The sequence below is a fragment of the Vidua macroura genome, chromosome Z (assembly GCF_024509145.1).
Source record: "Vidua macroura isolate BioBank_ID:100142 chromosome Z, ASM2450914v1, whole genome shotgun sequence".
Lineage (NCBI taxonomy): Eukaryota > Metazoa > Chordata > Aves > Passeriformes > Viduidae > Vidua > Vidua macroura.
Window position 1 is genome coordinate 12,189,741 of NC_071611.1, and position 72,089 is coordinate 12,261,829.

The window sequence follows — 72,089 nt, forward strand, 5'->3', positions numbered from 1 at the left end:
TTTCAGACTACTGCATGCATCCAGTTCAGTCTTTCTACCGAACTTTTTCATTTCTGCTACTAAACACACTGCCAGGTATTATATATTTCAGGGTAGGGAATAGTAGTAAGAACAACTAAAACTCTTTAAGCAAGAAAAAGAGAAAATTACAAACTATGACTCAAGATAATATTTTCTATGGAACTTGGCAGGTGAAAGAAGTGTGTTGTCTGTGGTAAAGATGTGAAAGAAATGCTTATATTTTAATGTTTGAACCTAGAGCAAGGTTGTTTTATTTTTTTAACCAGTGAAAAACACAGATTTCCACCAAAAATATCCCTTGCGCAGATATATAGATGACAGTGTCTAAAAACTAGTATTTTCAGAGTTTGACAAAAAAATTGAATTTATTTCATGGAAATCAGTATTTAATTTAACATCTAATGCTCCCGTGACAATATTTGTGAAAACCTTTAATCCACTCTATTCAGCACAAAAAAGCCCAGGACTATCTGCACAGACTCCTGGAGAAAGGTCTTCATGCTATGCTGAAAACAACAACTTGTCTGAAGCCCAAAAATATCTCATGATATTTTTCTGCCTTAGATTGTCAGGAAACCTGCTATTATGACTGTCTCTTTGTCACATTAAGCAGGTAAATCATGGAAAGAAGAAAATTCTCTTGAAACCATGAGTTCTATTTGAAAAAAATCTAATTTACGTAAACATCAGGCAGCCATCTTAGAATAATGAAGAAACAACCTGGATGCTTAGTGCAAAGTACCATTTTCTCTGAATCCCAGACATATGGATGCATTTAAGCATCATGTATCATGTGAAACATTCTGCCTCAGCCTGAGCTCCCTCATTCTTCACCACTGCTACTTGATTCCTGCCCGTTGATGTGCTGCTCTGCCACCCACTGGCCTCTCTATTCCTGACAGTGTAGTGCAAGAAAAAAAACCCTATTTTCCTATAGATCTCAAACTGATTATTTGAAGCAGACCCATCTGAACCACCTTGACAGCAAATGAAGCATTATTTCAACGTGGGACTTGTACTTGTCCAAAATGAAGAAGTCTGTCTAAATGAAGTGTTGCTAAGGAGCGGGACATAGGCCATCTAGCACTCTAGACTACCTGGGTCACACATATCCTGGGTACCACTGGGATACTGAACTTTCCATGCACTTTGACTCTTACATAACAGTGATGAGTAATTTCCACTGGCATTAAAAGGGAACTATGAATGACCCATGCCTCGGAAGGCTAAGACCAGTAAGTAATTGTGGACTGAACACTTAGCTATCTAAAGTGAGGCTACATATTCTAAAATCAAAAGTTAAGAGTTGTGAGGCCTTGAGCTCTACTTACCTGCATATATGAGTTAATACCAAATGTGGGAAGAGGAATTCCCGCAGAATAGAAAGGTCTCTCTTGCCTTTGCAATTTCTCTGTTAATGTCTTATGGCTGTGCTTTGCATGTTAAAGACCATGTTACTTGTCCATACGAGCACTAACATTAGATAATAAAGGTTATTGCACTTCTAACTCCTCACAAGTTATTTGTATGTTTTGAAAATTAAAATGACACTCCTGAAACAGAACTATTATGCATTTAAAATGTTTTGGGAAGCTTTTACAGTTTTACAGAAAAATGTAAAATCTCTCCCCAGTATTAGAAACAATTAGCATATTGTTAACGGTTTCTATTTTGACCTGTGCAAGAACATAATACTCACTTGTTGCATCCCGGAGTTTGGGTTTAGATTAGGGTTTTTAATTTATGTTAAAATAAGTCAAGTTCTGTAATCCCGCGTTTCCCCCGTGTTGTTTCCCCCCCCCGCGGTTTCCGCCCCCATGTTGCCTGCTGCCGGATCTTCCCCCTGTGCCGCTCCTGTAACCACCCTGCCGTCCGGCCCCGGGAAACCCCGTGCTGGCCGCCCCGAGCCACACGATCCGGCTCAGCCCGCGGCTCGGTGCCCGCCCCTGCGGGGTTCTCTGGTTGGTTGCGGTTGCTGGCGTCACCGCCACGGCAGCCGCCCCTATTGGCCGGCCGGCCGTGGATCCTCTCGCCCCGCCCCTCCATAAAGCTCTGTCCCGCCGGCAGTCAGACGCCATTTTCTCCCATGCGAGTGCCGGGAGCGGTCGCGTCTTTCCATCGAACCGCGCCACGTGACCAATAAACCGTTCCTGCCAAGCACGGAGTAAATGGACAAATTCCTTCCTCTTTGCCGGGTCCCTAGCGCACGGTAACAGCGGTTGGCCAGCCCACGCACCCGAGACACGGAGCCGTGTCCGGGAACCCGCGGCAGCAAACCCCGGCAGCACGTGGAAGCTACGCCGCAGCCGGGCTCCCAAGAGCCGCGTGCAGCCGGGGAGAGCGAAAACCCACGCCGCACTCACTGATTTTTTATTTAATACAAGGCATAAATATGATACCCATATTTCTATGTTCACGTGAAAGCACAGCTTTTTGTAAATGACATCCAATATTCTGCTATGATTAATGAAACTCCTTTCTGTAGCACGTATCCAGATAACTCATGGATACCAAATGCGCATACTGCCCTACCACTTATGCAATAGTGCTCATTCCTGCCCTGATCATTAGAAGAACGGTACTCTTAAATAGCATCAAAAGTGTTGCTCCTCTTGTCTTGTTAGATGGTGTATCCTTTGAAGCTACTTTGCCAAAGTACATGCCCCCACATCTGGCTTACACTTCTGCTTTCATTAATGAAGCATGGTAAGCATTAGGATGCAGTTACCCAGCCAACTTTACAGCATAGAGAGCAGAATAATTACAGTTTCCATAGCCGCCAAATTGACCCTTATTTTAAGTGGTTTAAATTCTCCAGGACTAAAAGACAGCTCTGTGTTTTCCTCTTGTAATAATGAAGAACATGTTCCTTTTAATGATGGTCATATTAGACATTCTCTCAATCATTGTTACTTGGAAGCAATTACTTTAAATAAGTTTCCATGAAATAGAGCAAAAGAGAAGACAAAGATCAAGATGTAACACTGATACTATGAACAAACTACTGATGAACACAGAACAAAGGAGGTGGAAAAAAAAAGTAATTCTCAATTAAAACATATTAACAGTCATGAGACCCCCGAAGCAGCATCAACTACCACCAACTAAGGGATCTAGGTGAATGGAGAATCCTTGCACATCAGAAGCAGAGGCCCATCCAAGTGTTAAGACCTGCAGCTGTGAACTGCTGCATCAGGAGAGGGAAGAGAAGACCTGTATACCATCCAGTGTCATTGATCAAAGCACATAGCAATTCAGAAATGGGATCACCTTAGTTTCTGAAGTATTATGCAGCATATAGGCCCTGTAGCTAAGGTCTACCAAAACATGACACATATAATAGGACACAATCGCTTTTCAACAGGCCAAGAGCAGATTTCTGCCAACACATCTGAGGCAAAGGTAAGACATTGAAATACTGAGAAGTCCAGGGATTTTACTACAACAAACCAAAACCAGGGAGAAATATATTAGACATTAAGAAAAACAGATTGGCAAAATTTGTGAAGTTTATCTTCACTGACTCCTGACCCAAGCAGCACCCTTATTAGCTCATTTGCATTCAGTCTTTATCTTACTGTTAGCTAGACTTAAAAGTTACATAAATCACCACAGAGATGAAAGAAAATTTCATTGGGTGTTAATTAAGTTGACTTCATGGGGATTTTGCCTTCAGTACAGAAGCAAGAGAATCAGACTCCCAGGTTTTGGTCATTACCTCTGCTGAAGTGCTTGCTCCACAGACCCACACTAAGGTACCATATGTAGTATTCTGCTGACCCCTTTGAATCAGATATTCAGCAGAATAAAATATTGTGTTATGTTTCATTATTCTATTTTAATATACTTTGATATAATTTTAGTATACTAGCTAATACTTTCAAGACAATGTTCTAGTTGTCAAAAAACTGGGAGAAGTTTAGCCACAACTGGGGATCCTGATCCCTATTTTGCCCTGCCTGACAAAGTGTCCCCTCAGATAGGTCAAGAAGTGGCGACTGGGCTTATTGCTAGTTACCCACAAACAATTGCTCTTCAGGTCTCAATCATGTGGGTGTAGTGAACCACCTACTGATGTTTGTTCTGTGTTGGAGGGAAGCAGGACTTTTGTTTGATCTTGACAATGGACTTACAGTTGTTCTCCTATCTCTACCTATGACTGATCACACTTGTGTAGATACTGAGATCCAGAGCATCTATGAAAGTGAAAAAACCCTAAATTTCAGTATTTCTGTTATCTCCAGACATACTTTCTCTTAGCTATCTTCAGGTCCACAATCAATTTGTCTTTTTCACTTAGATTATTCCCAGTTTGGGGAAAAAGCTGTCAGAGATATTTTTTTTAACAAGCAACATGCCTGCCCATATCACCCTGCCAATAATTGTAAATCTGGATTGCTTTCTCTGTGTGTCAGGCAAAAGTGAAAAGAAATAAATTAGAGGTATTATAGTAGCCAAGATCACAGATTTTGAATGAAGCTGTTTGGTGCAGTATTTTAGATTCACATTTGTTAAAAATAGCTGTCAAAGTTTTATGTCAGTCTGTTAGCACAATGTTCAATTTCTCTTTCTCCTCAGCAAGGTTGCCTGGAAACAGGGAAATAGTCTGAGAAATCTTCTTCTGAAAGTGTTGTAACACTGGAGAAATCAATAGGGCCACTTTGGTTTTATTCAGAGATGTAGAACCTCTGAGATTAAAAACAAAAACCAAAAACAAACAGCCAGCTTGTAGTGATCTTAAATACACCTGGTGCAACTAGCAATTTGGAGGCAAGTCTTTGTTCACCCGGTGATCTGTCACTTTCACAATTGTAGTGTACACTGGTATCTCTCCTGGTACAATAATCACATTCAAGCCAGAGTTCATCTTGTAACATGCAAACTTAGGTCTGACTGGCTTCACAAGGAGAAATAAAAGCAAGTTATTTGTAGCCACAAACCATGAAATTGCAGCATGAGGTGCAGCGAGACCACAGACGTATCTGTACTTGGAAGATAAACAGAAGTCTTATGGCCAGAGTAAGTGCTGCTGCTGAAGAGACAGACACCCAGGTTTATTGTCAGTTCATATACTGTTTCATGTCATGCACAGTTGATACGGCCAAGTAGGCAATGACAGGCAGCAACAGAGTCAGTCATATTAACTGATCAAAGGGAGAGATGATCATGTGGGGTTTTTTAGAAAGAGTTCCAAAGTGTGAGTGTTTCATTTGTCTGTACTGAAGTCTGTGCTGATGAATAATGGCCTTCAGGGAACACTTACAAAACATAAGCATCAGTCACTGCAAAGAACTTTTTGAGAAAAACAGCTAGTTTGCAGGACTTTTTCTAATGCCAAAGTTTTACCAAAACTTTCAAATTTTTTATTTATTGGTTTATAAAGAGGTTAAATAATCCAATACACCCTTAATTATATGAAAAAAACATAATCACACAGGTTATTCCCCTGAAGTTCTTGGGACACATGTATGGGTTTAAATGTACTGCTTCATCAGGCTCCACAAGTTTTTGCCAGCTGCATCTCGACACAGGTGACCCTGCTCCACACCACTCCCACTCCCTGCAGTTGTGGTCTTCTATCTTCCACATTTCTCAGCATCTTGCCTTTGTAGACACTAGACAAGCACAAAAAAAATGCTGAACTATGAATATGCTGAATATTAAACCATGAATGCAACAAGCACAGGTGGATAGAAAATATTTCAGTGGGATCAGTTGCATCATTGTCCAGTCAGGACTTCAGGCAGATGCAGGCAGAGCAAAAAGAATACCAGGAGGAGAAGACAGTGCCTCCTGAAGAGCAGGGTGAACAGTTTATATTGAATAATCAATATGCTGTGCCTCACTATTCTCATTCTTCACAGTTTATCTGTCAGCAGGCTCATTGGTTTCCTTTTAATTTTCTGAGGTGAAGAAAGATCCAGCTTGATTTCTATTAATGATGTTTTTTGCCATCAGTGGGGACAAGAGGGCACTCAGGATGCAGACTTGTCAGTTATGCTGGTTGCTTTTGACCATATACACATTCCTGTTTTCTGTCTCCTTGCATGGAGAGTGATATTCTTCATAAACTGGTCCAGCCACAACTAAATTTACTCCAGAATTATAACTGACTTGATATGAAACATCCTGCAGTCACATGCTCAAATTGAATCAGTGCAGCATGGGTATTCACACTGAAAATAAAAACAAAGCCTCAGAGAAGAGTTTATACTCCACATATATGAATTTTCCTGTCCAAAATGTTACTTGCACATGGAGGACATGACAATAACATGAGTAGGTCAATTCCTGTTCTTATTTAGACCTGAGAAGGAGAAGTGTAATTCATTTGTATCCAAAAGTTGTTGCATTTCATATATTTAAGAGCAAAATTTGACACAAGGCAGGAGGGCCAAAAGTCAATACCAAGCAACTTTTGAGTTTTGTGGCCTTCAGCTAGAGCTATGATGACTCAAATAATGTAATATGCAATTTCAATAACCCTACAGGGATGCTGTTCATGAGTAAATGCAAATTATGGTGAACTTATGCATCCCTGGAGATTTACTCAAAGAGAACACAGAGATGATTGCCTTTGGAATGAATGAAAACTGCAGCGCTCACTGTGCTATACCCACATTAGCTTCTGTGAGCAAGACATGAAGAATGATGGCAACAGAAAGAAGAGAATTGTTCTCAGGAGGGTTCCAAAAGAGCTGCTCCACGGGTGAACGCTCGTCAGAGAAGCTGGGGTATCTCCAGGGCAACTTGTTTCTATGACGCTCATGCCACAAGCTTAAGGTATTGACCCGTACAACCCTATAGATGTAGGCCTTGGATTTCAGCAGTCTTTCAATATAGTCTCTGCCTGCACATTGCTGTAGCACTGTTTTCAAGAGCAGTTAATTCATGGAGAAAACTCAGCTGCTCTAATATGGACATCAGCATACACACTCAGATAGATGTAGCCTCTTCTCCACTGATGCAGATGTTTGTCTGCTAAGCTGCTCAAGGATACAGGGGAAATTTTAAGCATAGGCAGAACAAGAAACAGCCATCAGGAAATTATTATCAAATAAAAACCACATAGATTAGAATGTGCAGGTTTTTCAGGAAAATTAATGGTAAATGGTATTTAATTTATAATTTACGAATGCAAGGATCACTCTGAACCTTTTTCTTAATAACTAGCATAATATAAATGCTAGTACTTCAGGAGGCTGAGAGTTGTGTGTGTGAATTGCAGTCCAATTCACCTGAGTTCCACCTCACCCCTGATCACCTACTACCTCTAATGACCACTTTCTGTAGTCTGCTTTGTTGCTTAAGGCTGGTGGGAGGGTGTGCCGCAGTTTTACTCCCTGAAAGCTCCATTCACCTCACCGAAGTGTTATTACACTTGAAAACAGAGTAGTGCTAATTAATTTGAGACAGAGACTAGTGAAGTGGCTACAAAGTAAAACAGTGTCTTTTCTGTAGTGCCTTGTCTTTGTTGTGTTCCACAAGATGGTCACCCACAAAAGCGGCCTTTCAGAGGGGCACTCCTAACTGTTCAAGCAGACAGCTTTATTCATAGGGATCTTTAATTAGAGGCTGTAAGAAATGGTGGCGTGGAAAGTAGCACAGAATACACTTGGGGTTATAACACTGAAAGCAAAGGAGGAACTTGAACATTGTGGCAAGATAACAGAAGAGGGATATGGGTCAGAAATTACAGATGAGTTTTTTAGATGACTTGGTTGAGCCATTCACTGAAACTGATCTTTATACAGCCTACTTGAGATTTCTAGCCCAGGCATTGCAAGTTGCATGCTAACAGGAAATGGTTTTCTGGTTTGCCTTGCCACTTGCAGGTACTTATTATGCACAACAGGTACTTTGTGAATGGCTAAGAGTACCTAAACTTTAATAGCAATGTTAAGTTCAGTAAGTCGGTAACTCAGATGATGTCTAAGACCTTACCATGGATTTTCATGTTTGGTTGGTCACATGGCTTCTGCATACACATGATGTACAGACTAAACAGTCTGAAACTCTCTGGGGAAAAAAAAAATCTTATACAAAGACAAGGTGAGTTTCACTTATTAGCCCTCCTTCCTTAGATACCTGAGAACAACTAGCCATTGCATTTAGAGTAATTACACTTGGCCTGGTCAGTGAAAAATTGCTTGTCTACGTAAAGAAGCCCAATTTGAAAATCCATTTATTTCAGGAGTGTAGGGGAGGCCTTCTCCCTCATTGTGGTTCACATTCCTCTCCAAATCTCGACTGAACATATTGTTCTATTACAACAAATCTGCAAAACCAAAAAGATTTTCCTTTTTGAGTTGTCAATTTCATGGAAGGAGGTGGAAGGAAATAGCCTCTTACGACATTTTCCTTGCAGAATTTCCTTGTACCTTCATCCTGAACAGTATTATTCTTGTTCTGATACTGAACAGGAAAGAGTGCAGAGCAGATCTAAAAAAGAACCTGAAAGCTGATTGACACGGAGAAATTCAGAAAGCTGCTACGTCCCCGTGCTCTCCTCCTGCTTTCCGTTTTATTAAGAAACTGCGAAAACTGGAAGGAACGCCAAATATGACATCAGCACAATGGAAAACGTGCTGCCCTCCTCAGGCAACCTGCCGTGAGGAGCTCACTGCTGCCTTCAGGCCAGACACTAACGCCGGACAGGCGCCACTACAAGAAATAACAGTCTTTAATTTTAACAACCAAGCCAGAACTTGGGAACAAAAAGCCAGCCACCGCAGCCCCCAACTCGGTGACGCGTCCGCTCCCCCTGTGAGGGCAGGGCGAGGCCCGCAGCGGCTTTCTCAGCTCTGCTCACAGGCTTTAAAATGGCGGCGGGCGAGCGGCGAGTAGGGAGGGAGCAGTGCTGGCACGGGCCCTCGCAGACCTTCCTGATAGGGGCTTACACTGCGCTGCCGTGAGGACGGAATTGAGGGACTAATGTGTAGCTGACAAGCACCTGCCCCAGGCGAAGGGCTCTCCGGGCAGCGGACGGCGAAGGGGGAAGAGGGGGATACGCAGCCCTCCCTCCTCTCTCCTCCCTCTTCGCTCCGCGCACGCCAGAGCCAGCTGGGAAGAGTCGTTTGTGTCGGGGAAACAATTTAAACAAAGTACCGGTGGTGGGTTTTTCTAGTGGGGTTTGTTGTTGTTGTTGTTTTGGTTTTGAGGTTTTTTGCCTGTTTCCTTTGGAATTACAGACAGAAACTAATAGGCCATGTATGATCGATTGGTAGAGTGGCTTTTCCTTCCTGTCATTTTTGCCTATGATCTTGGGAGCCCAGGAGATAATCACTCCTTAAATAATACATGAGTATACCCTGCACTTGATAGACAACCAGAATTTAGGCATGCTCAAGAACAATTATTTTTGTGCGGGTTTCTCAAGGTGCTTAAGCCTGACTGACGACCAGTGACAGGAACTGAGGAAATGGCCTGAAGCTGTGTCAGGGAAGGGTTAGGTTGGGTATTAGGAAAGGATTTTTCATCCAGAGGGTGGTTGAGCACTGGAACAGGCTCCCCAGGGAAGTGGTCACAGCACCAGCCTGACAGAGCTCAAGAAGCATTTGGACAATGCTCTCAGCACATGGTGTGACTCTTGGGGATGGTGCTCTGTGCAGGGCCGGGAATAATTAGATGCTACTTGTAGGTCCTTTCCAAATCAGCATATTCTATTATTCTGTGAAGTCAGGTTGAGCATGGCACAGGTGGTAAGATTTGTTTACAAAAGCACAACCCTGTAACAACTGTAGCCACCCCTTCTTTTTTTTTTGGTGCGAAATACACCATGAGATGCACAGAGGCAGTGTCAAGACAGCACACAGCCCTGCACTCATTTTGGATGGACTCACTACTTAAAGCTGCTGTAGCTAGAGGTGGGGAAGTAAGAAATATTTCTTATGTATCACTGAGCTCCATCAGGTGTGATTACTGACTGACATCTGTTCAACTCTGTCTTGAGTCCAGACAGCTGGCTGTCAGGCTGAAGTGTCCAATGTGGGAGACAGTCAGTCTCAAAAGAAAATTTTGTAGTTCTTTATGATCACAGAAACACAGAATAAAGTGGAAGGGACCCACAAGGATCATTGAATACAACTGGCCCTACACAGGACCAGCACCAGGACCAGCACCAGGAGTCACACCGTTTGCCTGAGAACACTTGAGTGCTGTGACCCCTGGGAATCCCATTCCAGTGCCCGACCACCGTCTGGGTGCAGAACCTTTCTCTGATGTCCAGCCTAAACTTCCCCTGATACAACTTTAGGCCACTCCCTCAAGTCCTGTCACTGATCACTGCAGAGAAGAGATCAGTGCCTGTCTCTCCTCTTTCCCCTCACAAGGAAGTTGTAACTGCAGTGAGGTCTGTCCTCATTCTCCTCCAGGCTGAACAGACCAAGTGATTGCACCTACTCCTTGTACAGCTTCCCCTTAAGGCCCTTTTACCTTAAATTAATAATTGCCTTTAATGTCTTTCTCATGTTGTGGCACTCAAAACTACCCCCAGCAATCAAGGTGATGCCACCCCAGAGCAGAACAATCCCCTCCCTTGCCTGGCTGGCAATGCTGTGCCTGATGCCCCCCAGGACAGGGTTGGCCCTCCTGGCTGCCAGGGCACTGCTGACCCATGTTCAACCTGCCAGGACCCCCAGGTGCCTTTCCATGGCACTGCTTACAGCATCTCATTTCCCAGTCTGTCCATACATCCAGGGTTGCCCCATCCCAGATGCAGGGTCCAGCACTTTCCCCTGTTGAACTTCATATGGTTGGTAATTTCCCAGGTTCTCTTAATTTGTTGAGGTCTCTGTGCAGGACCTCCCTGCCCACAAGGGAGTCAACATCTCCTCCCAGTTTTAGTATCTTAGTATCCCTTTTGTATCATTTTAGAACTCGGTATGCCTTCCAGTCCTTTGTCCAAGATGCCGGCTCTAAGATGGAACTCTATGGTCCGCTACAGTTTCTTCCCCCTGTCTCAGCCCTGATTTCTTCCCAGACCAGGAAACAAAGTTCCTTTTAGCCCACTATTTTGCAGACATGGGGAATTCAGTTGAAGATGGGCTTAAGTATTTGAATTTGCTGATTTCTTACTGTACTTTGATCTGCCTTTCATGGATTCTGCTGCAGCTACCACTAATGAGAAGCTTCAGGTGTAAATCTAGGATGGTATTCAGAGTAAAGTTCTCATTTTGGTACAGTGTAAGGCGTCTGTTATGAATTCAGCACATGAAACCTCTCTCACTGATACTGAAAGAAATTATGGGAAATAAGTAGAAGGCATGCCATATACATGACCTGAGGAAGCCAGTTTATACTCTCGATTACACTGCTGTAAAAATAAGGTAGTTCATTAAATTCAGCTCGAACACACACACACACACATATATATATATATATATATATATATGTACGTGCATTTTTCTTTAGTGTGATTGATCTAAGGCTTGGAAAGGCAACTTGTGAGTTTACAGAACATTCACCGTTAATCCACAGAGTGGTGCTGTTGGCATATTCTGGAGGCACTGCAGCAGACTACAGATGTTTCTCTAGACTGCTTAATTTAGCTAAACTTTTGTCTAGGTGGCATTGTAACTAATGACAGAATTTAAACAAAATCCAGGCATTCAGCCTTTCTGAAAAATAAGGGTCTATTCTAATTGCAATTCCATGTATCCAGATTAGTTTTTGTGTTTTCAGGCAGGTTCATATCATGCTATTGTTGTTTATAAGTGAAAGCTAGTGTTCTTTGTCCCAGCGCAAGATTGGATTGTCTGTTGTTGTCACATCTTTTGTCTTCAGTGTATGAAGAAGTGTGACCTTAGGGTTTTAGCTTGTAGACTCTGCTGTCTGGAAAGGCTTCCGTCAGAGTGAGACTCTGCATACCTGGGGAGCCAAGTGGAGGAACCAGGGTAACACCTCTTGCTCACCAACTGACGTGTGATAGTTACTGGTGTTCTCTACTTCATGACTGTGAAGAAACACAGTCCTGGGTCAAATTTCTCTATATTATGCCACCACATGCTTTTGTCTAAATTCTGCCATGCCAATTTACCTCTCTGAGAAGAAAAGAATATTTCAGTTCTGATGCCCATAAACTCTTGGCCTTTCTGAGGCAATTACCAGTAAATCCTGTTTATACCATTCTATACCACTGTAATAAATTACTCTTGCTCCTTTAAAATTTACTGCTGTATTTGTTATTGTGGAGAATTAGGCTACCTTTACCTGAATGACTTACCAGCTGCAAATTCACAAGACTCAAGTTTTTTATATCTTGTCTGTTAATCAGCCCTCACAGGCCTTTTTGCCCTTTCCTACATTCTCTTTTCTGTCTGCTTTGACTCCTTGACTGTTAATTTCATAAGGAGGAAAGTAACTGCTGTTTCACAAAACAGTATGTCTTGATTTTTCTTGGGTGTCACTGCATAGTCTAGCTTGAATCTCCCCTAATTACACAATCATAGCGTAAATCCAGACTTTTTCTAGTCCAGACTAAATTAGTCCAGACTAATTATTAAGTAGCATTTCAGACAGTTTGGGTTTGAGATCTCAGTTGATGTGGCCAGTTCTATGAGAATCACTCTGACCTGGTTTTTAATCAGTGCTCTCCCAACTGGCTTAAAATATTTACAAAATATTTGTGTGAATGTATTCTGAGGGACACTTGATATATTTTATCAAAAACTTAATTGCTATTCTAGAATGGGTAAAAGATTTCTAATGGCTTAAAAATCTATGCAAGTTGAAACAAGAAGACTAGACCTCCTGAGGACAGAGTTAGCCCTTGTTTGAGAAATTTGGAGCAATGTCTGTACAGACAGTCTATATTTCTTTACAGGGAAAATGTTTTTTTTATGTCTGTGTGAAAGACTAAGACTAAGAATATTAAGGCTGCACAGAAAATATTGCAAAACATTGATGAAAACAGAACACATTGTCAGTGGAACACTTGTTTAATGTGGACCATGAGTCTGGTGATTTCTTATTTCTGCATCAGCATATAAAAGGTCTAATTTCATAAAAGCTGTCATTTTTTCTTTGTTTAAACTTGTTTTGAGATATACTTCAGTATCTAACTCTTCACTGTTTTGCTTATATATTGTAAATTCTGTATCACAAATTTCATTAAAATACACAAACTCTGACAGTGGCAAGTTGTGAAAAACCTTTATTTGAAACAGTAGTTTCTTCAGCTATGTCATACTTCCAATATGACTGTCACTGTTCTCTGAGATGCTGTTTTCAGTTGCCGGAAAGTTCACATCTTGAGGAGGAGAAATGTTTTGTGTTATGTATCTAGTTGGGGCTGATATGTATCTAAAGTTTAAGCTCATGTTGGTCTGCCTTTTCTGGGAATATGTACAGGAGAATAAACATTCTTTGTTGTTATTAAGAAGACCTGCATGCTTTCTAGAAAAGTTCTTGATGTGGCAGGTAGATTGTTCTTTTACCAGATGGTGCTTTCTCTAGCCTTGGTCTGGTCCGGTTGTAGCTTTGAAAAGACTTGATTCATGCTTGCTCAATAAAATCTTTTTTGAACCCCTGAGTTAAATTTTGCCTAGAGATCTCAGCTTGCACTGGGGGTTCTGTATCTTCTGTCACACCTTTCCAGCTGCCCATACTGTATACCAGTATGAGGCCCACAGAAACAACAAGAGTACACTTACTTGTAAGATGAGCATTTTCAGTACTTGCCCTCACTGGGTTTGTAAAGGGCCTGTTCCAGATTAGATGCTAGAACAGATAGTCAGGATAGCTCTCATCGCTATCAGGGCAAAGCAGCATAAGGGCCTTGTTGAAGAGCCATTCCCTCAGGCAGAAAATGCTTTCTGCCAGAATTTGAGAGTTGAATGTGGAATTTCCAATCTACTTTCCTTCATGGCCAGACAACTACTTTGAAATAGACTGGCAAAATGTGTTTCATATTTTCCTTTATGGGCTTATCTAGTTAAAGGTCCACAACTTACATGCATAAGCAAGGGCTCTTTTAGCCCCAAACGAGAATCCATATGGTCTGGAATTTATATTTTTGCAGCAAAAGAGCAAAGTTAATAACATCACAAGAAATGTAACGCTCCAAAGTTAAGCACTCCGCTCACTCAGATTTGTGATCTGCAGTCATTCCTCTTCTTGCTTTATTTACTATGACTCTTCCAGATCCTACAACAAATAATTCAGGGATTCTGGAGACAGTAGGCTTATTTACTGGATAGCTTTCCTGCATTCCCAAACCATCTGTTCTCTACCCTGAATTTTTCAGAGGCTGTTTGGAAAAACAGACCATACTCAAATGCTTAAAAACAGCAGAGTAGCATCTGCATAAAAGGGCAGAGTTTCAGCAACCTTAGTATTCTTAGCTTCTTTCTGATTTTACACTGCAGAGTGTTTGATTTTCCTTAGTTTAATTTAACTTAATGGATGGAGAAGAGGTTGTAAGATTAACTGAAGAAAACCAAAATATTGATGCAGGAATAATCTTACATTGTTTGAAGTGGAAATAAACCAGATATCAGAGCTGCGGGAATGGTGTGATGGTGTAAACAGATTTCTGCCTTTAAATGTTTATTAAATTTCCTTTAAGTTCCATTTTGTCTCCTTTCCCCACTGGTTATAATTAACAAAGAACTGGTGAGCTGCAATTTTGTAGAAAGGCATGGGCTTAATTTTTTAAAGTACTTAGTTTAGAAAAAGACCAGTGTAAGAAAGTATGCATCTGTTTCATTCAAGTAACAAGAAGGCATTGGGCACTGGCCAGTTCCTGGAAGTCTGAGGCTGTGATCTTTGTCAACACAGTTCCACTGACTCCCCCAAATAAGCCCAAACACTCTTATACATCCATTCAAAATGGAATTTGACATGGCTGTGTTTCTGATCCTGTGGTGCTCTGACACATACTAGTGCAAAGCACAAGGACTGCAGGTGGGGAGTGTTGTGCATAGCCATGCAGAGTTAAACAGTGACAGCAATTCTCTGCTAGGAGTTGTTACACATCCTAATTTTGTGGTCAGCTCTTGAATTGTGTATCTATGACTGTGCTTCATGTACTCTTTTAACAAAAAAGTAAAGAAAGGGAACTCTTTCTGGCATTTAAGATATTCTCCTTCCCTACTCTTAAACACTAGCCAGAATCAATGAGAGTGTCTTTGGAAACATTTAATCTATTCAGCAGTTAGGCTTTATTATTAGTGAATGGCTAAATTCACATGCCCAGCAATGTTCTTTGTAATACTAATAGCCTGAATTAGAGAGAGTCTGAAGTTTTGCAGAGTGGAACTCCTGGATTAGGGTTTGCCTCCTAAAGATAAGGGCTCTATGGCCTACTCTTCCTTCTATGTCTTTTCTGTCTCTCTGGTTCTTCTGAGGCATCATTAACACAACATATTATCCAGGTGGCATTTGTCTGAAAACAGAATCCTTTTGGGAAAATGTGTGTTTTTGCATAGGATGAGACAGAGTAGGGAAATAGCTGGAGATTAATCTGTTTTCCTTTATACTTTATCGCATTTTTTTGTTTGTTTTTGTGTTTGTTTTTGTTTTAAATGACTTTGTGTTAAGTATTAACACTTGCTTTGGAAATCTCGTAACCTTCTGTGAAGATAAAGGGCAATACTCCATACATTCTGCTTTGATGTTTTCAAAAGGATGTGGCTAGTTATGTGTCAGGATAGATCCACCTCACAGTACCCATGTGGTAATCTAGACCTTCTCTATTCTGGATCTGTGTGACACTATTGTAAAAGCAGGCAGTGTCACTGTCATGCACCCTTTTTCAGGTCTCTTCTGGGATAGGGCAAGCAGCCTTGGAGATGCACTGGGGAAACACTGATGTAGTGTTATATGGATTACACTTTGTAGATGCCAGAGACCTTTTATTTTAGTGAAGATGGAAATGTCTCTGAAAATGCCTAGAGGGGAATTGAGACAGTATTTATTTTCTGAAGAATGTATGAAAGCATGGAGTTGTCTTTAGAGGCTGATAGGCTTTCTGAAAAAGATGAGTAATTCAGGACTGTGTTTGTCTTGGTTGTCTGGGGTAGGGATAGAGCTTGTGCCCAAAAGGGAAAAGGAAGGAGTATTGAAAAGGAGATCAGCTGAAGGATGTGGTATGGCAAGAGGGAAAAGAACATGTAGAGGAGATGCAATCAAGAACAGATTTTTTGTGTGTGACAAATTAATACACTCTTACACTCCCTGGAATCCCACCTTCTCCAGTTGCCAGGACTTGTGTGTGGGCTCTTTCAATGCCATACTTCATTAATGACCCTTAAGGGGCTAACATAAACACCTGTTTGTGGTTATTTCCTGTCACTGTTTACTCTGCCAGATGGTATAAATACAATATGCCCAGTGTGTTAGGCATTTGGCAGTAATGCACCCTTTGCCAGCTAAATGCCATTCATGATAAATTTGGCAGCTATTTCATAGTCTGAATAATCTGTCCTTAGTCAAAACCAAAAACTTAGATTCTCAAAAAAAAAAAAAAAAAAGGGAAATAAATAGCCCACTTGTTTATCTTTCATCTTATAGTTTGTTTTCTTGTACCAAAAGGGTCGAACTGAGAAGAATCCTAAAATCTAATTGAGTGCTAAGATTGAGATGGATCCTCAAGTGCAGTGGGATAGGGTGTACTCATGTGATCCTGAAACTGTTATTTCATGACCAGAGGATGTGTGACTTTGTTCCTGTGACTGAAAGCTACCAATATTGGAAGATACTGCTGCAGAGAAGAATGTAGTTTCCGGGTCTTGAATTAAGTTTTGTTATTGCCTGAAAAATATTTAAAGAAGTAACTGGAGGACTGATTAACAGGGTTTCTGGAGTGCTCTGAGCAGTCATCCAGTACCAGCCAAAATGTTTTGTGTGTGATGCATGACTTCCATTTTCAACTCTCCCTGAGAGTTGAACATGTCTTTCTAGGACTGTGATGTACCATGCCCATTTGGAGTTCTAAGGAAAAGTTTTATATTGATAAAAATAACAAAAACATTGTAATTACTTGGCTTTGTTAGAGATGAAAATGCTAAGGACGTAGGCATTTGCTGTTATCTAGCCCAATGGGCAAAAGTCTAAAAGGTGAGTAAATTAATACCTATGCTAACCCATTGATCATCTGTTTGTTAAAATAATTAGTATATAAAATGCTACATTCTGCATAGGAAAGGTCAAATGGGAGGCTTATGCCAAGAGTGGGCATATAGATGCATTTTTCCAGATGATATTATTTTGAGGCTGAATCCCTGACAGCTGTGCCTTGATGACAGACATGATGGTAAAGCATTTATCTCTGGATTCTGCACAGGCAAATATCCAAACCCAATTATTTTACTAAATCAAGCAGAGCAAAGACCTTGTAGAGTTCTGAATGTAGTAATTTAATCTTGAGATCCTTACCATGGTGCATGTCTGTCTTTTGTGTGTGTGTGTATAAATGCTAAAGTCAATTAAGAATGCAAGCCACTTTCAGGACCATTTAAGATACAGATTTTGAGTACTGTTTCTTCACTCATGAGATCTTATACATCTGAGTGAATATGAGATTATTCCTTCATCAGCTCTTCCCTTTATGATGAATAATTTGCCAATGATCTAGTTGAACTCAGAGACTTGGTTCTTGTAAGTAGAAAGTCTCTGAGAGAGAAGATCAAGAACAGGGCAAAAGCTGCAGCTGAAGAAAAGCCACTGAATAGTCGGCAACCAGTTCTACATTCAGTGCAGATCAATGAGAAGTCATCTTCCACCAGACTGTCAGAGAAGAGAAGGGTTTTTAATATATCACAAACAGGTGGTCCTTTTTACATTTCAGTATGGCCCCTGCATCATCTCCATCCTGCAGGGGAGGGCAGCTCGTGGACAAAAGGTACCCAGTTAAGTAACCATTGCCCTTGTCCTCATTATGTTTTATTCTTATCTCTTTGAAGTAGTCTTTAGGCATCTGTAGATCTAGAATATGGCTGCAGTATGCCAAATGTACTTATGGCAGAAGATTTTTCTGTAGGTTTTATCTATCTTGATGTCCAAAATGTTTATTTATTTGCTAGAAGAGCAACTTTCTTTTTCATTATGTGTGAGGCCAGACTCATGCATGCCACATTCTAGTGCCCATATGCAAACTGGTCTTTTAGGTAGACAATTAAATAACTGCTTAAGCAGATGAAAGGTGCTAGAAATACAGACAGAAAGACTCAGGATGTCTGGCTTCAGTGGTAATGATTATAATAGTAATGATTATAATAAACCTGAGGCTTCTTTTGCTCCCTTCTGTTGGATGACCCTTCATTGAAGTGGGTATGATAAAAGAGATCATTTCTAAATTCAGATTATCTTTGCCTGTTTTACAGTGTGGCTTCTACAATCACCACTGAATACCATTGCCCAACTGAATAAGCATACAGGATACACTTCAGATTCTGGAAATATCAAGCAGCTGACTCAGGAGCTGACTTTTCTTTCCAGACAGCCAACAATCACTGATTTATTTTGGAAGTGACCTCCTGGTTACCTCTAACTCCATACTGATTACTGAGGTTTGTTTTCTTAAGAGGTTTGTGCATCTACTTGTACAGTAAAGAGTGAGATGTGTGTTTTGAGACCCAGGCTTGGATTCAAAGGGGTTGGTGTGGCTCTTTCTGTGTATGAAGAAGAAGCTAAGGATTTAATTTTTTTTTTTTTTTTAATGGAGGGGTCTGTGTAGTACAAAGCAAGCCTCTTTCACTACAAATGTTTGACAACAACTCTTAGAACATATTTAAAGCTTTGAAAGCTTTTGGCATTGGACTAAAAAATTAGAATCTCCAGCAATGGTTGGGTCACAGATTTTCTCAACAACTCAGGAATAGTTTCCCCAGTACTGGCATCAAGCAGACTGCCGGAGAGCCAGTTGTGTTCTTTCTGCCTGTTTTATCAATATCACTCATGAAAAACTAAGGCATTTGAAATTACATGACAATTAAAGTGCTGATAAATATTGAGATAGAATGGACTTTACGTGGCTTCTCTCACAAATGTGATGACATGGCTGTGCTGACAGTATTAAGCATGTTTGTGCTTGTGTATGTATATTCACAAAACAACAGGGCTAAGATGTTATTTACAAAGTTCAGGCAGAAGAAGTGTATTTGTGAGAGTTATTTCTCTCTTTTTAACTTGGATTAGTATTTGAAAGTGTCCACATGAATAATTTTTACAGGTCTGCTTGATCCATCTGTTCTCTATCTCAAACAAATCTCTTATCTGACTCTGAAAAAAGTAAATCACATGTCATAGAAGCAAAGAACCTGAGCAGGAAAAAGTGGTGCCATGTCTACTATCCATTCTCCTGAAGAATATCCATAGAGAGCTATGGAAATTCTATGGTGTTCCAAACCTTTCCCTACAAGTTGAATAACAAATAATAAATGAGACATCCCTGTATCATCTGAGATCTCTCTGTGTCTCTTGACCATGCCATTGCCCACGTGTGCTCAGGGCAGTCTGCGTAACAGTCACAAGTATTAGGAAGAGAGCTGAGAGCACCATTTTTAGTTTTGGGCAGATGGAGCATCCTAAAATATGGTTTACTTCAGTCCAGATACCATTTAGGCTGGACTTTAGCTTGTCAGCTCAGTGCAGGGGACATTTTTCAGTATGAAACTAGGATTTTCTAGTCAGAGCCCATTTGCACAAGTTTGAATCCTTTTTATTTTTAATCACTGCTGCTCTCTGTTTTCTTGCTCCCATGTAACACATATTTTTTATCAGCAGAAAATGGGAACACCTCATTGATCACATTGTTATTTCTATTTTCACATATATAATTGTGATATAATTTTTATCACATTGTATTTTCATTTTAATCATGTCTTCATACAGTGATTGAGATGAATAATATGTTTAGCATGATTTTGTACCACAGATTGTCATCAAAACAGATTTCCTTCTGGAGAATCTTTGGCTTGGCTGTAACACTATAGCCAAATGTAGCAAATATATTTTCTCAAATATAACACTATATATTTGAGAAAAATATTTTTTTCTCAAAAATATTAAGAAGATTCATTAAAGATGAGGCAAAAAGAGAGTGAGAAGATCTTGAATTTTCAGTGCAGGGAAATGACTGAAATGTCTAAAGCAGGTAACTCTTACTATTGATAAAGCTGGACAAGGGTTGCCATTCCAACTGATTGCAAATGAACTTGTATTACTGTTCCTGAGCCACAGACTACCTTTACAGCATATATGCACTTTTACATCCACATACAACTTCTGTTACCAAATTGCCCTCCCCAAAGAGCAGTGTAGAATTACTCCTAGTTGTAGCTATGCTAATGAAATTTAGCTCAGGCATCAGCTACTGGGGTGTTGTTGGTGGTCAGAGGGTTTTATAGCCTTTATTGACATGGATTTGGCCCACTCCAGCAAGGGTTCTCCTCAAGCTGTTCCTTACACAACCTGGCAGGACAAAAGGCCCAGGGATAATTCTGAACAGACTGTTCATATGTGCCTCACTGCCACAGAAGTGGGCTGTTCCATTCCCATTCCATGCCTGGGAATGACACTGTGTATATGTGTAATTTAGTCAAGACTGATACATCCCCAGTCAGGCTCAATGCAACCAACTTCCCCAATGTACTTGCAGTGCTGCTGGCCATGGTGTTTGAAATTTGAGGATCTTTTCTCTGCATCATGTCTCTCCTGTATATGAAGAGGTACATCCTTGTGACTGCTGTTATTTGCAATCATCATAACTTTATGTGCAATGACAGGTCCCCTTTTTCCTTGTTCAAATGCACAAATGAAGACTTCAATGGAAGCCAAGAGTTGTTTTTAGAAGCAGCTGCCTTCTTTTATCCATCCTTTTCTTCCCTGAAGTCTTCAAGTCTTCAGGTTTCTCTACTTCACCTCTTGTTAGTGAGAGTGATGACTTTCAAGTTCTTGTCCTTCTTGCTGAAATCTTCACAGGCATTACATATTGCCTGCATGTCCTTCTCATCCATGAGGATTTCATGTAAAAGAGAAACAGGCTTTTTTCACAAAGGTATTTCCTGTGTTCCAAAAAAACAAAAAATGAGAGTCTTTAAAATCAATTAGTAGTCACTGAAATTAATTTCTTGCCCAGCGGAAAAGACCAATCAGCTAAACAAATTTTTTTTCTGTGTGTAGAAATCAAGGTAACACAGTCTAATTTGCAGGGTTGTTAGTGACATATGATGTGTCTTTATACCCTGTGGGTATTTTTTTGTTATTTTCTGAATAAATTTCTATAGCTGGAAATTTGTTTGTCTCCTTCTTGCCTTGAAAATAATCTAAGAGATATGGAAACTGTGGTATGAATTATTCTTCAGTTTTACACAACAGAATTGAATAATTTTGCTATGGCTTCCATCTTTGTTCTGCCTTCTTTTCTGTTAAAAATCAATGTTGAACAGCTGTTTGACTTGCACGAGTGGTGCTTCTACTTTAGTTCAAGACACTGAAGCTGTGTTTAGTTATTCCTAGGGAAGGATGGCAATGAAGAGACCTGTAGCATTTTTTGATGTAAGACTCCTGATACAAATTGTAAATTTACTATAGTGGGGAGGATTTTGTTATGTTTGGTTCCATGACATGTTTCGGGCTTGTTCAGCATTCTGAGCTCATTACTTTTTTTTTTTTTTAAATATTAGGGCTGATACATTTTTGAGGTACTTCTTCATATAGGGCCGTGGATATTTTGTCTGTTCTGAAATTTCTTATTCTAGACCACTGTTCTTATTTCCTTCTTCACTGATTAGCTGGCTCAGATACCACTGTGACAACTGTTTTTCCTCTCTCTTATTAGGTTTCTCTGTCTTTCTTCAAAGTTCCAGCATCCCATTTGGTATACTTTAATATTTCTCTGCTTTATTCTCTCTGTGTCCTGCTTTACAGCAGGGAGAATAAATTTTTTAATTGATTTTATTTAGTTGTGAAAACTAGAAATATTAGTGCTATCAACCATCTTTTGCGCATTTTGCAGTTAGTGGCTCTGAAGGTTCTTGTGGAATTAATAGATGGTTGCAAAACCAGCCATTTCAAGCATGCTCATTTTCTCTTTCACTGGTTATTTATATTCTTCAGTTTACTTCATAATTGCATTATAAAATTCATAATTTTTTGTTTGAAGTTCAGCAGTCCATCCTGCAAGATGTACTAGAATTATTTAATATCACAAAAATTATGTGGTATTACTTACTATTTCTACATAAAAATTTAAGTTATTACTTTTTCATGTGTTTTGCATAGGGAGTAAACTAAATAAAATGAATTACACATAGTTTATGGGACAAAGTCTGCTTTTGTATTCCTTCTGGACTGATCATCCATCATGATGATTATTCAGTTATTTCTCTGCAAAGATATAAGTAGCTCTACTGTTTGAAATGCAGGCTTGGGAGTACGGGGTTTCTAATGAAAAAGATTTTGGACCACATTTAACCTGTTCAGACCATTTAATGCTGATAGGGAGTTATTAATTGCAAGAATACATACAGTAAGTTTTGAGTATTTTCTTTCCACATAATCAGTAAAGAAGAAGACTAGATAGATTACAGGGAAGTGAGTCTTTGAGATCTGTGGGATTACAAGATTGACTGTTGACTTCAAAGAGAACAAAATGCTTTCAAACCTCTTGCCTTTGACATTATTTTTGGAAATGCTTACATAGCTGGACAATGGTCAATACAAATCTTTGACAGCAGAAATTGGCCCAAGTTCTCCACCTTTTTTAGGGAGGTTTGCAGTTTTCAATTTGCTTTATCAGCAGAGCAGCTAGGTTCTGTTCTCTGAACTGAGGGTATGAAGATTTGGAAAAACTTGTGAAATATATGTAATTTTGCAGAAGATGTAGAAAAGCTACATCAGAAACCATTAAGAAAAATGATGATTAAGACATGTCTGTTGTGGCCTAACACATTTGACACAGCACAGCCCCAGTGAGTAGGTTTTATGCAAATTTTTGCACTGTTTAGTGGCTGATGACTCCACTTGCCTTGTATTTCACTTCATTTTTAGCCTGTAGACAACACTGGCAAGGGGAATGGTTATTCTACAATCATCATTCCCTGACAGTAAAAAGTCAATCTGGGCATTTGGAAATGACACAGTTAATTTCTTGACCCTCACAGCAAATCTGCCAGGGACTATGGTTATGCAGACATGTCAACTTCTATACTGTAAGGCCACATCTTGATGTGGACTCAGTATCTACAGTACACAAGATGACTGTCACTGTGCTGTGACTGTCAGTGTGTGCTCTGTGGTCACTTCCCAAGCTTCAGAGAGAAGACTTCCTCCTGCTTTGTCCCTTTTTACCCAGTACAGGTGGTACATCATTAGAGCTTCTCCCTGTTCTCATCCCCCAGAAACTGTCCACATGGCAATGAAATACTGCATTCTGGAGAACAAAGAGAAACCAGCTGAGGAAAAATTCTTCCTCTTCCTGCACATGGGGCCTTAAAAGCACCTAGCACTGAGGCATCAGTCTTCAGTCATTTTGCTGCAGGCTGCTCAATACTTTATTGCTGGACACCAAAGGACTCCACTCCTGACATGACAACACTATTTGTGCAGAGGCTCAGCAGCCTTGAGCTTTTCAGCAAGGCCACTGGAGAGTCCTTGACAAGGGAACTTCGCTGAGTACGTGGGCAGCTTCTAGGGTGGCAGGAATGACAGGAAGCTCTACCCCAGAAGATGGAAAATTCCATCTGCTTATCTCTCTCTATTCCCTGAAGTATCATGCCTGACAGTTGCTTCTCTCATACATTATTTGCAGGTTACACCAATGCTTTCTGGAAGTCTAGAGTCAGCAGACTTGGTTTTCATGTGATGTTTACATACTCTTCTTATCACCTCAGGTATTACTTTACTTCCTTATCTTGAATGTGCTTGGTACATGAAGTTTTCTGACCTCTGTTCTTCCTCTCTCATCCTGCCTTCTTTTCTTGGCAGCTGTAATTTCTACATTTTCTTTCCATAATAAACTTCTGTATTTTAATTTCTTCCTTTTTCAGTCCTATTGTAGTTTGTACAGGTTTCTACTTGCCTGGAAAGCCCTTCCTAAAATTTCAGTTGTCCTTACAGGAAGTGTGAGTCTTGGCCTATATATCTATCCCTAATGTATAGTATATACTACTGACATTTACATTCGACCTAATGATTTGTAGGATCACGTGACAGAGAAGTTGTGGGGGAAGGGTGGGTGTCATACTCCCCTTTATTTTTTCTGATAACTTCTGTTTTTTTGCTATGTATTTCTAGTTGCCTGGTTTTAAATATCTCTTTCGTGTGCTCAATGTGTAACCCAATTTAATAACTTTTCACTGTTTGAAAAAAATTTGGGTTTTTTTTTCATTATAAGAAACTCAACTTTTCCTTTCACACTCTTTTTTTTTAATCTATTTTTGCATTATTCAAAACCACCTTTTTACTGTCATATATTGAAATATTAGTGTCAATCAACAAGCTCTGCAGATAGGACCATATGTTTTCAGTGTATGAAAATTAGGGGCCTGGGCCTATATGCACTTTGTGTCAAATTCCCTAAGTTTATTTGGATTTTTATGTCTTTTTAGTGTTGGATGTTACATATAGTACATGGCCAGAAGAGACTATTCTGATCCTTTTCAAAATCCCCACATTTAGTATATCCAATACATGCATACTTGTTGACCAGTGTTGAATTGGAAAGCCATTCACTTAGCAGCAGGAATAGCAGCAGGAGCTCAAATCGTTTTCCACATCTGCTTCCACAGTAAACTCTGTGGAACTCTGTGAACTCTGCCTCATTTTGTTCCTAGATGAATCAGTGTAGAGCTAACTTTCTTGACCTAAACATTGTTCTTTCCATGTACCTTCCCAAGTGATCCAAATTCAGAGGCAACCTGGTATTGTCATTTTTTTGTTTTAGTCCAAATTTTATTTCAGTGCTATCTTTCATTACAGCTTCATTACAGTTTTGCCTGTCAATGTTAATTGTGCAAAAAGCTATTGCAAAAACCACAGTTCCAATTAGGGTGACACTTTATTACATGCTTCTTAGTTTTGCTGGTCCTTGATAAGTGTAGTATAAATCTGTCATCACCTTTGGTGCCAGCAATGTGGAGTGCCCCTGGAGGCTGGAAGGAACCAGTGCCTCTGTTTTCTTCATAAAAAGATACTGTGAATCTCCAGCCAGGTGCAGTACAGGTGCTACTTTCCAACACTGCTCCACTCTGCTTTGCCAGCACAACACCCATTTCTCTGACTACCCAGGAGACCCATTTATTAGACCTCTCTTGCAGCATTTCATTTTCAATCAGTTCTCTGGTATAGAATTTTCATCATATTCTAAGCCATCTCAATACATGAACAAGAACACTTCATCCAGACCTCTTGTACAGTTTTTGGATGCAAGTTTTCTATACCTGTTTTTAGTTTAAATTTTCAAAAATTGCTTATTTCAGTAGCTGCTTAACCTGACCTTGTTTTTTTTTTTTTTTTTTGGTAGGTTTGTGAAGTTCTGTTGTTGTTGTTTTGTTCACTAATTTCCGCATGACAGAAGAGAAGTTTGGCTTTTTCTGAGCTATATGATGAAGTTATATGGCATAGTTCTGGGATTTGTATTTTACTAACAGTAATTGAATTTTTTTCTGGGTCTGGAATGCCTCTGTTAACTGGGATACTTTTCACTCCTAGCACTCTTAGCAATCATCTTACTGTCTTGAAGTCTTCATGCTGCTGATTTATGTCCTTTTGTCATGCTACAAAATTTCTATAAGCCTGGCTTGAAACTTAGTTTCCTACACATCATTGTCCTTATTTACTGTAGAATTCGTGTACTTTCTTTTGAACTTCAATTAGGAAAAAATTTTTTTTTCAGGTAAAATTTTTTAATGCTGTTGTTCTTAACTTTCTTACTGAATGTTCTTTTTTCTGCTGGTTTCTTCTGCTCACAGGGAACAATTCTGACAACAAGTTTTTGGGCAGAATGAGCTTTTTCTTTCCTCCAGTTCTCTGCTACTTCTGGTACACTTGAGCATCAGATAACAAACAGGCTTCTAAGTGCTGGTTTTGTGCTCTTATTTTTTTCTTCTGCTTGTTTGAGGTTCATTATTTCTCCTAAATTGTTGCCAGCATGAGCATTGATAAGGAGACAGACACAGCAAGAAGCAAGATTTGTGCTGTTGGGATTGGGATTATACTCTAGGGGACACTGCATGCTGTTTTCCAATATTATTTATCAGCTGAAATGCACAGAGCTTTTTAGACTGAAGAAATCCATTTTGAAAGGGAGTCTGTTTGGTTATGACCAAGATAGGAAGGTGAGGATTTCCCCCTTCCCTCACAGGTAGAGATTTCACCAAGGACAAGGGGGAAATATTGGTAAGCAATACTAAGACATGAAAGTGGGGGAGGTAGTCAGGCTCAGCAGTCAGGCTTTGATTTGTAAGCCACAGATATATGCATAGAGCATGACAGGACTTTTGAAGCCAGAGGCCAAGTGCAGGTTGCAAAGGTCCTGGGCAGAGCTATAGAAATAGAGGACTTGGCTTTTGAAGGGTAGGCCCCAAGCCCCATTGTATCAAGACAACCACTGGGCAAATGTGGCCATGGGGAGGCATGGCCAGGGGGTGCAAGAGAAGGGGCTCATCTGTTGTACTTAACGCATCAAGACCCCAGCACAGTGTTTAGTTTGGTTGGTTTGTTTTCAAAGGTGAAGAGGATGAAGAAAACAAACTGTGATGCCATCATGGCACAAGGCTCAAAACCTCCACACTGTGACAGTGGTGGTCTCCCTTTGTGTGGATTGTGATTTAATTTAGAGAGTCTTCACACAGGTAGGCAATGTAGATGAGAGGTGCTTTGCAGGGCTGAAGTAATATCAAGAAGAAATCAAAATGCTGGGAAGCCCTCTATGCAAACATGCCTACACCAGGTCATCTTTCTCCTATGCTGATCTTGGAGGGTCTCTATGTAAGGAGAGCCCATGCAGGGGGTCAGGATATGCTGTGATTTACCCAGAAAGTGCCTCTGGTAATTTCATTCCCCATATCACTGAACAACAGCATTGGCTATCCTGGGAGCTATCCATGGGAAGGGTTATTTTTAGACACAGGTTAATAGCTTCTTTTTTTGAAAGACTGCATTAGGGGCACTTCCGAGAGTCAGAAACAGCTCAACAAGAAAGTTTGGAAGTGTCCTATCAGTATTTGCTTTGGCATATGCAGAAGTGAAAACTAAAAATCCTTGGATGTGGCTGAGTTTAATTTTAGGTCAGAGAAAACTCTACGTTCTTCCAACCTGGCTATTTTAATTGCATTATGAAAATATTCCTGCAGGTTTGGCCACTTCATGATCAGACCAACTTCTCTGTAAAATATGTCAGCCATTTAACATTTTTTTTAAAGGAAGAAATATGGGAATGAGCAACTCTGCTTTCTTTAGTTTTCTAAAGTACAAAACCGTTTTTATTCTAAATTTTTGAAAAGAATTCTTTCTCTCATGTGGTATCCTCTCTGCCAAACCAGGCAGCTCAGCACCATTAAAGACAGAAACCTTCCCAAATGCTTCTAGGCAGCTTGAAGTGAGGTTGTGTTGGTTGTGTCTTTTGTTAACAAAATATAATAGAAAAAATTCTGGCAGGAAAGAGAAACTCTTAGGTTTGTTTCAGAGGAAATGCTGTCACATAAACAGTGATAGGAGCTGGAGGGTCTAATGAAAAAATACGGATTATTGATATTTTAAGAGAAATATTTACAATGTGTAAATAGCAATTTTTTAGGACTGTACAAATGTAAACCAGTTCATTTGCCACCTGCAAAGAAATTGTCTGGTTTTATTTTTAATGCCTATGGGTAGGTAGCAAGAAATTCGTACTACTTACATGAATACTAATACATGGAAATAGTTTCATTGCTGTATTCATTTGGAAATTCTGCACTTGTGCTGGAAAAAATCAATAAGAGACTAAAGTACCACTGGTACGATTATTTATAACAAGCCTAAAAGTTTTTGCATCCCTGTTCCTTAGTTGGAGGAACTAAAGTTTTCTTGACTCTCTGCTTGAATTCTGTTTGATTTTCTTGGGTTTTTGTTTTTTTAGGAATGGGAGACTGGGAGATGTATTGAGTGTAAACCATCAATGCCAGTAGCTCTTCAAACTTTTCCATTTGTTTGACAAAAATGTTCACGGTTTTGATATATCAGTGGTATGATATTTAAAAGATTTCATTCTGTTTAATAATTAATATCAAACAGTTGGTCTTTTTTACCTTTGTCTTTTAAAGTTCTCACAGGTAAGAAAGTGACAGTAAATCATCATCCACTGAATGCAAAGAGATGGTTTTTTCAGCTTTATATACCTTCTCCCAGACTTCCTGTGCAAAGAGGATCTTGGCTCTCAAGGACACCTGCAAAATATTTCCGAAAGTGAGACAGCTATCAAGCTGCTAGAAAGGAAGCAACATTCATTTGGAAGCAAGTAATTCTCCAGTAATGCAGTCTGAAAAACTGATGAATCTGATCCCTCCATAGCAAGCTGCAGGGTAACACACTGCTCAGTGCAGTCTTCCCTGACTGTAATGCAGCAAATAGAAGGACAGTGATAAGGCAAGACACACAAATATCAAGTGTTTCCAAGTCTTGATGGCTGCATGTCATCAAGAGAAGAATCACAGGTTTCACCAGCCCATGATGCGAACTTGAAAATATGCTAAGGTTTGGTTTGGCCAATCACTGTTTGAAACAGACATAGGTAAATATGTTTTCCGTAAGTGGCTTTTATTTGCCCAAGCAGGAGACATATGTTTTGAGTTCTTACCAATTACAGGCCTAGAGTATAAAAAACTCTGGGTCACTGGTTCTGATTTTGACATTTCCATTCACAGGAGAAAGACTGAACTCTCTGAGAATATACTAACACATGGAAACCAATTATTTGCTCTCACTTTAGCTTTAGACTATCAAAAAGTAAAAAAACACAATACACTCTGGTTTCAAGGCATGTAAAATAAAACAGTACTGTATACACAGTTTGAAGAATGTTTCAGGAGAAAGGCAGGATTTTCATATTTCACATTAGTAAATAAACCTTAAAGTTTGACTAAGAAAGGCTATGATTTTTTCATTCACATGGGATGAATATTATTCTTTTATACCACTGTTTCACTAACACTACACCATATATGATACTCCAAGAAAATCAGCCAAGAAGGCATGTTTTAACTGCCATGAAAGATAGGCAACATGGCAGTGTAAATACCAAAGCTTTTAAGTGAGCTGCATGCTTTACACTGAATGGCTGTTGCTGGGTTCCAAGGTCATCAGCTTACTCTGTGAGCAGAGGATGTTGCATCCTGGAGGATGTGGGGGCAAAACTGCTGTCTCTCAGGATTACTGCTGTGTTTGAGAGGAGGGATGGGGCAAGTGGGTTGTAGAAAACTGAAAGAAGGCTTTCCTCCATTCCTGGAAACTTCTCTGCCCCATCTCCATCAGAGTATTGGGAAGCTTAGAGGTCCAGGGTAAGATCCCACAGAGATTTGTCAAGAACTAAGCAGGCCTGCATTTAGGATGCATTCATAGCCTACTTCACCATCTATGACCTGCGACTTGGGACTGGAAGTAGGATGGATACCAAGAGATCCCAGTCACCAAGAAGCTGAGGAATATGTGCCTGTTACGACTTCACTCTAACAGGCACAGAACTGGGCTAGAATATCTAGACAGAGTACTCTCACCCCTGTAGTTCCCTGTGATGTGCAGAGAATTAACTGCCCATGGGTCAACAACATTTTCAAGCAGACTTACCATGTAGTGGAGCTCTAATGATAGACCAGGGTCATCTGCAACTCCCAGGCTCTCTGTTCACTTGTGCAAGGTCAGACAATGAGACAATGCAGCCACTGGCAGCTTGAGTGCCTCGAAAGGAAAGATACAGGGTTTCAACTTTGAATGCCCAGCACTGTCATTTAGAAGGATTTTGTCATCCCCCTTGCCTGAAGCCAACCAATCTTCTTTATTTAGAGAAAATGTTATTGTATTTTCTAAGGAAAAAAGTCTTTGCTGACCAAACAACTTTGCTTATGTTCTGCTATATCCAGTAACATTGATGTGTGGAAAGCAATCAGCCCTGGAGTTCTAATAGTACATGAACTGCAGACTTGCTCTGCAAGTAGATGGGACTGTAATAGTGTCTGCTAAAACTATTCCTGCCAAAACAAACACCAGGAGAAGTTTCTTTTCTGTATACCAAAGTCTCACTTTACCACTTGCCAGGGAACACTTTCCTCCTCCTGTCCTCTGCCTGTCCTGGACAAATAAAGAGGGCACAGCAGTACTGGAGGACTGCCTGAAAGGTTGTGGGCTGCAGTCTTTAATGCAGTGCTCTGTATGTTCAGAAAGGGCTTTACTCTTTCATTTCAGAGCTTTTATAAGACCTTAGGGCTGGGGCCTGCATTCTTCTGCAGTAAGCTCACAAAATTGGATTCCCTTCGGACTTGCAAACCTTGGCCACATTCATATTTTATGTGAGCCACTCTGCACAACTGATTCTTCTGGTGTTTATTTTTCTTGATTTGAAATAATTCTTATTTCCCTCTGAGGAAACCTTGCCTGTTAATGACTGCTAGCTATAGCATGCCATCAACTATCCTCAGGTCTTCTCCCATGGCTGTCTTATCTCATCCATCACCTCCAGACATGAGGTCAGAGGTTACATGAAGTGGAGGAAAAAAATTAACGCCTGTGAAGAACTGAATTGTTTTGCTTTAAAATGTTGTCCTGAGGTTAGCTATAGAAACCTCTTTGGCTCAAGTGGTGTTCTCTCCTGTAGGAGTGGAGACTCAAAATTTCCGAGTGGTTAAGTCATAGCTTTGGGCATTCTGATAAGAAAAACACATGCTACCATACTGACTAATGATAATTAGGAGATGCTCTTTGCAGTTGTGTCATTTTATTTATCCATGTGGTTTTTTTGGAGTGTATGTGTATCTCTCTGTGTGTTTGTAGTTTTCACTGTGAAACTTAGATAAGAACCAGGATCTAGATCTGTTCCTCACAGCCCCTTTGCCCCTCCAGACAGCACTTAGAGCCTGGATCCAAGCCCAGGAGTAACTGGAGAGGAGTTGATTCTTCCCTCACACCGAAATGCAGAGCAGCCAGGAGTGGCAGTGAGATAATGGTAGGTCTCAGAGTTCCAGATGGATGGGATAGGTTATTTTCCACATACTGGTGTAAGTTCAAAGTACCATTTTCCTTTGACTATGAAATTTGCACCTGTAGCTTACTTTTCAGCCCACCAACCTTATGTTTCAAGATATTAACCATCAGGAAAATCTCCCAGTCCTTCTAGGACATGAAGCTCTGAAAGAGCATTTTGCAACCATGCAAAAAAACCCTAGTATTCTCAATACCAACCAGAAACCTGTGCTTGAGTAGCCTTTGCTATTAAGGTGAGGAATAGTCACTTCTCTTTGATCAGACTTGCAGTGATGACCTTGGTAACTATCCTATATTATTTGAGAATATACAAATGAGCCTTCTAGAAATATATGGGACTCATTGTCAAATCTTTGATAAGATTTACCATCCACTACCTTATAGAAAAAGACACTTGTGATGCCTGATGGGATAAGAGAATTTTCCTGCCATGATCTGATATTTAATCTGTCTGCAAAGATGAGTCTTGTATTGCAACTTCTGATTTTTCCTTTCTTATTTTTCCCCATAAAATGAAGTAATTGTTTTTTTAAAATTAATTTCTATCATGCGGGTAGACAAAATGTTTATCTCTGCTAAGCTGCTGTTGTAGAATGTAGACACTTACCTAAATTTGATATTACCTGCTTTTACCTAAATGTTGCAAAACAGTCTGAATCAAATTAAACATTGACATCTAATATCAACTAACATCAATTTTCTACCTCCCATAGTCAAGTCAGATGTAGAGATGCTTTCATTTGTCATAAGTCATACTGCTTTCTCCAATGTTTTGGTGCTTCATTTATGAAAATCCAGTTGTAAACTGTTACAAGGGAAACATCCTGTCAATATCTAGGTGCAAAGCAGCAAACACTTGAAAGATGAGCATGCACACTCCGCAACTGGTGGTCAACTTCTGGTTCCACTGAAATTTCTGATGCTCATTAAAGTTGGATTTGAAACAAATAGGTTTGTAAGTTTTTAGAGGAATTGAAGGTTTTCTCAAGCTGAAATACACGTTAACAGAGAACAGAGACTGATAGTATTTCTACAAGCTGAAGGAATTTTTTTTTTTTTAAATTATCCAGACAGGTTTTATCTTCCTTTGAACTGACAGAGTGGCCTTGAGAGGGTGAAGAATACCTGTCTGGTCACCTATAGATAAACAAATGCAGAAACATCTTTAAAAGAAAGAAAAGAAGAAATTAGTTGAAATTTATAATACATTGCTTTATTGACCCAAATTACCCTTTTAATTATCTATTTTTTAATTCTCCTTCTTAAGAAAGAAGTTTGAGGAAACTCTACTATCGTAAATCTCATGACTGTATGAGGAGAGTGCTGCAGTATTGCCATGGTGCTTTGACACATTATCATCCTAGTAAATGATCCAAGTATTGAAATTCAGTGTGGAGAGATGGCTTTTGTAAAACTTTGCCATGTGTTTCAGCCCTTCTGGAAAGTACAGCATTTTCTGATCATATGTCTCTTGGAGAGGAATGGAAGGAGACAAGGGAAAAGAGACTATGGGCTTTGTTTGAGTAATGATATTTAAACTAAACGATAAATGAACAGAAGCTTCCTTGTAAGCTTGTACAATTAAGACCCATGCTGTTTCTAAATCCTTTTTCTTGCTTTATAGTTTTATGATAAAAAGCATTACCATTGCTTTTGGACTTACATAATAACTCTAGTAGCCACAAAGAGAACAAAATGTTGTTTATTTACTTGTGAAACAAATTATGCCCCTCTGCAAACTTCACTGTAGAATTTGCACTGGATTGGTTGTTTAGGAGTATGCACACACTAGTTTAAGTACACCACTCTCCCTAGATTTCAAATTGTCATACAAGTGGCTATGACTTTAGTGAAATAGTTGCAGCTCATTTTATCTTCCAAAGTCTGAAATAATATGTCATAACAGAGTCCCCCATTCAAATTTGCAAAAAGTGCCTATAATAAACAAAATATGGCTATCAGAATTTAAAGGGATTGCATTACAGTAACAAACTGAGTATGTCTGAATGTGATTCAGTAACATTATAGATTTCTCCCCATTTATCACTTGTGGTTCATTTTGTTTACCAAATACAATAGGCAGTTATTGGTTAAACTGGTACACACCAGGGGTTCCCTACCAAGAGTACCTTCTTTTGAAATGTACCCTTGACATTTTCACTTATTTTCTGTGTGTTTGCATGCTGCTTTTATATGTATTTTCCTACTGCAACATATAGATATTATTCAGCACAGCCACAGCTGAAACTGGACATGTCATAATTTCTGCTTACATTTGCATCGGTATCAGCCTCACCCAGTGAAAAATGCACTGTGTGTCTCCAAATGATAGTGTTTAGAAATCTGACCAAGGCTCTCTACAGGCTCTCAAAGCTAATGCTAAAATCTTGCAGAGTTATCAGTTCATATCAGGTGAAAACCACATAGTTTTGCCCTAGTTGATTATTATGTGTGTTGGTGATGAGTTCTAAGAAGATCTAGGCAGCTGCTTTCTGTCAGTTATACCATACCACCTCAATTGAACCTAAATGGGAAAATCTCATCTGGAGTGAAGTAGTTTCTATTAAGAAAAACATAATTAAGATTTTACACCAAAGAAAATCTTTCTCATGGTGGGTAGTTTTCTGTCTCATTTCACAGGAGGTTTCATTGGGATGATGGTGTCCTCTTCCAGATCTTGGTACAGGGCTGGCTCTGGTGCTCTGGGGTTCCCAGCTATCCTGGGGAGTAAGCCTGCATAGGTGAAAAGACCTTATCTACCCCTTACACAACTGGACTCCTCACAAATTATTCTGGGCAAGGGCAGTGGAGCTGTTGTGAGTTTGATTCTGCACCGGGGTCCACAGGCTACAAGGACAAAACCTGGCCTGAGGACTAGTCTGAGCTTCCAAAGCCTCAAATGCATCCTTCGGCTTTGCTTTCTTCCTGCCCTATTCCTCACTGCTAATCTACAGATCCACGTCTCTGGGATCTCAGTTTCTTTGTCTTTGCATGGTTTTCTGTACCTCAGAAAAGCCTGGGTAGGGTGTCAAAACTGCCGCTATAGACTTTCTTGCTGGGGACTTGGTTTGCTTGAAGGGTTGGATGGGATGGATGCTATGGCTCTTCAGAAGGAGTATTAAACAGCTGAAAATTAAAGGCATGAGTGCTTCTGTATATTTAAAAGTGTATAGCAAAGTGATCAATGGTCTTTGCATCTCTTATTTGAGGAAGTATTGTAGTGTCATGGACTCCACTGATGCCAAGTAGTGCCTTCCCATTGCCCTCAAACACTAATGCCACCTGAGGATCTAGCCCAGCTCTCAAACCTTTTGCATGTTTCCACCACCAGTGCATAAATTAACTTTCCTGCAAACACTGTCAGAAATGTGATGGATTTGTGGGCAAGTCCAGTTTTTCAAAGTGCACCGAGTTTTCAGAGTTCACTACTAACAACTGGATCACATGTGGTAAAAGGGGCAGAAAGAAAGAGACACAAGTGTTTCTCAGATATTAACAGGGTTTCTTGGACACCAAATAGGGCTTTCTGGTGTTTGCCTTTTGCCCTTGTGTAGTTTAGGTTTGATGTCAATGAAAGTGCTGACATTACTCCAGGAGGGCTTGTTTCCAGTTGTGCCTGTGCTGATGGATGAGATTGAAACAGGTCAGCTCAGCTTTATCATGTCCTTCAACAGTGTCTGTAATGAGGCAGAGATGAAAATGCTGGGAGTTCAAGGAGCAGAGGTTTTTCTCTCTGCTCTTTGATGCTTGGTTGGAAATATCAGAGAAAAATAAAAAGCTGTATAAACAGAAAGCACTTTTAAGGCAATTATACAACATCTTATTGCTACTTCTATCTAATTATGCTACAGATCTGCAGGAGGCACTTAAGGTATTAAAAATGAAACTCATGGGAGCAAACGTGGAGGAGAGCATTTGTAACCTGCTTCATTTTCTATGAAAGCAAGTAGCGAGCAAGAAACTATCACTGACAGGATTAAAGATAGGCTGGTAACAGTACCTGAGTTGAGCTGCCTGGGGAATACGGCCCTCATCCCAGGTCATCTTCTCTTTAGAACCACTTCTCCCCTCCAGTCTTATGGTGCTTGGGACAGAGAGTCCTGCTGCAGTTTTTTGGACTGAACTTTCAGCCTGTCTTCTCTCTTTTTCTTCTAGGACCTGTGGTTCCAATTTCTCTCTCTCTCTGTTTTGGGGTTTTTTTTAAACTTATTTCTTAAGATTTTGCCCACTCCTATACAGGAACAGACCAGCTCTGAAAACAAAAGTATATGGCATTTGTTCTTCATGCCTAAAGACATCTTTTTTTGTGTGTCATGGATGTGGTTGACATCACATGGTTTTTGTAACTTTTTTGTATAAGTATCCGTCCTACCTTTGTTAATTTACAAGGGGTAACTTTTTTTTTTTTTTTTTTTTTTTTTTTTTTTTTTTTTTTTTTGTGTGTGTGTGTGTGTATGTGGTTTGTGGCTTAAAAGAAAATAGTGTAAGTGGTATATAGCAAACAATACTGATTTGATGTATACTAGAAGCATTCTTTTAGAGATCCTGTGAATCTCCTATTTTACAGCGTTCTTATGTACAGGTACTGTAAGTACCACTGAAATAAATTCCAAAGAAAACCAACTATGCTGTAGCTAGTTTCCTGCTCACTATATTATTGTGACCATTGATAAATAGACTTGTCACTTGTTCTAAAGAAGAATGATGCAGAATTCAAGGGGTAGGTGGTAAGGAAAGTAATTTTGAAGGGTCCTTTCACTGTAGGTCTGGGCATGTGTACAGAAAATACTGTGTAATGTGATCACTGTCCCTTAAAATACTCAGTAATCAGTCACTGGAGCACAGAATGTACCCAAAATGCTCTTCAAAAGCAAATGGAGGAATAGCTAAACCCTAGTGCTCTCCATTACAATTGCATTTAGGAAGATGCTTTGCCACGTCTAGTCAACCACATTCTTAAAATAAAGGACACATGACTTTCTACCAGTTTCTCTCACATAATTGGAACTAACTGCACCTGGCTGTTAGTAATGGGCGAGAAAGGAAGCTAACATAGATGGGAAAAGGAGAATGCTGTGAAGACATTCCAGATGCTATGACCTTACTTCCTTTTTTCCCAATTTCTGTCTTTGGGGCAGAGTCACCTCCAGAAATCTCCTGCTACAGCAGGCCAGCAACAGCAGGAATATTTTCCAGGATTTCCTACAGTTGTGCTTGCTGGTGTCTCCTTTTATCCAGAGATCAATGCTGCATATCATGTCTGTGTCTGTAGGCAACAGTATCAATTATGCCTAGAAATAACTATTACCACGTGGAGAAAGCCTTTGTGTGGAGCAGTGCGGCAGCTACCTGCTACAACACCAAGCAGTCGAGAAGCGCCGGCTAGCACTGCCTGTGAGAGGCCGGGTGGCCGCCACGTGTGAGCGGGCACTCCAGGGGTACGGCGTCTGCCTCCCTGGTAATGCTGAGCGCTGTGGCGTGGGTAACACAGCTTTGGTAGCTTCACACGCTGAGAGGAGACGAAGGGACGAGAGAAGGACACTTTGCTTGTAAGCCCTAAGAACTTTTATTCCCCCGTGCATGGTGGGATGCTCTCTGGACGGAGTGCAGTGACAAATGCCAGGGAACAAAGACCTTGCAACAGATTAAGTAGGGGGTGGGCGGACAGGGGTGGAAACCTGGCTCGCCCTATAGGGACAAACGACAGAGGAGTGACACGGATTAAAACAACCAATGATAACATAACAGAGGTGGGTACAGTGTTCTGGGACGAATAGAAATGCTAAGGTGGAATGATTAATGCAGAACTTTCATGAAGAATTGGGGAGTGGTTACAAGATTGACACTCGTCAGAGAGTGAGCAAACCTTGACTGATGGAACCAAATAAGGAGAAAACAGGGAGAGGTGAGAAGATTGACAGGTCTGAGTGGCAGGAACTCTCGTGGTAAACAACTTGGAGCAAACCACTGTGAGAAAAAATAAGGGACTACAAGGAACAAACCTAACTAACATTAATAAAATCCCTGACTAAATCAACCCAACCTACAACAGAGCAGCCCTCCATTTGGGCAACACTGGTTGCCAAGTAAGTGTCACTGTGATTTGTTACTCATTACGTTGCCGCCCCATGAAATCTGAAGTTGTATTGAATGTCTCAGTGGTAATCTCCAAGATCCTGAAAGGACTTGGCAGAGTCAGACAAGGCAGTGTCTCTCTCTTGGGAATGATGTCCTGGAACAGCTGCTTTTCCCTGAAACTATGAAGATGTCACTTTTGAGCCTGAGGGTGAAACTGAATTAGAGATGGGGGGCTTTTGAGATGTTCTTGATCTTTGGTGGGAAGGTTGGACATACTAGGACCTTGTGGTCTGCAGCACAGATACCCTGCTCACAGACTAAGCTCACTAAGGGAAGAGGAAGGAGCCTGACAGATACAGAAGTGAAAAGAAGTGTGGCAGAGAGAATTCATGAAAATAGAGAGAACTTAAATGTTTATGAAGGATGGGTATCTACAGTTTGTTACATCTCTGTATTTTTTTAATCTACAAAAGCATCTGTTTTTCAGAATTGCTAAAAGGTCTGGGCCACTACAATGACCTCAAATATTAGAAGTTGAACATTAGGCACACCCTTTGGAATAGCTGAATCTTACTATAATTCCGTAGCTCAGCCAGTGTCAAATATGCTTTTTGAAGCTGTTTGTCTCCTTGTAGGCAGCAAACTACTCTAGTACTTTTTTGTTAGTAGGTAGATTCAGAGAAGAAATCCTCATGTTGGTGTACTCAGGATTCAGGTTTCATTCATTTTCTATCCATTTTGTATTCATCTTTCTTCTATTGACAGAAAAATATTTGCTTGTTGCTATGTGAAGAACTATTACACATAAATTTGACTTCTGAGAAGGTTTGCTGGCCATCTGTGGTCAATCTAGACATCTGGTTGTACTCCAAGAAGATCAAGTGGAAAGCCAGGTCTTCTGGCTTTCTGTATTTAATTATTGTTAAGAAGTTACAATGGGTGCATTGTGCTGCAACCTTTGCAAGTGTCACTGGTGATTAGACTGTTGCAATACTATTTCAGTAACGCAATATGACACTATATTTTAGATTTATCTGTAAAATACCAATGCAGAATTTGGCAGCTTGGTTTTGGTTTTCTTGCCAGGAAACATTTCTCAAGGAATTTCTCAAGTTTTTCTCTAGACAATCCTGGGACCTGTCTCTTGGCTAGCCATCTCTCCTTTTTGTCCTGAAGTGCTATGGCAGAGGTAGGAAGGATTTGAAAACTTATCTGGAAGTACAAAAGAGGTGAAACCAAGAGTACTTTGCCATGAGAATACCAGCCTTGGTCCTTGTACTGAACTCTGGATTTGAAAGACTAATTTATTGAACCTGAATATATTCCAAGGTCTGTCAATTTCTTAGCCTTTCAAGAGCATAGGGAGATTTGTCAGTGGGGGACCCTCAATAAAACTGTTGGATGTTTAAATAATCTCCGATCTAGGGAGGATCAACATGGCCTCTATAGATTCACACAAACCTGATAGCACTTTTGAAAAGGGCATAAAGACACATTAATAAAAGGTGTTTCACTGGCCAGTTACTGTTAATTTTCCAGAGACTTTTGGAAGACTTTTTTTTACCAAAATATTTTAAGAAACGTAACATGAGACAGAAGATCCTTAAATAGATAAATAATTGATAAACAGTAAGAAATGGAATGTGTGAATAACGTACTAATTCTTGGAGAAGGTTGATGTCAGCAGGTGGATTAAATGGTGATCTATGGTGGGACCTTTTATGTTCAGTGGGCAGCAACATAAAAAAATTTGCTGATGAAACTGAATTACTGAAACCAGAAAAGATGGGGGACATCTGTAAAGAACTGTAGAAGGATCTACTGGATATCTTACAAGGTAGATAAAAATAGGGGAAAGTGGTCTTAAACCCACCTGTTAAATGGCAGCTTCTGAGCTAACCAATACAGCTCAGGATTGAGATCACAGGTACCCAACATATCCAAGAAGATACCAGCTCAAAGTTGAGGAAGCATATAAAATAGTATGGTATTATGGGAGAAATAATAGAGTGCATCATTTTGCCATTCACTTAAGTCCACAAGTCTGTCAACTGTTTTAGTTGGAAATTAATTGTTTTAGAACTGAAAAGAGACAGAAGAGGTCAGTAAGGGTAGAAAGCATTTTCCTAATGAGTTGTCATTAACAATGTCAGGGACACCCTATGAGGTCAATGGAGTGCATCTGCATCTGCCCTGGTGTGCTGAGTTTTTCCCAGGCTCAGCTGAGGCTATGGCTGGGGATAACTTCTGTCTATTTGTTTTAGAGTTGTCCCAGAGAGCTGCTGTGAAAGGCACTAATTTTTAGTGGATGTGAGGCTGTAAAAATAAACAAAAGTAATTTTGTTGAAAGTATCCACTCTACTACATAGTGGCAGAATCAACCGTTCTGTAAACATATCCAGTTATTTTTCTTTTCAAAATCTTTTTCTTAAAAGCTAGTTTTCCACACCACTTCTCAACCACAATCTCACTATTGTAAACAAGGAACATGTAAAACCTAGGAGTACTGACTTCTGTACAAACCAGCAAGCTGCAGTTGCAGAAGTTAAGTTTTATCTGTTCTCATAGCAGAAAAAAGGAAAAGCTCATTACTGTCAGCCATGTCTGGTGGACAGAAGAGAGAGAGATTGAAGAGCTATTTTCAAGGTAAACTGCCATCAGTTATACTGCCTAGATCGAAGGTCCCAGATGCAGAGGGAATGCATTCCCCACTTCTTTGCTTTTTTTTCAGCTCCCAGCCTCCCACTTGTTTTTTAAATTAATTTTTGGCAGTAACGTAACTCCTGGAATCCTGCCATTTTCTGCTTTAAAAATTGCTCTTGAAAAGAGAGAGGGAGTCAGGGAGAAAGCAAGGGGTAGAGGGAGTATGAAAACCTAATGGAGCCAATTGCAAGGATCCATAACTAACATTTTTTTCTACAAAGATAAATGATTTATTTTTCTGATTAGCCCTTTTTTTGTTAGGCCCTGTGGGAGAAAAGATGACTGTTTAGTAGAGATTACTGGGTATTTCAAAGTAGCAACAGGACAGCTAGGCAGAATTAAACATACTGGTATTTTATGGGGTTTCAGTAAAAGAATGTCTGTGTAACACGATCATTCCTTGAATCCTTAAAGCATGAAATGTTTATAGTTAAAAAGATGGAACCATGGAAACACAGCTATATAAAAGTAGGGTAAAGATTATTCTTATTTTGTAGCTTTTGAGATGGGTTTAATGGTTTCACATTGCTGAAGAAATGGCACAGCATCCTCATCCTGCCCCATCAAGATGCATCATCTGGTCTGTGTTTGTCCCTGACAGTGATTTCAGCTGGATCTCAACCTATTTTGATTATTGTCCTGTTTCATCATGCCTTTGGTCAGCTGGGATTGGAACAGCTCTCTGCCCACTTCCTTGGTGTCCCATGGACCTGCTGCTGCCCTCATCTGGTGCCAAGCAGTGTCCTGTACAAGCTGGGTGATCACTTTGCAGCAAGACTGGAACTGATGCTGGCACTATTTCCTGGAGAATTCCGAGTAAAACATTACAGAAGGCTCTCTTTGTGCTTGTGGATTACTGCAATTTTGAAAAGGATAGATACAGATCAGTTCAAGCGTGGAGGTATTTTTGGTCTTCTGCGTTCTTTCTTCTTCAGTGGGGAGACCTTAGAAGGGAGGATGTGTGTTGGCACCTTACTGATAAAAGCCAGAAGCATACATGCCAGCCACTGGGATATAGTGATGGTGGTGAGCTACAGTGTTAAGAATTAGGAAAGGATAGCAGTGTCATCATCAGTCACTGCATTGTGCTTACCTGGAGTCAGAGTCCCTGTCCTTCCTCATATTCTGTTTCCCATTGTAGGGCTTTGCCAACTGCTGGCCAGGCCCTGGGCAGCTGTCTGCACTGGCATGCTGCTCATCATTCAGCTCATCAGCTTCTTCTCATAAAAACAGCCACCTTACAAGTAACACTGATGCGAGCTTCCTCTTTATTATATTCTGCTGTAATTAGTTCATTCAACTTTTCCTTAATTGCTTTCAACTGAAACCCTGGTTGGGCTCACCAGCTTCCATGTGCTTAGAGAGGAAATGAAGAATTTATCTATGTGTAGCACTGAGTAACAGAATAAGCACCTCATGGTCCATATTTGTGATTGAAGAGTAAAAGGGAAAAAAAAAAAAAAAAAAAAAAAAAAAAAAAAAAAAAAAAGAGAGAGAGAAGGGACAAAAATTCTTATTTCTTTTTTGTCTAAATATATTGCACCACAGACATCCTGATATTCTCAAGTAGGATATCTTTAAATGGATACTGACAGTTGATTTATTCTTGCATGCTGAGCTGTTTTTGAAGTGACATATGTGTAAAAGAAAATGTGAAAGATATTATGGCATAATATAAAAGGAACTGTTGTTTTCATAAGTGACCACATGGTTTTAAAATTTAAACACCGCCCTGAAAATCTGAAAAACAGTAACATCACGCTGTTACACAAGACCTACTGAAATGATGCTGGGGAGACACAGAAGTAAATCTTATTGTTGACATTGTCCTAGAGAAGGGGAAAAGAGACTGTAAGTTATCAGAAAATGCAGCCTCTGCTCAAAGCAGTCCTTACCACATTCATCTGCTTCAATTGTATTGTTCACCTCAAAGAACTAAAGAGTGCATTTTAAGGTGATGTCTTAAATTTGGTTTCAAACAGCATAGCACTGCAGGCTGTGAAGCAGCACAAATATCTCTTGGAGGTCTGTCAATGGGCAGGTATGAACCAGGCATAACTAGCAAAAATAAGTCATAGCTCTTTTTTTTTTTTTTTTTTTTGTCTTAGTTGTTAATGATACTAAGACATGAAAATGTAGTGTAGCAATTAGAGTTGATAATGGTGAATGAGGACTAGCCTTTTGCCCATCAAAATATGTAAATTCATGTTACCTGCCTGGACTGTTGCAGGGTGGCAAGCTTCCAGCAACTGTAAGTAGTGTAACACAGAAGAGCAGATCTGCATTGTGAAAGTGGTGATGCAAGGGCCACTGACTATGTGCTTGGGAGATTTTCCTTGGACAAGGTGTTGAGGAGTGGCTAGACTGCATTAATTGACTTCCTGGAATGCATTTGCTGGTCCAGCTTTTCCCCAAAAGGAGCCATTTGGTAACTTCTGGGACTGCTCTTGCCACGGTGACTCAATGGGAGGGAAGTGGCAGTATCCTGACCCTACCTAAAGCACTAATGTAAAAGACACCCAAATGCTTCAGCTTAATGGGAGTTGAGCACATGGTCCCAAGGGCAGAGGGGTCCCTGCCTCACAGCAATCCCTGCCCCACCCTATCCCCCATCACATCCTAACACTCACATGTTGAAGAGCCCATCTCCACAGCCCTGTGGATAACATGTTTTGCCCCTGGTAAAAAATAGTGACATTTGTTTCACAACTCTCTGTTTCTATATGTGTGCAGCCTCTTTCTTATCTCTGAGGCATTTTTTAAATTCCTAGCATTATACCCTGCTCTCTTGATATTGCAGGCATCTCACATAGCTCTGTGCCTCCCTGCCACGCAGTGCTAAGCAACTAGTTACTGTAGGTCTGAGGGAAAGTCCAGAGCAACCTTAATATTCTGTCTGAAAAGCAGCTGCTGGGGTCAGCAATTGTCCTAAGGAATGCTTTATAGTTGATCTGCATCCTGAAGTGTCTAATATTACCGAGGACAGGATAAGTCAGATCTGTACATCTCTGTATAATACTGCATTGTGAGAGACTTCCACCTTTTCTTCTGCTGCAGACAGAAAGTGCATATTGCTGGAGAATTCAAGCCTTTCAATTAAGTTCACCAAGTGTGTGTTTCAGTTTTAGGATGATACCAGATGTGCTTCAGAAAATGGAATACTTCAGGGTTTTGGGTATTTTTTTACAGAGCTCTACTAAGGGATTAAAAAATACTGGCATCATTAAAACAGTCAAGGAAACATTTATTAGGCTGTCAAAAAGCATTGCAGTCCCAGATAAATCCACTCTTGCTCTGCCCCTGACACTGTAACCCAGGGAGTTGTCAACAGAAGAGTCACCATGACAGCTTGAGTGCAAGGGTGGAATGTCAGGCTGGTGTTTTAGCTTTAAAAAGAACATAGACAAGCACATGTTGGGAATTAGTCCTTTAGTGATTCTTACCATTCAAATGGGACAGGGACTAGGCACCTTGGAATTTCCTACTAGCCCTTTGGATTTTTGATGGCTCTAGTGAGGTAAATATAGACACATTGAGTCACATCAGTTAAAATCCAAGCCTGAAGTTTAAAAATTGAGCAAGAGCTCTAGAAAATAGTTTTCTATTGTTCTATTATTTTTAACATTGTTTTGGTCAAAAATACTTGATTAATTAATGCTTGCTGTTCACGATCACTCTTCATAATAAAAATCTCTTTTAAAGAAGAAAAGGTTGTAAAGGGCAAAGTAACTGACTTAAGTGATAGCCTAGCACCTTTGTCTTCCATAACATTATGATTGTAAAAATCTGCTTTGTGTTTTATCTGTTTTGGGACAAGGCAGTGCAGAAGTTTGTAAGGAAAAATGTTCTAAAGGGTGGAGGAAAAAACCTCCAAAAAACCTCTATACAGTGAAACTGGAATGTAGAGACTGTTAGACTGGATTATACCCATCATTCGTCTAGTCTAGCATCCCACATCTGAGAGCTGTCAGTGCCAGATGCTTCAGACGAAAGTACAAGAAACTTTCAGACATGGGATTGTCTTGATTACTGATAGTTAAACTTTTGCTAAAGCTCTGAAGAGTATGTTTTAATACTTCTTCCAAAATGCTTGTCCTTGATGTTTTAAAGGTTTATACAAATATCTAGCCCTTAGTGGTGACCTTAGGGTCTGCTTATGGGAACAAATCCCAAGGTTCAATTCCATCTTGCATGAAGTATTTTTTTCTGTACCATTCTGATCATTCTGTTTCATATAAACATTCTTGTGAGGGAAGATAAAGAGCAGAAGCTCCTTACATAATTTCTTCCTATAAGCCATTGCTCCATGTGCATTTTATACTGCCCTGCTTTTTGTCACAGCTATGAGATGAAAACTCTGAACCTTAAAACTAGAAAAGAAAATATTCAGGAGGGCAAAATTGCTCCTATTTTTACTGGGTTGAACTATTTGAAGCAGACAAATATTTAAGTATTGTTGTAGAATAAAACTTAAATCTTTAAAAGTGAATTACAAAAATGTGAGTCTTTTCTCAGTAGCAGTTTATAAAATGAAGAACAATTGTTTTTTCCATTTGAGAATCTGACAATGCAGTAAACATCTTGTTGATCAAAACTTGATAGCAATAACTTTTTGTTTCAGCTTTGCTTCATACGTAAAAAATGCAAGAGGATTTGACTTTGGAGGGGAGAACAGTTGTTGTAGACCAGAATGTTTGATGTTTTGTTGAAAAGCATGTTAGTATTGTGTTGTCTACATTTTTTTCAGAAGAAAAAAAAGGTTAGGAGGGAGAGGCAAAACCAGTGCATGTATTTTTAATGTGCTTGGAAGTCGCTTAACCTGTCTTAGCCAAATGGCTTAGAGAACAGCAAAGAGTGAAAGGAGAATGAGATGCGTGTGGAAGTTTTCACATAGCAGAAGTGTTCTTGATATACTTGCAGATTATTTCTAGAGCATCCAGATGTTCAAAATATAGTTATATGAGGAATTCTCACTGCCACATACAGTTAAATTACAGTGCTTACAACTCTTGTGGTTTGAAAATGTGTTTTTGTTGTTTCAGGAGGAGGAAGGGAGGATGAAGATTTTTACTTTTGGCAGGATTCCTTTACAGTAAATAGAAGAACAGAGCAACTAGGAAAAGTAACAAAATAAGAGCAGTCAACAAGACAGGACTGAATAAATAAAAACATAGATAGTTTTTCTTAATTGAACTATTTTTCTTTAAATTATGTCAACTATAGTAAAATTTTCTCTAGTTTTGCAAACAGTTCAGTAAAACTCAAGCTGTTTAGATGGATCTGCATTTGTTTGGGAAATCAAACTATCAACATTTTGTTATTAACACTTTGTTGAATATGAAGGTTAATTTGAATGTTACATACTCCCAAGGGCACTAGCTGTATTCTGGACTGGGTAGTGAAGCCATCTAGGCATATGACAAACACTGCTTTTTGGAACAGGAAAGGGACATCTCCAAAGGTGCTGAGCATCTGATATGAAAAAGAGAGGACATTTAAAATCTGGAAATTGAATTGCACTCCTAGAAGCCTGTAATTAGTTTTCTTCATATTGTTTGTACTTGTGTGAAGTAAAATTCCACACATTTTTATTGCCTTTATTTCAGCTTAGGCTTTACTTCATTACAGACAGCTTGACTTTCATTCAAGTTTGGATACTTAGAGGGAGACAAACCCTATTTGTTGTCCAGATTCTACTGACCCATGCAATATTCAGCAATGCTATTGTGAGCATATAACAAATGGAAATCAAGAAAGAATTCTGATGTCAATGTTAAAAGCCCATGTCAGCCCCTCTAAGAAAGTAGGTTAAAAATGTGCTGTTTCATACCTCTTCCCTCAAGTTATTGTTGTATTAAACCAGCTTTAGCTGCTGGGAGCATTCATATTAAAAAATGGAAATGTTAACAATATGGTAAGTAATAGTTTCATGGAGCTACGAAGAATATTTTAAATTATGTGAATAGTTAACTTCAGTTTTGCACACCATGGAAAGGATATATAAACTGTTTTGACATGTCCAGATGCTTGTTTTAGAATTACAGTCTTTCCAGACATTACTCAATCCACCTGACATTGGAGAAGTAGAATTTGTCACTAGTTCCTGACATAATGTGTTTTCATGTTGAATTCAGAAACTCTTAACTCTATTAATGTTGAGTCGTTCATGCTAAAAATATATATTTTTTCCACAGTCCAATCTATTCCAATAGGCATTACTCAAGGGAGAATGTGCAACCTGATATGAATGGAAAAAGTTGGGAGTGGAGCCATAAAGAGATCTCTCCATCCGTAATTTTTAACCACTCTGCCTCAAGGAGAACCTTATTGTTTCAGACATTTACAGTTCTGTCATTGTTAAGAAGCAATTTTCCATGCTGGTTTATGGGACTTCATTAGAGGTTATTAGTGAGTAAAGATTGTATTCCTGCTTTCCTTCAAAACTACACGTGTGCTCTTTTAACAAATTGTATTTAAAGTGATTTAGGTCAGATCCATTTAAGGTAATTTTTGATTTCCAGGAAATCAGATCTTGTCTCACTATGGAAAAGCTTTCCTTAGTTGTGCTACAAAGTCTCAGAGGAACTGAGGCTGTCCTTATGCCAGCAGAGGGGTTTGGACAAGACCATCACCATACATGAGCTAACACTGGCAGAGGAGGATTACTGCCTGCAGACAAGAGGCTTCTTCCAGTTGACAAAAAAAGGTCTCACCTCCCTCTTCACTACCAAGTGGTTCACAGCCAGAAAACTGCACACCTTGGTTTACTGACTAATTCCAATTTATGAACTCTTTCCTGGTGACTGTGTGTCATCACCTCTATCCCTCTTGTTCCCTTTTAAAGTTCTCTGCTCAAGGTTAGTCTGCCTGTATCATATGACATCACAATATCAATGTTGAAATCATAGTTTTAACTACAGTTAGATCAGGGTGAGGTATTTAATTTTATCTCCTAATGTGAAACTCTACTCTGCTTTATATTTACACTCATTTGGGCCTAGTATTTCCATTTCTTAATGAAGAAAGATGTAAAAATACATCATGTTCATTAAAAAACCCATTAATTCATCCACAAAAAATGTTGATCTCTGAGGTGAGTCTGTGGGACTGTTGATTTGAATAAGCCTTTGGCTGTAAAATCCTAATGCTTGGGTGGATTTTATATCCCTTCTGATAGTTAGCAAGAGCACTCTGTGAATGTGTTGATACTGAAATTGATCGGATAGAAACTTTCTAACCAAGGTTTACATATTAGAAAGCAGGCATTCTTTATTGCAGCATGCTGGTCATTCAGAGGGTCCTTCCTCTAATCAAGTGTGCCGAGTGTCAGGTAAAGAGAGTTTTATCATACACACTGATTACATATCCATTAGCTATCCCCACCTCCTGCACCTTGTTTGACATAGTCGCACCCCTTATCGGAAGTCCTTATATGATTCTCTAGGATCTGTCTTCAATGTCCATTGTCCTTTTTAGGCATCTGTTCCTCAACCCTTGCATTTGAGTAAGCTCAATATCAATGTTTTGGTAACTTTTGCTTTGTCAGCTTTGCAGAGCTGAGCTGGCACCCTGCTTGTGTTTTGCATTACTTCTGTTTCGCTAAGTTACATACTTTATCTATTTCTCCAAGGCTGTGCTATTCTGTTCCACTGTCCTTGATAAGAATAAAATCTTGTTCTCTTCTACTATCCTTATCAAGTGAATAAAATGTTGCTCTGTTCTAGTCTTATCGGTATGGGCATGTAGGAAGAGGTATAGGATTTCCAACAACTAAATCACTGAAGAAATTATTTATCATTCATTCAGTGTGAGGGTTTTGGCTTATTCAGATGTAGGACTTTGTAAAGTCATTTTCTTTTCTAAAGAATTTTTTAAAATTTTATTTTTAAATTTAAACCTTCCCTTCCCTTCCCTTCCCTTCCCTTCCCTTCCCTTCCCTTCCCTTCCCTTCCCTTCCCTTCCCTTCCCTTCCCTTCCCTTCCCTTCCCTTCCCTTCCCTTCCCTTCCCTTCCCTTCCCTTCCCTTCCCTTCCCTTCCCTTCCCTTCCCTTCCCTTCCCTTCCCTGAAAATATTTCCTGTTGTGTTTTGTTGGTTTTCTTTTATTTTTTTTTTGTTTTTTACCTAGAAGTAAAAATTACTATGCTGTTGTAGACCTTGCTGCTCTGCATAACTTCAACTCGCTGTGCCTACTATGAAACAAACCATCTTCTGTGCTGCCAGAGGAATGAGGCCTGCATGCCCCAGACCAGGGCAAAAATGACCAAAGAACCAACAACAGCAGCAACAAAAACAGACACACCTAGCATGATATGCTTCTGGAGATCACCGTTCCTTTGTGGTGGGGAGGAATGTTATATGGGTTGTTACACAGTAGACTGGTGGCCACTCCTTGCTTTCTTTAATATGTGCAGGTGCAGCTGGGGCACCCTGTCCTGAGCTGATGTGTCACCCTCAAGCTTGGGAGCTCAGAGAAACCTCTGCAAAGCATGATGGAGAAAAAGGGCTGCTTGAAGCAGAGCCTCATGTGAATGGCAAAACAATTCCACATGGGTGTGTGGTGGTCATTGTTATTTTCTGTTTTGTTACGGCAACTTCTTTACAGCTTTTCCACAGTCAGCTTTGCAGCTACCAGCAGTTTTTCAAGTGAAATGCTCCTGATTATGGTCAGTATCAGCAAATACAGTGTCTGCAGCCTGTCTGTACTGTTTCCAAAAATGCGTTAGCTTGGACAGAGGACTAATGGATCAAAAATACTTCCGGAAGTTGAGATGGTACAGGAGGGCTACAGCTGGATGGACGGAATATCACGAGATTCTGAAATGAACCATTCACTGCCACTGTCCTCCGGAGCCGAGGCTGGCTCCAAGATGGTCTGGGGGCAATGGCAAGAGTGTGGAACCAGCTGGGCTGGGGTTTTGCCTCAGAACCTCTGAGCCAAATGCCCAGAACTGGAGGCCCCTGGAGGTGCAACTGAGACCAGACAAAAGAGACAGGAGAGGCTCTTCTGTGGTGTAAAGTCCAGCAGGTTTATTGGGAAGAATGAAGGTAGGGTCCCCAGAAGAGGAGCACCAGACAGGAACAGAAGCAGGAAAAACCCCAGGCACACCTGTGCATGAGTTTTTAAAATCTTGCAAAACAGGGGGTGGACACAACAAGACGACCAGTGATCAATCTTCAAGGTGTGGCTTTTAGGGCTACAACGAATCAGAACAAGGGGAGGAGAGAGGATCTGGATAGGGATTGGACATGAGAGTGAAAGACAGGGAACTTTCTGGAACCAAGGGTAGGGTTTTGGGCTGACAGACAGGGCAAAGGGGCCAGGTTGCCTTGACAGACAGGGAGGGATCTGGAAAGAAGGGAGGGGATTCTTTGAGGGACATCTGGGTAGGAGGGCATAACACAGGGGAACAACCAACTGTAATTACTCAGGGGACACTGGAACATACTATTGTCACAGAACATTCAACTTAATAAATTGATGCACCACAACAATTTACTGAGTGGAGGGGAAAGGAGGGTCTGGTAAAGGTGATGCTGCAAAGGAGCATTTATGATTTTTTGCAGAGCTGAAACTTCCCTGCATTTTGCTCCCATTGTGTTTTTTGACTAGGCAGGTAGATATGCCAGTGCCTGCTGAGACTTGGGAATGGGGAAGGCAGAAGAGGGAGCACTGGTGCCTTCCCAGAGTGATTAGGATCTAAATCCTTGCTCTGACAAGGACATTTCTTCATCAGTGATGTCTCAGAAGATCCTGAGAGTGAATAAGAGTACAGGTGGGAACAAATATTAACTTGCACAGTTACATTAGCTGCTGTTTAGCCATGGTTTAGGTTTCACACACAAAAAAGCAGGCTGTAATCCACCCACCTGGGTGTCTCAGGCCAGACAGGCTGTTGGGAGCTGGCTAATGTAGGAGGGAGACAGGCATTCAAGAGGAGCAGAACATCAATAAGCAAGGAGAAGGGAATGATCACAGGACTAGCGGGGAGTGGCAGTGCGAGAAGGGACAGGAGGTATGGATCTGTGGGAGAAGGGGTGCAGGCTTGGACATGTGGGATGACAGAGCACAGAGCATGTAGATTCATCTGGGAGACCTGAACCATTCTGAAGCCCGGTCCTGAGTTCCACGTCCTTTACGATGCTACATCTTATTATACAATCAATCCCTATGTTCAATCCCTATGTTCAATCCCTATGTGGCATTTAATGTATGGAACTCAAAGCAAGCCCTTCAATGAGGTACTGAAGCCCAATTATCCAAAAAGGATGAAGGAAGGCAAAACAGATCACCTCCAGAGCAGAGCTAAGGTTCAGCCTGTAGCCACCCACTGCCTGAGACACATTGAGGCTCTGTGCCTGTGGTGACTGAGGGCCCCAGAAACAGCCCTCAGAGCTGTTACCATTTGATTCTTGTACTTGTTTCCTGTTCCTCCAATCTTCTGCTAGCATTTGCTCTTGGACAGAACTGGAAGCAGAGTGTTTGGCTAGTTCGGTACATACGTAGGAACTCTGTCCTTGGGTCTTTGTGCTCTAAGTTATTTAACTACAGTCACAGAGGAGGCAAATGCACAGCTGCCATCAGCATAAGGAGGTCTGCTGCTTGCCATGTGTATCTCCTGAAGTCCTCCCCTGGTGCACTCCACTGATTGAGGGGTGCCAGGCACAAGGAATCTCACTCAGCATGTCCATCAGTGACACTGGGACAGTGGAACCCCTGTTTTCAGTGCAATCTCTGACAAGAAGGGTCAGGAGATCATGCTCCTTTAAAATGCCTTTATTAAAAAGTGACCAGCTCAGGTGGGGCCCAACAGGTTGTGCACATGCTGCCGCTGCTGCTTCCCAGAGTGGCACAGAGGAGGAGGAATGCAGCTTTGTTCACTTTGCATGCAGGCAGTTCCAGGAATTCCATCCTCATGGGAGCAACATGAAATTCTGAAGTTCAGGCTGTAGTTTGGGGTCCTTCCTCTGGCCTACATCTCTGTAGGTCAGAGTGAGAGGTTAAAAATGTCCTAGTGCATACCAGAACTAATTGCTCACCCTTTGCAGTCATTTGGATCTTTCAATTTCATGGTGGCTCTCTGTTTTAGAGGTTTTTTGGTGCTGGATTTGGTGTGTTTCTGAATTTGCATATTGCCTCCGATGTCACTTCCTCCTCACAGTCCCAGGTGCCATTTTCTAGGAAGCAGCAGGAGTGAAACCTGACCTGACAGAGAGGGATTTCTAACAGCGGGTGAACAGCAGGTTAATTAATAGAGGATGAACAACAGGTAATTGACCAACAACAAGTCAACAATAGGCTATTAAATAACACTCTATAACCTTTAAGAAATAAGTAATTTCTTATTCATAACAATCTCCATCTCTGGCAAGATATTTGCCATGAAATAGCTATTCCCATCTGTTAGGGAAACTTACCAGTCTGACCATCCAGAAGGCACTCTGGCAGTCACAGTCCCACCACCACAGACTGTCACTGCTGAGATGGCAGCCCCTTCAGAGCAGGCAGCTCCAGTGACCCAACAGGAGCCCCACATGGCTCCCTGCACACCCCACTCTCACAAAATCCAACCAGGTTTCCCATGGCACAGTCTCAGATGCCTCATTCCACAAAGCCATTTATTCACAGTACAGTAACACAGAAACAGCTCGAGCTCGTGCCTCCGAGGACAACCCACAGAAAAGGAACCCCATAGCTTTTATACCCTCAGAGTCTAAGCATGGAAAGTCTCAGATCTTCCTCCTGAGTTTCAGCTTCTACTGTGTCTCTGAGTGTCTGGTCACCTGACGGGTACCACAGGTCCCTGTGCCCTTTGTTATACAAAGAGTCGTCACCAGTTCACAGCTTTTGCCTCAGGCTCAATCTGCACCTTTATGCTGCAGCTGCACACTGAGATACCTACACTATATGTATTCCTCCATGCCATAAAAGAAAACCAAGGTATGAAGCAAAACGTGGGAGCTTGCCTCCTGTTATCTATCATGGGCAGGGCATTCAGACATACATGAAAAACCATCTCTAGTCCACCAACTACAGCTAGTTCAACGTATCATATGTGTACGCTTCTATCACCTATCTAATTGTATTTATTTTTACCTGATGATATGCTGCTGTGTCTCTGAGGTGTGCTGGAAGCTGCAAACAATGTAAAAAAGAATGAGATTCATGAAGAATTGTCCTCCTACCCATGAGCACTCTTTCTTTCTCAATATGGCTTCAAAAAAGCCCCTCCAGTGGTGGCTTCCTCCATTCTCTTTTTCTTTTATTATTACTTCTTGGAGATTCGAAGGGACAAAAGGATGATTGTCAGCATCTGTCAACAAAGGGCAAGTAAGACTGACAGAAAGACTATATATGTTTTTATTAATGGATAATAAAAATCCTAATCCTAATTATTTGGAAGGTGGATTAGGATTATTATTGTTGTTTCTAGAAGATGATTTTGTCCTGAAAGAGCTTGTACCGCAAATGTATGAGAAGACAGTGGGCAGCACCTCCGCTATGCTTCTGTTCACTCTACAGATTCAAGTAAGAACCTGAGACACAGCAAGAGTCACCCAAGAAAGTGTTTTTACCTCATTGTCCTGAGGTCCTGTGTCAGTAGCTCCAAGAATGGACTGCTCTATCTTCCCATGCAAGCTGTTGCCTGTTCTTTCCCAGGCTACGATTCCCTCCAGATCTGTGGGCCATGGATAACTGTTGGCCTTACTGATTGTAATAAGCAGATCTCCTTGACTGCACTGAATTACAGTTCCTCAAAGAGAGACAGGTGTCCCAGGGCCATGAACAAATATCACCCTCATAGCTTCACATCCTCATACACCTCCCTGCTCATGAGATTTGTGCTCATGCTAATGAACATGAATAATAATTCATGCTAATGTATTCTAGATACATTACTCTCTGCTAGTCATCCCAGTTTTTCCCTTCTTCCCTCCCCAGTGCTGTCTGCTTCCACCCAACCAAAATTAATATCCCCAGTAGCAGGAACCTGAATCACTGTGAGGGCAGTTAAGACACTCAGTTGCCCTTGGTAGAGTAAACCCCTCAGAAACATGTGTAAGTAGAAGACAGCTACATGGCAGATGTTTATATATATGCACACATACACATATACACACACTCTCCCTCTTTCTAATGTCTTGACACGTGGAGAGCAGCTATACATGCAGCACACTTTGCATTGTACATCAACTTCAAACATAGCCCAAATCAACCATGGAAATGGCAGCAATTATGGTAAGCTGAAACCAAACAAACTACAGCAACCTAATGGTTTCAATGGCAGTAAAAAAAGTCCCTCATCACCCAGCTGCAGGGGCTGATATGAAGACAAGCCTCAAGGCAGCTTATGGTTTCCGGCTGTCATCAGCTATCAGCTTGGATACTTTGATATAATGAATAATCAGTGTTTGAACTGATGGAAGTGACCTTAAAATGTACTGGGGAGGGGGAAATTTACCCAGTATGCACTGGGCAGTGGAAATTGTGGTTGGAATACATTTTCATGTATTAAAATGTTTGTACTATGGGGTGGAATTCAACCACGGCGAAAATAAAGGCCTTAGTCACTAAATGGTTGAAATATGGAGATATATGAAACCAGGAAAAGGGCTCTGTAGAAGACAACAGTAGTTTAAGGACATGTACGTGGCAAGTTGTCCTTCTGAAGCCTGTATTTATTTACAGATGGCAGAACAAGTGACTAAAAAGTATGGGGAAAGGTCTTCAATAAGCAACTGAAAAATGGCATTGAACTTGTCTGCTTAGCAGGGCTTTAACAGCAAGGCTCTCAAGGAAGAGTCTTGCTTCCTCCTACCCTGGAGGGGATGTCAGGGACCTGCCTGATGTGGTGATGGCAGGAAGGATGGCAGGATGGCCAGCTCCAGCAGCCTCCACATTTGTGCTGCTCAGTGCTTCAGCAGGGAAGGTGGATGTCTTTCACTGAACATTCTTGAGATCTCCCATAGGGTTACGGCTGTGTGCAGAAAGTGGGAAGAGCTCCAGGGGTTGAAAGAAGGGAATTAGATAGCTTTCCAGTCTCCCCCTGCATCTGTTACAGGCATCCAGCTTTGAGGAACCTGACAGGAACGTGCTTAACTTTTTGCCAAGTTTTGTGTAAAATTGTATTCCTGAGTTGCTTTGTCCTTTTCAGCTGGCATTGTCACTTGCAAAAGTCAGGCTTTAGGGAGGAAAAATTAAACCCAGTGTGCAGATGTTACAGACGACAGTTAGCATGCAAGAGAATCTTTTCTAGAATTGCAGATGCATGAAGTAGCAAAAACAGAGAGGTACCAGCTTTGGGTACCAGCTTTCATCATGCATCTCTACTCTCCTCTCCAGCACTGAGGTCCTTTAATTGAAAAATGACCTCTTTGGAAATTTGGAACACGGACAGATTTTTTGCTAAGAGACCGCCACTCACTTATCCCTCTTCTGGCTCTTTAATTTAGGTTAAATTTAAAGGAAATAACTTGAGGTTTGGAAACAAATATCTCCAGGGAGCAGGTCGGTAGTATGGTATGGAATGAAGCCAATAGCTGTAGAGATCATCTAATTTGAATTGAAGTAGGTAAAGACAGGGAAACCAAACCAAACCAAACCAAACCTTTTCTATATGCATTGCTAGTGCTTTGTTTTTGTACTGCATTGTGTTTCACAGAGCAGTGTGCAGCCACATAGAAGAGGTCTAAGGTTAGCAAATAAATACAGCCAGGTTCTTAGGTCCATGAATACTCAGCTGCCTACTGAGTGCCCTGCTACCTGTTTTACATCTCTGTGGTTTGGGGGTGTTTTACTTCTCAGGCAAAACCAGGGTTATGTTTCTCACATTTACCATGGGGCGGTCAAGTTGGTAAACCTTTATCAAAGTACCATGGAACAGTTTGTGCAGTGTAAAGTTTGCACTTCTGCTTTCCGAAATGTAGCTTTTTCATGTGCTTGGCTGCTCTGGCCAGAGCAGCACTCTACAGAAACAAAAAGGTCTTCTTCCTCAGGGGTGGTGGGGATGGTGAAGATAACCATGATTTGTACCAGTACTGAGAGATACTCTGTCTTGCAGAGACACAAGGCTACAGCCTTTCTTTTTCCTTTTCTGCTTTCTCTCCACCATCATAAAAATGTTTCCTATTCTTACCTAGTGGTAACATTAGAGTCTGTGATGTGGGGCAGGAAGGCTGAAAAATCAAAAGTCCTCTTTAAATCCCCAAACCACAGCAGGAGCACCAGTGGAAAGCCACACTGCTCTTCTACTCTACTTCCCGCCTGACCAATCTTGGTTGGGGTTAAATATACAGCCCAGATTTTGCATTACTCAGACACAGCCCTCTTTTAAGCAGGAGTGTCTTCACATTTCCAGCAGTGGTAGTGGTTGATTTGATGAGGACCACAGACCCTTGGCAAAGGGGCTGCACCTGCACTTGCCAAACCTTCTGTTGTATTACACTGAAGTGAGGTTTTTATGCTGTAGTCATGAAGGCACTGATTTACAGAGAGGCTTTGGAATGACCAATCTGCAGAGCAGGTCTGCCTGGTAATTTTAATGGACTAAAAAAAATTTGAAACAGGAAATTAGGAATATGCACAACTAAAATTCCTCTCTGATCCCTTGAGTTGCTTTAATGGCTCTGTTTTACCTCTGTATGACCACTCTTGGCTTTCTCTCCAAGTGGTGTTATTCTGTCAGAAAGAAGATGGCATGTTACCCCAGCCAACCACAAATGAGCAAGAAAACAGAATTCCGTATTTTTTTCACTTTCTTAAGCCCATTTGCTCAAATATGGCAATTCTCTGGTGTAAGGGAGTTCAGTCATTCTGTATCTGGCAGGTAAAAGTCATAAAACATAGAAGTCCCCAGACAATTCACAGCCACTCTTTCTGTAAAGAACAAACAAAGCAGAATGATACAAGCTGTTTGCAGAAGACACGTGGAAAGAGAGCAGCGCATCTTTTTTTGTCTCAGCCTCCTTATCCAGAGAAACAAGGCTTCAGACTCATTTGCAGGGAAATGTGCCAGAGGAGGCAGGGAGTGATGCTGGGGAAGCTGAGTACTCGTTATCTTAATGATGCACAAAGCCTGGAACATTTAAAAAATAGAAGTAATCTTTGGAAAAACCACAGAACAGACAAAAGTATATGTGCTTATCTTCCAATCTGGTCAAAAGAGACAAGTCATTCCAAGCACTTCTTCAAAAGTATTCTTTTTCTCTGTAAAATAGAATGCTGCAATTCTGCTGAAAAGTGCCCACGAAAACCAAGTGCTACAGAATGCTATTTTTGAGAAAGAAAGCCAGTTGCTTACTTAACTGAAATCTCATGTTTTCACAGAGTTTGTGGGCTTGGCAAGTCTTTCATGAAGTAAATATTTACCTTTCTTACCACAAAGTGTCAACACTGCTTTGGGCCTAAATGTTACCTGGAATATAGTTAATTTTTATTATCTAGATCAATTTGAAAAAGTAAGAAATGACCACAATTTCAAATTAAATTTGGTAATAAAAATGAATTAATGAACATATATGTCCAGGCAGCTCACACTAGTTTTCAACACTGAGTTACTTAGTACACTCATAAGTCTGTCATTAAACCCCTAAGTGAATGTATCACATCTAAATGTTTCTTTCAATTCCAAAGCACAGGATAAGGCACTAATTTTTAGAGTTCAGATTTGTCAATGCAGACTTTATTGGACCTTCAGTCAGGTAAAGCAACCAACAGTAAAAAAAAAGTGTCTGGCAAACACTCCTGTGGATAAGCATGCAGTAACTGTGATTTGTGGTGACAAGGTTTATATTAGATGTAAAGAGATGGAAGCCACAAATATGCCTAGATCACCTACAGGTTTAGTGAATTTAAACAGCAGTAACTGTTATCCTCAAATTCCTATCAGTTGCAAATCACCTGGGCTTTGCTTCTTAATGCCTTTGATACTCATAATTCTCCTAGTAAAAACACTTAGGCAGCCAGTAGGAAGGCAGAAATGATTACATGTGATTTAGATGACTGGTTGCCCAAGTGAATAACAAAAAGAGAGCAAATTAAATTAACATTTTCCAAATAGCTTGAAGCATGAATGTAATTCTGCCAAGGTATTTGGTAGAATATTTGCAAATAATACATTTGGGGAAAGGCACATCTGGTTTCTAAGTAATTTGCCAAGGAAAAAAAAAAGCATAAGCAACAAGTTTATAATGTAATTTAGGGGCTTAATGATGCAGATAAGCATCTAGTGGGAGATTTATGCCTGTGTTCTTTTGAAAAATCCAAAAGGATGTCAGATTTACAAACTTAGGTTACTAAATACTTTTAAGATTTGGTCTTAGTTTCAAAACAACTACTCATTTGCAACAAAGGCCTTGACCTGGGTGAAGGTATAGCTGCACACTTTTTGCCAGTCCATGCAGGTGTGGGCTGCAATGTGACACACGTTCTGTGGCAGATAGGTTCATATCCCTGCAGTTATAGCAAGACCACACTGAATGATTAATAATGCCTTGGCAGAAAAAATATAAATCAATTCCTCCACAACAGCACTGGGGTTGTGAATTGAAGGGGGACCCTGTAACCCTTTAGGTTTTGCAATCTTACATAGAGAACACTTGAAATTACTATAGCAGGGCTGTACATTAGGGGGGGGAAAACAGGAAATATTTTTGTATTCTGTTTATATTGAAAAGGGAAAAAAGAAAAAAGAAAAGAGGGATTTCTGGGTTTGCAGAAGAAAAAGTAGGAGAGAAATTATTCTGTAATATAGACATGCTAAAAACCTCAGGGTGCAAGGAGATTGTCACTAGAAGAATAAATTATTTCCTTCAGTAGGAGGAGCCTGATCTTGTCTTGGAAAGAAAGGAATCTTTCTTACAGCAAATTAATTCCGTTCCTTATTGTAGAGGTTAATGTTAAAAAATTTTCACAAACAGAAATATCTCAAGAACACGATTTCTACAGAAAATCCTACATAATTCTAAACAGGAGTTAACTGCAGACAGAAACAGTTGTTTGGTGGTGCAGATCCTGATTACTTCAGCATTGCTTCAGCTAATCTCTGACATGCAGTTAAGGTAACCTGAACTGTGCCATTTAAAATCAAAATGACTATCTGTGGAGCCTTGTATATCTCTGCTGACAAAGCCATCATAAAGAAACAAACCAACACAAAAAGATCCAAACATTTGCTTTCCTTAACAGCTAACCCTTTAATGGAAGTTACTTTCAGAAAGGCTCTTCTGTAATAGAGAATTCACATATGGGCACACGTATTTTCTAGCATCATGGGCTAGTCTCTGAGATTTTTATTTCTGGTTTTTATTTCATTGTTGTTTGTTTGTTTTTGTTGTTTTTGTTTGTTTGGGTTTTTAGTTTGGTTTAGTTTAGTTTTGGTTTTTATTTTTGTGGGGTTTGTTTGTTTATTTGTTTCCTTTTGTTTTGTTTTGTTTAGGGTTTTGTTTTGGCTCTAATTTTTATGGTTAATTTTTTAATTAAAGAAACCTTTTTCCTGCAACAAAAGTAGACTTTTTCCCTGGCCAGCTTCTCTGGAAAACTTGTCATTTCCCTGATCAAGTCTACCAACACCCTCTGTTGACTGAGCTGTTGACTGAGCCACCACTTTCTCCCACTCGGTGCCAGTGTTGTCCAGCGTGATCAATAAGGGCTGGGCTGTGGGCTGGAGGTGCATTTGTAGCACAGGAACATCTGGAAGTCATTCCCGGCTGGAGTGGACCGTGAACACACTAGGCAGACAGGATCCTATAACATCTCTCCTGTCTCAGCCTTAGCTGCCTCCGATGGCCAGATAATGAGAGCACTACTCTGAGTGAAAGTGTTTATGTGTTTATGTGACCGCAGGTATGAGCTTTTTTTGCTGCTGATTTCTTACACACTCTGCAGACAGTGAGCAGGGACATCGTGAGGACAGGGCAGACTCTGAGCAGTGTGTGACAGGATGGTGTACTAACCACCATCTCCAGGTCTGTGATAACTTCCTTTTCTCCTGCCTGTTGTAGCAATGTGTTGCCTGTCATCATTAGGGCTTTCTTCCTGGAAAACAGCTTTGACCTAGAACATATTTACAAGAAGGGTGTCAGCCAGCACCATCTAGGCAAGTGGAGTGATTTTTAAGGATTTTTCTCTTCCAGTTGGTTTTTGAATAAGATTAGTATCTCTTGAGTTAACTCACCAAACAGTTTGAAGTCCTTGCACAAATTTAAAAGCCACAGAAAACCTTGCCAAGGTTCACATATACATAAGTATTTGCCTGTCTATGCAGTCCAACTGGACCAGAGCAGTGAACATGGGAAGTATATTCACCATGCAACTAGAATCCCACTGCATATGTGGTGGAGCTTCCTGAGGAGACCATGTAGTCCTCAAAAATAACCAGCAAAACACTTCTCTTGCCAGTTCTCCAGGAGAGGAAGGAGTTTGGATATGCCTTTTGGAAGGGATTACTGAACAGTGTCTTGAGAGCAGCACCGAAAAAAATTATTACTGAGCAGTCTTTGAAGGCTGCAGTTTGGTGGTACACTGAGAAGTCGTTTTAGCTTATGATTAGGGTTCATGACCCTTGTGACCACAGCCACTGAGCACCTTACAGACTTCAGCACCTTTGTCATTTAAAATATCTTTCAGGAACTGTCATTACTGCTGTCATTACTCTTTCTGTTCCATGCGATGACCATGCATTTGGCTGGTGTGTAAATGCAGCCTGGAGCCAGGGACAGGACCCATCACCTCATTGGCCCATTGCACCATCTCCACAGGTATCTCCAAGATCACCCCAGCATAGCCCAGGAAGAACAATGGGAAGAGGAACCAGATACCTCCTGCTATCTTAATTTGGACACTTGGCATGAACTGATCAGGTGCCTTGTACCAGGAACCAGAAGCATACCTAGAGGCAGGAGTTCCAGCTGTGCTCTGGAGCTGGCACAACATCATTGGTCCATTGCAAGATCAAGTAGCCCAGCTGCAATGTGGAGCACTAGAGAAATGTGGCCCCAAAGCCACAGAAAGGAATGAGAGTAACTAGCTGGAATCATTGCAAGAAGCTCAGCTTGGAAACTGGCCTGGCTTATTTTCATGATTTTTTAAAAGATTTCAGTTATTAAAGAATATGTCTCCTAATTTTCCAGAAAATTAATGTAACCATATTCTGCTAGCTTTTTAAATTATTACCGTTTTTTTTTTTCCCCCACATTAATATGCTGATTACTTTTTGGTTAACTAGTTAACTGTCTACTGATATTACCTGCAGAGGTGACTGGGTTATAATGGGTTGAATGAAATTTATGGATGGTTTAAAATAAAGAAGTTGAAACACATATATCTGCTAGCAGCCATGAGAGAATAAAATAAAATATTTTATATTTGTGAACTTAATATCTACCCTTCAGCATTAGCTTGCATACTTTTCCTTTTCTAATCAATAAAAAATGGAAAGGTATTAGACTGAAACTACTCCAGAATCTGTTTTGTCAGAAATTAAACAGATCATTATTCTAGATTAATTATTTTCTATTCTAATTGAAGTTAGAGTATACAGAAATAATAGAAAAATTACTTTCTCCCTTCAAAACCACTCTGGCATGAAACTCATAATCATCCAAGAGTGTGCATGAACAATAACAGAAAACAGATACTAAAAAAAATATTTTAAATGTTTGGTAAATTTTGTTAAACAATTTCATTGGCAATAGAAACAAGAAGATGCTTTTTTAGTGTCCTACTATAATTAGTAATGCAAAAATCAAAGGTATAAATCAAAATAATATGTCTCATTATGATGTGTTGACATCTGCTGTTATTTTAGGTATCTACTTCAGGCACTTTGCTTATTAGGACAAGTTTTTTACAACAGTTTTTGAACTAAATTCCCATAATCCTTCGTTTACTCATGTTAAGAGCCTAAATAAACCTTTCTAGTTATGGTTTAAAGGAGATATTTTGTTTCTTTACTGCCAAAGAAAATGTTTGCTACTTCCTCTTAAAGGAATGTCAGATTGATACAAGCCTTCATGTCTAATCTACAGATGTGTTTGTACTCCTATTTCTAGATGATGATCAACAAGAGGTATTGGCTTACAAACCTTTGTGTCTAAACCTGCATGCTAAATTTATTTTATTTTAATAATTTTAGTAATTCAAAAAAGGTTTTTATAACATATGATTTAACAGTGTTGAACATTATAGGATTTTTAGGTCTAAGTTGTTCAATCAGTTGTTGAAGTGGTTCTCCAAGCTTTCATTCAAGATGACCGCAGGCTAGAAGATTCATTTCAGCATGACAAGATTTCAGAGGACAGGAATATATTTATAGCCTAAAGCGTGTTTATTTAAAGCCCACTGGAAATAAAGTCAGTAAAAATGTGCTAGAACAACGTAATTCAAGTATTACGTCTTGGATCCAGCAAAGAAATTGTGGCTTGGTACTTTTAAGATGCTCATGTCATGAGCCTAGTTTGTAAAAGGAAATTTTTAAACTGCAACCTGTTCAGAAGACAAGAATGATTATGGGAGTGTAAGTGAGAAATTTAAGGCCACCCAGGGAAGTGGGTGAGCAAGCCACCCAGGAAGTGCTCAAGTCACCACCTCTAGAAATATTCAAAAGATGTATACAAGTGGTGAAGGTATAGCAAAGGATGCTGAATACCTGAGGAGGTGGAGTCATTACATGAAACCACTGCACACAAAAAGGCAAAAAGACAGAAGTTGTGGAGTGAGAGATATGAAGTGCCTGTGACACTAAGTACGGTATAGTCATGAGCAAAAAGTAACTACAAGAGTGGTCAGCTTAGCTTGGGATGTAGTCCCAGTTCAACCAACACGACTGAGCAAGGACAAGGATACAGAGAGAGGTAGGGACTGTACTTTCATGGCATTTTGATACAGCTGCTCTCTGAAAACAGCTTTGAGGCTTGCTTGTGTACACATAAAATTCCTGCAAGGATCACACTGCGTTTGAAACCATCTGATTCTCTACTGCACCTTTCTGCCTGGTCAAGAAAAACCCTTAAAATTGAGCAGCTGTCTCAAAATATTAGCACAAACCAATTTTGCAGTTTGTTTGCTCTCATATGTTTTGCCTAATGTGCACAACAGCAGCTGATGAAAGAACTGGTAAGGCAGAAACAAAAGCATAGTTTGTTGCATGAAGCCTAGCAACTATTAAAGCTATTGTGGATGAGGGTGATGAGCTACCTGTGTTTGAAGAAGACTTAAGGCCATGCTAATGCTGAACCTTCAGGCAAAAAGAGCTTGTTTAACAGAGATACTACCTCTAATACATTGAATAAGCAGTCGTAAAATAGTATTGACTGAGGATTTGGTTTACAGAATGACATATTTTTGTTTTCATAATCCTTCTTTCAAGTTTAACAGCAACCACAAAATGGCATTATGGAATTTAAATTCGTTTTTATTTTTCAGATCTAATATAAAGCCAAATTTCTGTAACTTTGAGTGGGTATAGATTATATTTTACAGAAAATGCATTAGGCTGAAAGAAATGTTGCAAATTCTTCATCCTCATGCTGAAATTTTGCCTTCATATTTGTATTATCTGAATCCTTTTTCCTACTGATTTCACACTGAGGTGAAAACCATCATCAGAAGACAGGTTTTCAGATTTTTCAGTGAAACAGTGTGTATACAGAAGTTACAGCAAAGGTGAGAGAGGGTGGACCTATCTACACGGTGACCCAGTGGGTATTATTGCACTACACTGCACTCTCTATAGCATACTGAGATAGCAGTTGTAGGCTAAGCTAACTCCTAAGGATGGGCAAACATTTTAGCCATCTGAGCAAGTGGCTAAACCTTCTGTATTTCTCTACTTTTTATTGTGTCAGCCTCAGCAGCTAATCCTTCACCAGCATTTCCAACATGCTGGGTAAGTTGAGTATGGTGTGTGGAGGGTGATAAAAAGTTCCCATTATATGAACAACACAGGCAACAGGAGAAAACCCCACCCTTAGAACAAAAGTGAGCTTGAAGATGAGTAGCTGTTTTTAACTTTGTCTTTTTTACTTTTTTGAGAATCTGGAAGAAGAGTGCTTTTCTCCCTATTCGTGTTTGTGAATGCATGAACATATTATAGTTGCCATTCAAGGACAGTGACAAGCATCTGAGCTACAGAAGGATCACAAAACAAGGCTGTGCTAAGCCTGGGCATTGTTATCTGTGTCACTTTTAAAGCAACTGAAACTTCTCACTGGGAATTTTATTACCTATGGTAATATAAATTCTATGCAAATAATTTATATATTAAAATCTATTTAAAAAAAAAAAAAGGCTATGTCTTCTAAGGCTTACTCTGATTCTCCCAAGTGTGTTGTCATTGCTATAGCAAAACTTTCCTGCTGTCATGAAGAAGAGAAGGAGGAAATAGGTCTGCTCAGTGGATGAGTGATCCAAACACTTCATGTTCATCAAGCACATAGTGCTCCATGTCAACCATTACAATTGCCATTCAGAACAGTTTTTGCAAGTGGGATTTTCCCTGGCTTACAACACAGTTTCTGTGTTGAATACTGCTAGGATCCCTGCCCCACCCTGTTAGCTGGCTGTCCCTACTCCTTTCAATGCTAGTCTGCTTGCTTAAGCAGTTTCAATTTTGCCAGTATTTTGCTTGTGGCAGCCAATATTTGCTTGCAAAAGTTCAAACTTTTGCTAATGGTGATGGAGTCTGTCCTGTTTCACTGATTGGAAATTTCCAGGCTGTGCATAGACCTTTACAGCCCCCAAACAGCTGCAGCTCATAACTGGACTGTATTTGCTGCTGGTCTGGCTTGTTGCTGGCAAGGAGGAGGATATTAAAATCCTATAAAGATACTATCAAATTAGGAGATAGTGCACAGTGTGCTTTTGTTTCTTTTAAGGATGAAGAAACCAGATGAGAGAGGACTTAAGCTCCCTCTGTGCATATATGCAGAACGGAAAGAAATTAGATTTAACTGACCCCTTGATGACAGTACTTGATATTTGACTATATTTAATCACATGTAGAAAAGACAATTGCACTTTTCAACAGCTGCTGTTGCTCTGAGCTTCAAGGGGCTAGCAAAAAGATTAGGTCTGAGATGGAATTTAGTCCCTCTGTCTCCCTCTTCTCCAAAATCTACATTTTTCATGATTTTTGGAGTTCCAGGGGGAAAATAAAACAAAACAAAACACGTTCTTTGCTGTGTTCAAAACTTTACTGCTGTTTCAATTATGTCATGGCAGTATAGGTGGAAGCAGATGGCCAGGAAAGAAAGCAGGCCCTGCAGCTGTGAGAGCACATATCACCAGCTTTGGGATCTCACATCAGTGGGGCTCATCTTTGCCCAGCGATGGAGGAAAGGCCTCACTGACTTCCCAAGTTAGACTGAATAGCAGTGTTTTATTTAGTGTTTTATTCTTTTTCAGTTTCAGCCCAGTTTCAGCAAGGCAGCTGACTGGATACCTGGCAAAGCTTTAAGCAGTCTCAGTACACAGAGAGCAAGGTGGGATGATTAATGGACTGAACTCTCTCCAGCCCTAAAGGAGATTCTTTCTGAACGGGTTCACATTCTGGTGTTAGAGAGCTCTGATCTGCCCAGATGTGGTACATGTAAAGCCTTTCCAACCTAGACAAATTGGGGGATGATTTCTGATTTTGACTTAAGTGTCTTTGTATTCCTGATAATTCTCTAAATGTGATCACTTCAGAGTATGACTAATGAAGAAATATAGAAGAAAATTTATAACTTTATAGGATATGCTTGATACTGTCATCAGTATTTTAATTAAAAAGTTAATTAAAGAATTACTTCTCTTGGTCCTGTTTCACCAATAACTGCTTCAATATGCTTTACATAAAATCTTAGGCTACCATTTAAAACTTATTAAAATTTAAAACCAGTCTTCTGGAGGGGAAACAGGTAGAATGTTCCAGCAACTAGCATTACACTTTACATATATGTAAAGACATCAATTTTAAATGTCCAGCTTGGAAGGTGTTATATGACTGTCCTGGTTTGAAAGACAGATGTTTGCCAAGAGAGGTGGGAACCTCCCTTGAAATAGAGACTACGACCACTTTTGTTCCAACTTATTATAGCTTTGAAATTAAGGGCCTTTCAGGCAAAGATATGGGAAAAGGAATACCAGTTATTTGCTAGTGTGTGTCTGTGTAACCAGGCAAGCAAACAACAACAATGCTAGCACAGCAAACGAGAGCAGAAATCCCAGTGAAGTGTCTTCTGCTCTTTGAGCACTTTTGGTGCAGTTCCGGCCGCAGCCGGCAGGGGGCGCTGCTGGCTCCCGGCGGGTCGGGCGGGTGCGGTGATTCCCCCGCGCCTGCAGGGGGCGCTGTGGCGCGGGGCCGGCCCGGCTCCCTCACGCGGTAATGGCGGACGCGCTGGGCGGAAGGGATGGGGAAGGAAGTTCCTTTACAAACCCCCAGCCTCTGTGCTTCTGGACACGGTGCCCCCTCTGGACAGCAAAAGGACCTGTAGCAGGAGTGGGACCTCAAGCAACAGCTGGAACATCACAACAGGCTCACCCACACCAGAAGAAGCAGGACTGGTCTGGGGTCCAGCGGCAGGAGCAAAGTCCTACCCCAAGAAGAAGCTTGGCTGTCCCCCTCAAAAGCTGAGAGAACAAGACAGGAGCTGCCCCAGCCCCCTTTTTCCCAGCCCAATTCTCGTGGTATCTCTGCCCCTCCAAGAGGAAACCCTAATATTAGAGAAATGCAGCCAGGTGCCCTCCTCCCCTGAGCTTGACAAATTCTTTTCTCTCTCCTAAGTAGTGGTTGTTCTGGTTTCTTAGCAACAAAATGAGAGAAAGAGTCTCTAAAAAGAAAGAAAACAAAAGGAAACACCCTAACCTCCAACAGTGACGTGGCCCAATATTGGTGAAAATAGCCTCTTTGAAAAGGTTATTGAAACTATTAGCTATTTAAAAATCCAGCTTTATAAGGAAAAGCAATTTGTAGAAGCCCTAAACTGCAAATGCAAGGAGTAAGGGAAGGTGCTGGTTTCCCTTGTGTGTGTCATCCATGTTAAAATTAACAGCAATTGTGCATGGGGAGTATCTCTTTAAGCTTCAAAATGCACAAAAGGAAGGAAGCAGCTCAAATTACTTTCCCACCATAACACTGAGAAGGCCCAACGAGCCTCCGTGCAATGGAGCAGCCAGTGTCTCAGCCTTAGGGCTTCTAGGTAAAGCTACAGAGCATTTAGTTCTCACTGGAACTCACAACCTTGCTGTATTGCAAGCATTAAGTCATCCTTCCATTTGTTAAGCCAGTTAAATGCTCTTTATAAAATGATCTCTGGGAATATTTGTCTACACACATGGGCTATTCAGAAACACATCACTTACTCTGATTACTACTGAGAGTTCTCATGGCGTAAAGGCATAGGCACAAGCAGCTTTGCTTCTTTTGAAAATAAACTTTCTGATTTAAATTGTGCTCATAACTTTGCATGTAAAATACATGAAGTTGCACACTTCACACCCATGTAGATACAGATATGCAGCAAAATAACTTGACATGAAACATATGGTCAAGAAACATCCCAGTGTTATTCCCATGCATATATTTTCATGCATGTCTACATGCACTGAAGTACATGCTGGCATTTTGCCCCGAACTATGTAATTACTTCTGTACTTAGATTTTTACCTAAACTACAACTCAAACTTTATTCTTTCACAAATGCACTGTATTTTTTACTTTGATAATTGTGAGATCTTCAAAATTATAAATAAAGTGCATTAGGAAAAAAAGGATATTTAATGACCTTAAAACAAACTGGCAAAATAGTATTGGTTCAAGAAATATCTTTTGACAGCAATGCATGATTCAGTTCTGGTGCTGATTATCACAGGAAGTTCCTGAGGCCAAGAGCATGCCAAGACCATTTAAAAAGACTGGATATTAATACAAATAAAAACCACCCCAAATGGTCGTTCTTGGTTATTGTCAAAATATTGGACTCTTGTTACCCAGCTTAAAACAATCTCTCTTGTAAGAGCAAAAAGTGGGCCCTATGTTTGGAGATGCAGTCTAAAGATGAAGTATTTGGTTGCTTTCTGCATTATCTGCTCAGAAAACATATTTATTCTTCTATGAACAGCTTCCCCAGGCCATCCCATAAGACTGATTTTCCTGCTGCTTTTTCTTCAATCACAGGAATTCTTCTCCTGAGGAAAAGAGAATAACATAGATTCTTTCAGTGTTATCAAATCTCCAACAATGCATTACGGAGTAAAAGTTTGTTTTGGTACTGCATGGGAAGCTTACTATGCTCTATTTATGCAAGCTCTACATAAATCAGTTGTGAAAGTCAAGTCTGTAGTAATGTTTAGAGTTGAGCAAAAAGGTTTATTTTTTTGTTTTGTTTGTTTTAGTTTTGAGCAAGTATTTAAAAAGTTTGCAGAGTTTTGAATAAAATGTAATAGATATGAACACCCATATTTAGATCTGAATATTGGCTGCAGTCTGAAATTTCATGAGAGAAGAGAAAACACTTGTAAGGCTTAATTTTAGATCCCAAGCCTAGATATCTGATCATATTTTGTAACTTAGCTTCTGTCTAGGAGTGGTGGGGAGGAGTGGGTGCTGTGAACAGTCAAATGTCCAGGGCCTGGCTATAGACTCTGCGAGCCTTGGGGTGCAGAAGGCTGGTCGTGAATCCTCCCATGCTTCTTTCTGCCTTCACTGAGTGCCAACATAAAAAAACCCACCTCCAAATGTAGTTTATAGGAGCAAAGAAAGGCTGCCCTTGCCTCACAGTAACTGTCCTTGTGGCCCTGTCCCTAAAGAACCATACTGAAGTGTGAGGACTGTTGTTGTTTCACATCTTGTTTTGCAGTTTAGTTAAATCATAATTCATTCAAGTTATGCATAAGCCATATGAAATGATACAAATCTCCTACCTAATTGTACTAGACAAACCATTTTGGTGGGAACTTAATGGTAAATGGAAGTACTATACAAAATAAAGACAGCTATTTGATGAGTGATTTTTTTGTGGTGAATGACTGTATTCTTTGAGTAATGCTTTCACTGAAAAATGTGCAGCAAGATTTACATTTTTAATGATTGATCATTGCTTCCATGTTAATGCTCATTTTCCATGTTTTTCCTGTTCATTTCCCATTTTTCTCCTGTCCTCTTCATCATAAATTTCTTTTCTATGAGCAAAAATATGATGGACGTGCTCTGACTGGGAATACGGAAAAGACAAAAAGGCAATGACAATTCAGCAAAATTTGATACAAGAACAAGCTTAGTGTAGTTCAAAAAATTCAGTTAAGATCTAATTGCCTTTCCTAAAATTTACTTTATTTTTGTCACCTGCTCTTTCATGTTGTTACTAGTCATTTTAGATCCAGGATATCAGTCTTTGGTGAACAGAAATTCCTGTCATTAGCAGCTCTGTCTTTATTGGAATTCTTAAATTTATACATTCACAAATGAGATATAGTCTTGGTTTCAGAAATGGACTGTTTCACTAGTATTTACATGTCTGAACCAGAATAGAGAGGAACAAAAGGTCAAGCTTAGATTTTATGGTTTCCCCCTTCATCTTTGTTCCTGGAAGCCGTGAACTATTGTCTCCTCATGCTATTCATGTGATGATCTAAAGACAACCTAAGTTGGGAACATATTGCACACTGAGGGCTGTGTCATCTCAGGTTAGTGTAAGCACAACATGGGGAAAAAGTGGAAGTGTCTGAGATGGCCTGTCTCTTACATTTCTTACTTACAAGAAGCAAGTTTCTCTGATCTGCTGTTTCATATGAGTACAGTGCTGGAGAGCAGACCTTTTCTGCAGCTGAGTGCCTTGGATGCTTACAGAAAGCTTCAAAAAGCACCAGAATTGATTCAACTTTTGTACAAAAGACTTCAGCCTCAGACCTAAAAACATTACATGGTGGAGGATGTTGGGCTGCCTACATCCACGTAAGCTGAACCATACTAATTGCTTTGGCTGACAAATGAGGCTTTTGAGGAATTTTATTGCTGTTGCTTCCCACCTCAGGTATCAGCAAGTATCCTTGAAGACCTCCTTTCTCACTGCTTTGAGAAAGGTTGCAAAGCTGTGCTAGGATCACTAGAAAAAACACAGTGTCATTATAGAACAAGACATGACGCTAAAATATGAGGCTGTGAAAGCCTGTCATTTGCAAGGCTGTAATGTACACTAACATAGTGAAAGAGAGAGCAGCTTAGATGCTATGGTGGCAATGTGCACTTACTGTATTTCTCTGATCTGGAAAGAGACCACAACACTTTATTTTGACAAGGGATAATATACATCTTTGAGAGTGACTATGAAAGAAAATTTAGCTTGAGATGTCAAGCAGTCCAACATGCAACAGAAAGCTGCTAACATCTGCTTAGGTGTCATGTTTTCTTGTGTGAAAATTACATTTCTTGTGTGAAAAATACAATTTCAGATTGTAGCAGCAATCTTTGCAAGAGTTGCACTATTTCAGAAGAGAAACACCATCTAAGGTAGAACACTGTCTGTTTATTTAAAAAAAAAGTAGGAACCAACAATGTATTATTCACAGTCTTCAGTGTATCCTGAGAATCTTGTGTGTTTCTTTAAATGCTATAAATACAGATTCAGCTTGCCACACACAGAGAACTTCATCTGAATCTTGTCAAATGAGTACATTATTTACATCTCATCCCATCTTAAAATGTGGTTTTCTCTTTTGAGCTTGTAAGTGCAGTAGCAATGCCACACCAACACGAGTATGTGTTACTACATTGTGGACTGTATCCTTTCCTGACTACAGCGGTGCCGAATGGGAAAGCCTTTACTCTTCAAGTGGTATTTGGACCTTCCTCAAAACAGAAACCAGGATCAATCTTCTTATATTAAAAAAAAATCAGGATGTCAACCTGCATCAATTAATCAAGTGTCCTCACTTTTCTTGTCTTGCTCTTTCCCCTTTTCTGCATGAGTAACCTAAAATCATGCATGCAATTATCTGACAGTTATTTCAATAATACAAAAATAATTTTAGTAATCCCTCTCCCCTTTTATGACTGGAATCTTGTCCCGAGTCTATGGCTCCATCTCAGAGTGTGGAGCGTATATATTATTACCATTTTTAGCTAGATTCTGGCTTTTATTTTTTTTCACAGATACACAAAATGAAGAAGTCTGTTTGTTTCCGTCTCTATTTTTTTCCAAGTGTAAACTAAACAACTGCTTTTACATCTCTTGCTGGTTAGCAGCCAATGTAAATGCTTATGCTAGGAGAACAAGCCCATTTCCTGCCGTTAAGGCTTTTTTGTTTATCCTAGAGCTACTCACTGCCACTGCCTGCCCCTGACAGACTATTAACCCCTGTTTCTAGCAGGAATACCAGATGTGGGTTTCTTAAGCAAATTATTGGTTATTTCACCACATGTCGTTTTTACATTTAAGTGTTTCCAGCCTCTCAGAACATTCCACAGAAACAACATCACATTTTCCTTCAACCTGTTAATTAGCATAATTATTTATCAGCCTGAAACCACAGCTAGAGTTTGTTAAGCAGCAGACAGATATGCACTGGGTAGTGGCCCAAGAGACTAGAAAGAGTGATGAGAGGAGGGAGGCTGTGGTTTTCATGCTGTTTGCATTTGTCTCCACCACCTCCTCTGAAGACCTCTCCAGCTGATATGACACATCCCTCTTTCATGCTGCAGGCAGAGGAGGTTACAGAGTAACTTGTCTGCCAAGTTCTACCCAGCTGTTAGAGGGAGATCTGGCTTCAGATGATCACCCCAAAAAGAGGTGATATAAGAACTATGCACCCTTTGCTATCTCTGGTAAAGTCCAATCCTCCCCTTGGATTGATATGTTCCCTGTGTATTTATCTAATCTCCCTCACTGAAAGGAATTATAAGATTGCAACATTTGTAAAACCTCTAGGATGTAGTTTCTTCAGTCAGCATAAACCAAGAGGGTCTTTGTCCAGCTTTGTGCAAGCAACATTCATCCTTAGGTCAAAAAAAAAAAAAACCCACCCTTGCAGAATAATATATTGGAATAAGTAGTCTAAACTACTCATTATAATCCAGAATAGGTGAAATAAATAATTGGTTGATACATTTAAAATGCTCTATTCCTTATGCAGAGGGTCTGAACTAAGCCTCTCTCGCCCCGGGCCCCATATGAGTCTAGCACTAGAGGTGTTTCCGTATGTCCCTCTATGGGGTGGATGGCACTCAACTTTTGAAAGGTTAGGCAATTTTCTACCTGAATGTGTCTAGGCTGCTTTTATAGCTCTATCAAGTCCTGTACTTCTGCCAGCAGCTGTACTGTGGTTTATGCATACCTCATAATTGACAGGATTTAATGTAAAAATTATTAATGGTGGTATGGAATAGTTATGAATAAGTTTCTAAGTGGCTACATTTGGCTATGAGCTGCAGTGGAGTCTATTTTTTTTTTTCAGTTAGACTTCAGAAAAATATTACTTGGCAAATGAACTAGAATGTTCTGTGACCGCAGTTCAAATATGCTGGTTTGCTTAAAAATATTCAAGACATCCAATTATATTCCCAAACATTCCAGTTCATTTGCAAGACTAGAGATATAGTAGAAAGTATCCAAGACTAGGTTGCTCTGATCATATGCTTCCATGAAGTGATCTGTGAAGTGAAACTCAACTCACTGAGGCTGTCAGCAGAATTTCTCACAGTGTTTGCCAGTCTTTTTTCCATAGTGAGCTTTTCCTAGCTATTTCATTATATCTTGTATTTTATCTTGTATCTTTGTATGTGCGTAAAAAAGGGGCTATTTTCCACAGGAAAAACTACAGCTCTGATATTATTACTCATCATGGGTACAAAGTTGCCTAGGTTTATGTTTTAATATACTTAAATAAAGCAATAAAACATTATTAATGTTTGTTATTTAAGATTAATTTAGTGATTGCAAGTATTCGCTGAAATATTTCAGTAAGAGGGGCAAATTCAATTTTATTGTCTTTCTCTTTGTTTCCCCCACACCAACAAAAGATTTTAAATATTTTTAAAAATTAAAATCCTATTTCAAAAATCTTTTCTCTAATACATTTCAGAACAGTAGAAAAATACATGTTATGATTTTAAGTCCTCCCACCTGGATGCTTTTTTTTTTTT

The 72,089-nt window shown here is 40.1% G+C and overlaps 2 long non-coding RNA genes across 2 annotated transcripts; one reads left to right on the top strand and one right to left on the bottom strand.

Annotated features, from left to right (window-relative positions):
- Positions 1–8,188: 8,188 nt before the first annotated feature.
- LOC128822058 (uncharacterized) lies at positions 8,189–8,517 on the bottom strand. The gene is made up of 2 exons (XR_008441334.1): positions 8,403–8,517; positions 8,189–8,299 (listed from the first exon to the last, which is right to left on the bottom strand). It is a non-coding gene; the product is annotated as an uncharacterized LOC128822058 (long non-coding RNA).
- Positions 8,518–8,528: 11 nt separating this feature from the next.
- On the top strand, positions 8,529–23,855 carry LOC128822059 (uncharacterized). Its single transcript, XR_008441335.1, has 3 exons — positions 8,529–9,134; positions 18,345–18,530; positions 23,774–23,855. It is a non-coding gene; the product is annotated as an uncharacterized LOC128822059 (long non-coding RNA).
- Positions 23,856–72,089: the final 48,234 nt, after the last annotated feature.